The sequence below is a fragment of the Physcomitrium patens genome, chromosome 17, assembly GCF_059467195.1.
Source record: "Physcomitrium patens ecotype Gransden chromosome 17, ASM5946719v1, whole genome shotgun sequence".
Classification (NCBI taxonomy): domain Eukaryota; kingdom Viridiplantae; phylum Streptophyta; class Bryopsida; order Funariales; family Funariaceae; genus Physcomitrium; species Physcomitrium patens.
In genome coordinates, this window is record NC_143426.1 from 11823132 (window position 1) to 11892409 (window position 69278).

Genomic DNA, 69278 nt, shown 5'->3' on the forward strand with positions numbered 1-69278 from the left:
AATCGTGCATGCTCCGAGATTAACAGTCTCCACCGGAAACTGAGATCTCGGGATTAGAAAAGCAAAATGATACGATTCAGAAGCGGCGAGTGAGGACCAATCAGAAAAGTTACAAGTTTGCTTCATGTGAGCAAGTCATTTTTTAGATAGTAACAATTTGTATATTGTTCTCACAACTTTACCAAGTTCGATATTTGCATCTACTAAAGCATGAAAGTGATGGACAGTGTGCTCTGCACACAACTAGTTTGAAGATTCTGATACCGATTTTTCAATCACAGATCTGTGAGGTTTACTACGAGTTTTGAAGTTTCGAATTTTTTTGTGAGTAGTCAGCACGGATAGGGTATCGAACGTTAAGCTGCATTCGTTAGACCGGGGAACCTCCCTTGCCTACATGAAATATTAAGGTGTAGCCCGTGTGCATAGATGAGGTAGTAAAACGCTTTTCTCATAAAAAAATACATGATTCTTAATGTGAAAAATCTATGAATCGCTCTCTTTGAATTCATTTCATTAGACTCCTGAATGAGTTACATGCATTGGAAATTGAAGTAACCAGTTTGGTGAAGTTGTCTTCCCTCTACTTTTCAGCAAATTCTGAGTTAACGATTAAACTCTTCTTAGAGATTCAGGTTCTTTGTAATGAATTTCATTCCGGCGTATGTGAATCAAGAAAAAGAAGAAGAAAAACGTTACTGAGACAGACTTTTTTTGAAATTTTCATACATGTCACAAAAATTTTGGGAGTCACATAGTTATACCATCAGATACATTCGTTTGAGCTAGTGAGCTCCTGACGTGCATCAGTCTAACACAACTAGCAAGGTTGATCTGATTAGGTGTTTTAGTTGCTTGACAAGAAACAAGTAGTAGAATGTGCTGCACTTTGACATTTTCCATTCAGAGATCGGTGATCCAAATTCTACCGACCCCAACCCTGATATGAGTTGGTCTATGACAACTTTACATGAAACTGCAGAAATTGCTGCAACATCATGTGATTATGTTTGTTACCGACTTGCTAGAAGTGAACGGATGCTCACGGCACACAACGAAAGCTGACGAAGTAAATTATTGCACGAACAGGTATGATCCACACCTTCGCTTGCGGTTTGCCAACAATCCAGGTTGGGACTAGAATTATTTGGTAGTCGAACCCCAGAGGCTTGACATGTACTAACTTTCAAGATTTTCTCAGTAGTAAAACGTTTCTGAAAAAAATAATTCAACACACCTATCTTCAACATGTAAATGGTATTCGCTGTATCAGTTTCTAACTTTTGCCATCCAAAAAAAATCCTAACCAAACATTGCTAAGATGTGTGAGTTTCACATAAAGGTAAGTAACAAAAATTAACCTAATAAAAATTTTGAAAAAGAAAAAAAAGAAAAAGAGACGAATGAGAATGTAAAAAGGAGAAAGAAAGAAAAAGAGCTCTGATTGTGTTGAGCTGAAGAGTGCTTCTACTTAGCTTGAATGACTTTACGAACTTCAAAATTTGTATTCACCTAGGACCAAAGCTTCACTTGGGTTGATTGAGTGAAATTATCAAAGACTCTGACGAGACTTCAGAGGACCATCCACTATGATTGGATACAATGGGTCCACTTCAATAAAGCAGGAGGTCATAAAGCTTCCCAGTCTCTACTTTAGGATACAACGACTATGCCTAAACAAATGCAGTACGTGCACTACAGAGTCGACACATGTCAATGCACCCGAGCGTCCCTTGCCTGCACATCCCAACTTAAGTACTTAGACGGAAAGTAGGCTTTAGAATTGGATTACTCGCACATATCCCAGCAGTAGCAGGGCACGTATGTCATACGTACGATGGACAACTTTTGGGGTACAAACCCATAGGACTGCATCACAGACTTGAATAAGAGTTTGCTAGTAAGGTTTCTAAGAAAAGAGAGCAGACAAGTTTGCAACATTTCCGAAAACAATATATAAGACATGGACCATCACTTCAAACAAAACCAAGAAATGTGTTTCCACATGGTGCTCTGATTTTTGAAGGCACTAACATGAAACTCACTAAATGCCACAATTGTAACCTTGAATGGTACTTGGGGATTAGGTCTACTTGCCTGTCACTACAAGCTCCATTGCTGAGGGAGGCGAGCAAGAAGCGAACCTCCACATAGAGTAACTGCTTCATGCCAGGTGCTACAACCGGGACATCTCCAACCTCAGTAGCTTCAGGTCGCTTAAAAACAACACTAATCAAGTCGGAAACTACTGAATCCTGCACAGATGATACATAGCAATAGTTATATCCTGTCACACCAGCTGCAGATCCTGGCATGAGCTCCTAGGTGTCTTGAGTGGTAGATTCAGTCACTCTCCCAGCCTCTGAACCGTCCTCTTTGGAACCTCCAGCTAAGCTGGAACCAGCTGTGGACTTGCCAATGTTTGATGCTGCTGCTGATCCCTGTCGGTCCCCTGTATTAGCATTGGCTTGTGCCGGGCCCTTGTTTGTTGTTGATATAGCAGTTGCAAGGGAGATGGGCATAAGACACAGTCCCTTGCTTTGCAGGTACTGCATTGCAGCACCCATATCATCCTCCATCATGCGTGTCACTTGTCTTTCTGTCAAAGCAGATGCTAACCCATCTTGAGCAGGGTTAGAAACCCCCGAAGACCCAGCTGACGCGGCGAAATTGTTTCCACCCTGCAATTCCAGCCAAGGCATGAGTTACATCCTCCACGATCAGGGACAACGCAAAGAGACCTGAACTAAAACTAATGAAGGATTGGCTAGACAGAAAATTATACTAGGAGCACTTAAATGGGACAGAAAACCACAAAAGCAAACCGCGTACCTCAGCGGGCGGATCACTGTTAACAAGTGCACCAGCACCTCCTAGTCGACTCATACTTAGAACCTGCCAAGCCCACCATCCAACAAAATTGAATTCCAGTTTTAGACAAACAGATAAGAAATTTAACACTTAAGCATGGTGTGATTGTGAGAAACTTATCGTGTGAAGCAGCAACATGTCAAACCGGCAAACCACGGAAGTCTTGACCGGATATGTTTGTAACTCTCACCTTTACTTGGAGTTGCAGGAACTTGACGTAATCGATGATTTCATCCAGCATCGACGCCTTATCCGTCTGTATCCACAGACAGCAGTAAGAGGATTGGATCATTTCTTCTAATTAGATTTTAAAATAAGCCCAAGTGAAAGTAGATGAAAAAAATACACGAAGTTTCAGTCACACATAACAAGTGCACCTATCTGCATCACCCGCAATGTAAAACTCTCATCGAGAACACAAATTCAACTCACATGAAACACTAAAAATAAAAGACAAGGTTCAAACGATACCGAACCTTATTCGAGTTGGGAACGAGTTCTTGCAAGGCTTTCATGCGCTCAGCGATTCGCTCTCTGCGAAGCTACAATGAACACCGAAGAAGAGCAAAATCAAAACACGGCAATGCCCGCCAAATTACCACAACATGAATCATGAAGAATGGATCACATGAGGTAAGAACACGATAGCTTTTGAAGAGTTCTGTTCTGATTAAAGGTAGTCACGCTGCCCCTCATAATCGTCATATAAATTCTATCCTCCAACGAAGCTTCTCCAAGACATCAAAATGTAGAATTACCATGAGAGGCCTCCCGCTAATGAAACTACACAGTTGCCACAGCCCAAACAAATCAGAGAGGACCAACAACCAAGGACTATTCATACCCGTTCAGCAATGCTGTGAGGATCAGTAGCTTGACCACGACGTGCTCGCACTCGTGGTCTAGCCCCCATACCAGGGAGCGACTGTCCTGCCGGAACTCCTGGGTTGGCATACCCAGACCCTTGACAACCTCCAGGTGGCATGGCTCCCTGCAAAGCGAGAAACTTCCATCAATACAGCAAAATAATCAGAATGAATAACAACAGACCAATCTAGGGTGTTTAGAAAATGCGCACCCACATCCGCCAATGTACGAAACAGGTTCCTAGAACAAAATAATGTGCAGAGGGCCCGCAATACACACAAGGCGAACCACCAGAACTTCAGAAAGAATGTGCCAGCAAGGGGCTCTGCTTCACGATATGTTTAATAGATTCGAGAGTACAGGTACCAATATGAAGCCTGACAAAGGGTCGAGAACATCTGGAACTGCATACACAAAAGCGCCACTTGCAACTCTACAGGCTTCCAGCTGGGTTTTTCTTCTATGTACTGCAACAATCAACTTGGCTAAAGGCTGCACGTACTGTGCCACGTTGTGACATTAACAGGACAGTTAATGTCGCGCTACAGCTTCAGATGATGTGGAAAACTAACTCAACGTCACCAAATAGTTTCCTGATACAAAAATAGTAACTGTATACAGTAGGTGACAAAACCATGACAGGTAACAAAGACTTTAACATGGAAAGAAAAAAACAGTAGATCTCAAATAGCGAATAGTGACCTCTGCAAGATACTGTAGCGATCGCATACAAATTTCTATTTGTTTAAGTGAACCATGTTCTACAATACTGAGCTACTCTAGGAATAATGATGAAGGAATCGCCATACGTGGAGGTGTATTCAGACAGAGTGATCAGGAAAGACTCGCGCACAGTATAGACTCACCGTTCAAAGCTACTACAAAAAGAGCTTTGATAGACTGAACGATCAGCAGCACAGTTTCCAAAGTCTCGGATTCTGTAACTACATGATCCTCTCAAAGCTGCAGAGCTAATTCAAAGCTAAAACTCAACTTCTCTATTGTGTGACACACACCCCAACCGTAGACAAAAACGATAAGATGGGTTGTCACAAAATTCAGTTCAAACACCTGAAGTTCAACAAATACGCTCTTATCACAATTTCTACCGAAACAAAATTATCACCACCATACCGACATGTTAAACCTTCACACAAGTCTGACGGTCAGAAATCATGGCGCCAAGCCTAGGACAAGCAACTCCACGCCAAGACCTGTTTCGCGACGTTAGCAATATTGATTAAGAAGCTGTTTGAAAGCGTACAGTGGGCCTGGGCCGACCATCTTCATCTTCTCGAAAACGTTTTCCATGTGCGTTGTGTGAGTCCATCTCGCCCACCAGCATCACATTCTCTGCCTTAGCTGGAGCAAAGTTCATTGGAAGTGTTGGCACACCGCTGCCTGCACCACCATACGGCTGCTGAAGATGCTTGGACGGAGCGACCATGGAACCCATCAACTGGTCCCCCTTGCCCTGCTGTGGGCCAGATTCTTCGCTAGCGCTACTCCCGAGAGACACTGATCGCGTCAGTGTATCCGGGGCTCCATTGCGAGCCTCTCTCACCACTGGCATGCCACCCGAGCCACTCTCCCCTCTAGCTCCCGCACTCTGTTGCTGATGATGGCGGATCTGCACTTCTGACAAGCCATAATCAACCTCCTCATTCCCCTTTTTGCTCAACCCCACTGCAGATGGCATCCCTCCCACTCCAAACCCCTTCCCCGCCCCGGAACCCACATTGTAATCCCACGGACCAACTCTCCCGCCGGCCATATCGAACATACCTCCACCTGGCATCCCAAACATATGCTCCATCAACTCATCCATGACAGGACCTCCGCCACTTCCCCCTCCTCCACCCCCCTGCTGCCCACCCATTCCAGGGTGGTGAAACCCCATCCCCCCATGATGGTTCCCCCCTCCATGCACCTGCTGTTGCTGCATCGCCATCATCATCGTGGTACTCGGCTGCTGCGCCATCGCTTCCACTAGACAACCTCGAAATCCTTCCAACTACAACCCCCGCTTCTCCTCGTCCTCACTTTCACACGCTACAACCTCCACAAACTAACAACCAAACATCAACTCCTCTCCGCCAACCAAACCCCTAATCACGCACCGCACAAATGGACTCCCAATAGTGACACCTTACAGCTCAAAGAACCATTCTCTTGAACAGTGAAATAGACTCTACACTACCCACAGCAAACAAACTAAACAGAAGATAGTAGTTCTCCGTTCAAGGAGAGGTGGCGATGAGAGGAGGTAATGACTCTGGTATCCCCTTCGAGATGCCGATTCTTGGCAGAGAAAAAGGCGTGGATTGCGGGTATTTAACCTCGCAGCGACCGGTGAGCGTCGGAAGCAGTCTGGCAGCAAACCCAACAAGAGAAAAGCAATTTATCTGCAGCAGTAATAATACAGGAAAACTTGAATCCAAGACACTTCCCCTTTCATTTCCATTGTTGTCTCTGACACCCAATGCTTCCCCCCACTCCCTCCTCTCCCTCGCGCGTCCCCCCTCCCATCTAGGTCGGTACAGTATGCCACTGTTGCTTCCATCGTTCACCTCCACGCATCCGTCGCCAACCCACGTCACACCGAAACCCGAATATCTTCTAGACGAATGATAACCCCCAACTGAGATCAAGTATCGTCGCGACCATGTCCAAATCCGGATGTACATCGTCGGGTAGCAAATTACGTAAATTAGCGCACAGGGAGACATTGGCCGATAGTCGTGGACGAAGAAACAGAGTGCAGGCGTGCGAGTATTCGAGCGCCGACTTGCTGGTCGGTGTCTCTTGTGACCCGAAAAGGGCACTTGCCACCCAAACCGATCAGAACCTTCCTCTCCCCGTGGCGGCTCAAACCCTACCTGAGTCAAACCCCTCACTCTCATTTCATCGCCCAGATCTGGATTCCAGGATTCCGCATGTAAAACCACCACCAACTTGGTGTGCTAGCCATGAGCTCCTGCCGCCGGGCAAATGGTAGGGTCTACCATTTGAAAGGATTGTGGGGGCTGCCCCTACGATGGGCCCGCCGTTGGGCCGCACCTTTGCCTTCCCTATGGACCCATTTCCTCCGTCACTCTCTAGCATCGCATATTCCAAATTTTGCCTGTCGCCTTCTTTTGTGTGGACCGTAAACCCTCGAAAATAGTAACACTCCTTAAGGAACAGTGTTTTTTCCTCCGCTTCATGTGCAACTGCCTCGTCAGCATCACAGTGTCGATAGCGTGTGGCAACTGCATCCCAGCCCTCTGGGGCCTACCACTCAGCCCACCCCCCTTACAAACGCCACCGGATGCCTCTCCCCCTCGAACCAACCAACTAGGTCATCACGACATCCAAATATGCTTCGTTAATTGAATCATTGTGGAAAGTAACCCGGTTTATTACAGCGTAATGGAACTTTTAAGAGCATTTCCATCTCCAAAATGGTGTCGGAGCGCGCTGACCCAGACTGTGATTTACAACACAGAGAAGCTTGCCTTCGAAATACTGACACCGAGGTTCCACTGTGACCGGCGATTAAATTTCCGAACCTTCCGTTCAGTTTTTTTTATAATTGTTTATACAGGTTTCTGCGATGAATCTGGCAGCACTACCCTCTGCCCAATTATTCACATGATTGTCGTATGTTATTTTCTCACTATGCTAATCACCAGCGCTGCCACACCACGATATCAGCGTACTCGTACTGGTTGTAAACCCCCCTCCCCCCAAATCATCTAATCAACCATTCTCAGTGATAAGCACCCTTACAACAAACACACTCCGAATAGCATCCCCCGTCCCATTCCGTCTCAGTGTGCAGACAGATAGTGGGGCAGATCTTGCGCTATTTTGAGCAGCCCTTCCTTCCCGCCCTCCTCCTCCCCCGATGTCAGAGTGTGTCCATCGTCGTCGTCGTCTTCTCCTTCTTCTTCTTCTTCTTCGTCTGGCTTTACAAAGATAGGGACTCCCTCCCTTGTCCCACCCACTTCTCTCGCTCATGTCCCCTTCCCCACCAACGACAAATCAAATCCTCGTCTTCGTCGTGCGGGTGACGATGGCGGATATGTTGCGGGGTGGGGGGGCTGGCTGGATCTTGTGCAATTTGGGATCTCACACCACTGATTTTACTATCACATGTATATTTCTTTACTTATTTATTTATTTATTTGTATGTGGTTTGTATTTGTGGTACCCTTCTGTAATGTGATGTGTGACATTCATTCTTGAAAAAAAAAACAAAAAAAAACCACAAACATAAAACATAACATAACATAACATAAAATAATAATAAAAGGTAGGTAAGTAAGTAAGTAAGTAAGTAAGTAAGTGCATGTGCATGTACATGTGTGTAAATCCACATTTGGGTTAATGATATGGTGGGTGTGTTTATTTGTTAATTGGAGGTGTTTCCATGCAGTCAGTCACCAGGGTTGATGAGTTTTGTAAAGAGAGCATGCAATCTATGAAATGGGTAGTTACAAATTCTCAATTATCTAACACTGTTGATTGATCAGTGAACAGGAAGGAAAATAATAAAAGTAACAAAAAAATCAAAATAAAAGCAGTGATATGGGATAGAAGTTCAAATGATGTGAAATGTGTGGGAACTTGACACCTTTCAGCGAATTTCACTTGATTAAATATTACACTGATTCTGTTTGATTGACTTTGTTCAAAATATTACAATTTGTAGTAATAGTGATCAATAGTTGATGTTTGATAGAATTTCTGCATCTGCTCTTGAGTCATATTTTAGGTAACACATGTGTCTTTCAATCAAGAAATGTCACAATTGTTTAATTCTTTTAGTGTCTGCATAAAATATATGTAAGATGTCTATTGACATGAGCCTTATTCTATTAAATATTAATTTCAAAAAATGTGTTTATGTGCAAAGCATTAACATCTCAGTGTGCAAGTAAATAATTTCGTGTAAAAGTAAAAACATTAAAAAAATGCAATTAAATGAGTATCCTATATACTATTCTGATGATTGTGTATAGGGACAAAACGAAAAATAGAGAGTTACTAGTAATAAATTGGATAATGTTTCAAAAAATAAGTCAAAAAAATTATTAGATACATTTGTTTGAGTTTTTATTAAAATTTGTTTGGAAAGTTATAATCTTTTGTTATTCTACTATCAAGAAATTTTGTTTTAATACTTTGATTGATTTTTAACTCTTTTCAATGTCCAACCTTCTAAAACATCCATTCAAATGTGTGTAAACATTGTAATCAGCTTTCTCACAAAACCATCTCATTTTTTAGAATAATATTTATGTTAAGTCTTAAAAGAACAAGAAGGTTTTTTAAGTAAATCATTCATTTTGTGGAGTTAGCTCCTTGTCCGGCAACAAGCTCCTGAGGCTGTGATGATATTAAAGTCTCGTGTCTTATAATTACAAAACCTTGCCTGCATGTATGTGTATAATTACACTCTAAATTTTGTGGACTTTTAAGACAATTTTAATTATCCACTACTGTGATTTAAAGACCATACTAACCTTTGTACAACTGTATAAACTTTGCCAAAAGGTGAGCATCTAATCAAAGGCCTCTATGCTAAATACGCAACAGATATGATAATCACGTGGTTTTCTACAGGTTTGGGATACCTTGAAAGTTAACTAAAGTAAGTAAATAAATAAGAACATTAATATTATTGTTTTTACGAGGTGATATACAGAAACCAAACAATGTAGAGAATTTGATGGCCGTTTTTATCTTATTTGAATAATACATTCTTTGCAAGGTAGATTTCCACTTGTTCTACATTGCCTATTTTCTGTAAGTATCATTGTCGAAGGAATTTCCTCACTGTAGGATGTAATTTTAAATATTACTTGAAAATTGAAAGAAACAGTTCGATACGAATAACATTAATAATCGGTGATCTCAAACTGGTGATCTCAAACTGGTGATCTCAATACGAATAACTTTAATAATATCAGTAGGTATTTTAAATATGAAAAATTATGTTTAAAAGAAAACCTCCAATTTTCTGGCACGATCGTTTTAAAAATGTAATAATGTGTCTGATATTTATCAAGTAGAATATAAAATATGAGTTATTTTGAACAATGAAGAATGACAGAAAAAATAAGATATTTATTTATTTATTTATTTATTTTGTAACATAATGGTGATTCATGCCATTAAGAAATGATGTGTTTTCACTTTGACTTGTTTATAGCTAAGATGTTGCAAACGTAAACTTTTAACAGCTAATAAGATTGGATCACCAGCCATTACAAATAATAAGAAGTGTGATGTTTGCAGAAGACTGTAATCAACATCTTTTTTTATTTGTTGATTATATTTTTATGCAAGAACAATGGTTATTAATTAAACAAACATATGCAATTATTTTAGCCAACAATAATGAGTTTTATCCTTGATTCTTTGAATGTAGTCCCAAACAAGTACAATGATCAATCTATCTACCTATTTATTTATTCAGTTTACTTAAAATTTTTTAGTAAGAAAAATAAATTTCAATTCTGAAGAATTAGTGGATGTTGTGTCTTTTGTTTATTTGTTTTTGTTTTTGTTTTTGGGTGCAATGACACCAATTTTGATTTTTGAATATAAAAATAAATGAACACAAAATAAATAAATAAAAATTTCAGAGAACATCAATGACTAGCACTCCAAATTACAGAGAGCACACACTAAAAAAAATAATGTTGGAAACAATGCATACAAAGGAAAACACAAAGTAAGTGACTATTCATCAGTTGGGCAAACATCGTGTTACTCCACAGCAACAAACAACCTTTTCTGCTAAAACAGGCACTTTATCAAGATAAATCTCCTTTAAAGCAAACAACATTACTTTACACAAAAGCACCATGGGAAGAAAAAGTTTCCCAGAGTAGGAACTCTTGCGGGGCTCTGAAATGTCTGACTTTAAGATTCTTCGAAACTCGTAGAATTCCAGGTGGTGAGTACATGACAAGTAGACTCCGTACGAAAGGACGTTGTATCGCTGGCACTCCATCAAGCAAGAGCAATCCAGCCTGATCTAGGGGCACGGCATTAGGTGCATCAGCAGTAACAGGCGCCCGAGTCCGAGTAAAAAATAGCGGCGGAATGAACGTCGTTCACGTAATCATTCGTTTGAAGATAGATCATCCATTCATCATCGCCCTTATATTGATCAGGCGCCATGCCAGCGCTCCTCGGATGCTCCCCCCCACGCCTCCCACGTTCAGCCCGCCAAAATTTCATTAAAGCCTCCAAGTCACGTGTCGAGTATCGCACTGTGGCGCGACACGTGGCTATGGGGGGGATAGGGGGGGGGAGCGGGGTTCGGACGTTATAAGGGCATCGATGTCCGTATGGCACGATCCAACGGATACGGGGGTTGCATTCATGAGACAAGAAACGTCTATCTCCGCATCATGATCCCGATCGCGGCGATAGAGGAACGACGACGACTCTCCCTCAGCACCACCGGAGAATGATGAATGGATGAATAGATGAATCCTGGATAAATAGATGAAAATATGGATGAATCGATTGCCCGCGGTGGGTTCCAATTTGGAGTGAGTGTTCATGGTGATTGATGATGATAGCACCGTGGATTTAAAATATTTTTCCCATGAACCTACAGCATCATGATCAGTATGGATGGGCGCGATCCTGCGCAATCCTGGCGGAATCCCAATCGACGGAAGTGTTGCTTCTTCTTCGCATACATTTGTGTGAAAGGAGAAGCTAGCTTTCAGTCACAGTCGCAGCTTTTTCTTGTTTTCCATAGATCGAGTGCACAATTTGTGAATTGGTCTCTGAATGTGAAGTGTAGCAGGCGAGCATGGGTGAGGGGATACGAAACGGAATGGATCGGTGGCGGTGTAGGCACAAGTTTGACGTGACGATAATGTTGCCGGGGGAGCTTAAGTTGTGTAATCCGGAGGATGTGAAGCGTCCGCTGGTCATGGAGTCATGCGCCATGGACACTCTTCACCGATGTCGGAGGGTGAGACTTAGCATGGACAGGAGATGTCTATTTCACGCTGGTCGGAGTTGGTCTCGGTCAGTAACATACTCTGTGCTGCCGGGAGACGTCTGCGGATGCTCCACTATGGTGAGGCACGGCATTTCAGTGAAGTCGCTACTCGAGCGTCGTGGTCACCAATTCGTCGAGCGTCATCATGCAGTGATGATCGTCTTCAGAAGTGACGTCAACTTGATGACAAATTCAGGTCAGGGTTTTTGAGATGCTTGGTGCAGCTTGACAACGTATATCCAGTGAGACCACAATCCTTCAATTCAGAAGCTCTCCCGAAGTTCCGTGGGAGCTGACTTGGTTTCAAACTTTTGATGGAAATGGAGCTGCTCCCCATGGGCAAGCGTTTCGCATGCATTCGTTTATCCAAATGACTACACAAGTCGTTTGTAGTTACTCAATTGTCTTACAGCACTGAAGATGTCGATTGCTTGACATGTTCCCAATTATTTATAACAACTTTCACTTCAAACCATAGAGTGGTATTTCGTATTTTGCTCTCTCTGGCCCTCTATATTTTCTTCAATAAGTTTATGTACGTGGATCGAACTGTGAAGCTTTTTAACCCGGAAAGACAAGATTTACCCGCATTCCAAAGTTTGGTTCCTTCAACTTATATTAGATTATAATGTAAATTTCTTTCCTTTCTATTTATATTTTTTGTTGTGTTTTTTTTTGGTTTGATTTGGTTTGTTGGAGATCCTGACCTTAAGTACGCAAAATGCTAAAAACTCCTACCAAGCATAATGCACTTCACGACAGCTCATAGGAAAGGACATCGCTTGGGATAGAGTTCTAAACCTCGTTGGAAAGCACACGAGTAGTGTTGCCCTATTCGTGTCTGTAGAAATGAGGCATGAGGACTTGGACCTGTTTAAAGGTTTTCGAAGAATTGTTGGACCTTGGGTAAACTGCTCATGAGGCGCATGACCAACTTCTCCCACATGTTAAGATACAGTTGCTTATCTTTTTGAGCAATGTTAAATATGTGGCCACGGAAAATCACCAAGCAATTTCGGAATCACCTTTAGTGAGGTCGATGGCTACGTCCCGGTCGATCTCGAATCTCAGTTACTGTTAGTCCACAGATTTGTGATGTTTGTCCAGAGCTATAACAATCTGACTACGCGGTCAACGCCTCTGTCCGCGACATAGAATACGTAGAGGTTCTCCTCCAACTTTTTTACAACTTGGTGAGTTGTTTTATATTTTGATTCCTGCGAACATGCCATGTCTGGCATGCATTTATTACCATGTATTAAATATTGCAAGTGCGGATTGCTCATTACGCTCACTTTCTGCCACACGATGACTGTCAGTTATGGATCTCTGAATCTATGAATGCTGATCACCATCCCTCAAGCTTTTTGACGCGTATAGTCGACCCTCATTATATTTATTCCATTCTTAAGTGTCAGAGTTTTCCATCCCCAAATTAGACTTGATCTCAATAAGTGGTATTAATTGTGTGTTACAATATTCAACTTTGTATTACTCACTAAGTTGCCCTTCTTATTTTTTTAATTGCAATCTGCAACACAATCTATTTTATAAGTCGCGTGACTTCTGACACAGCTCAGTGTTGGGTATTTGTTATCGTGTCCTCTTTGCTGATAATGAACTGAAACTCTGCAATTTCACTATTGGTGCCTCTAAATATAGCTTGCAACCAGTGGACGCGTTAACGGTGTGACTCCTGGAAAGTCTTCGGTAACTCCCTGATGTCAAAATTATCCTTCCTCGCTTTTCTTTTTGGATTCTGTAGCAGGGTGCACATATTTGGGCAGATTGCTCTTGAGGCCATTCACAAGAAGCTTGCCGTTAATTAATGTTTTGCAGGGCGCTAGCGAATTGGCCGACAGCTAGACGTGAAACATCATTTCTCTGAGCCTCACTTGCGAAGAACGTAGATCTGTTACTAGTTTTCGATTCCGCACACTAAATACTGTTAGCTGGAAGAAAAACGCAGTCGATGTTAAGCTGGATAATTATTTTTCTTTCATTCAACAACTTGGTTGAGGTCACGATGCCACTCGCCACTTCTGTCTTCAGACATCTGAAAAGTGTATGCTGCAAAAGTCAAGCCTAATGCTTGGCCTTCCAACTCACGGCGCAAGAGGTTTCTGAGATTCATTTCACTCCTAAAGTAAAAAATTATATGTCCAGATGTTCTGGAATACCAGAGTTAAACCAGCATCAATCAAAGATAAACTTGAAAGTTTGCAACATAGAAACGCAAACTCAGTAGAAATTGAACGAAGATCTGCCGTAATGGTAGGAATCCAATTGAAGGAGTTGGGCAAGCAAGACCACCAAACATCCGGCCACGTGTTATATGAAACCGAATTTCGACGAACTGGAACAGATTGTTGGATATGGGTTATCGTGAAATTCTGCATTGTTTTCCGTTATGATAATTTCCATACCTTAAATTTATTCTTGTTAGAAACGACGTTTCGCAGTTGTTAGTATGATTTTGTGGGTCTTTTCGTTGTCGAGCATTTGCACGTTCAATAATTTAACAGTCGGTCAATCTTTAGGCATCACACAACCGAGTTCATTTGATTGCCTGCACTAATTTCCTGGTCTCACGTCTTCATTTTCCTGTTCCTCCATTATATTTCTACCTGTTTGCTGATACAAGTTGACATAACGAAAAACTGGTTTTTATCATGTAATGAGTTGTTAAAAAGAATGCGGTTTATAAACATATTGTACGAGTTTTTCCATTCACTCATTAAGAAAGATCTGGGTGTTGGTGTGGCTCACTTTCTAGGGTCAGCATGTGAAAGAGCCCTTTTGTAAGGGTGGCCCTAACTTTTGATTTCTTTCGATACTTATCAGTTTGTCATCAGGTGATGTGCTCGAATAAGCTCCATTCAGATTCAAACGATTGTCAGCAGGCAACGGTAGAAGAGGACTGAGGAATATTGTCAACTTATATGCCATACTCAAGATTTGGAAATGCAACGAAGTGCCTCGCCAAAACGCATTAACAAAAGTCACAGACAACGAGAACAATTTCCAAAGAGGATTGGATTTCGCGAATTTCTTACACAACTTCTCAATGTATACACATGAACTACACGAAGAGTATTAAAGAACTCCCTCTACGCACAGGTAGACTTGTACAAAGAAGCTAACCACGAATATCCTCGCAGGTCACTTTAAGCTTATCTGCTTTGGCCGCACATCCAATGCTGTTCTGGACCTCCTCCAGAGTCTTCTCGGCCTTGCTCTTCAATTCGTCAGTTACTTTCTTCCACTATCTACGCGCACTCCGGTTGCTAGTGCGGGTATAACCAGACTCGACAACCAGCAAGAGCACTTGTTCAGGGAATCCTGCACCACCAACTATGGTCAATGCCTCACGCCTCGAGCAATGCTCCTCCGATGATGCTGATCGGACCTCCAAAATTCCTGTTCATTACAGGCACAGAAACGCACTGGTTCCAGATTCGCAAGGTAACCACGCCCGTGTTTCAAAATCTTATCGCCGAGTTCTGTCTTTTACCAAATCTTTCAGGCGTAGGAGCACACAGTCATAATTAGATCTCCAGACCATCGGTGGCAGAAACACACATGACGTCGGAATTACGGTCATTGAAATTGGAACCCCTTATATTGGTGTTCTCATTATTAGAAGCCACCGTTACTCCAACACAGCAACTACAAACACGTTTCCAATTCTCTTACACTCCAAGGCATCGAATCTCTCCCATGGTCAGTGTCTGCTGCGGTGTTGACAACAACCATCGGAGATCGCCCGTTCTTATTTATATTCAACCAGCAGCATAATCCCCTATCTCAGCAGAGCTCTGAATTCTGATCTATTTTTTTTCCTGAACATTGCAAATGAAGCAGTGCTGCGTCCCATGCAGCGCTTCGAAGAAGCAGCGCGCGTTACTTCAAACCTTGTGTTCGGAATTCCACGTGATCGGACACTGTTTGCCAGCGCTGCGTAAGCGATTCTGCAAAGACAGTGCGGCATATACATCAAACAAAAATGTAGCAAACACAATATTACCGACACTCGCTTCCAATCTGAGGTATCGTTCTACACACGCACTGTTCTGTAATCCTAAAACTGGCGTTCCTGCGAAGACACAACCTGCAAAACAAACAACCAAAACGCTTCAGTCACTCACTCACTCAATACATCCTTTTGGTGCTTTTTTGAGTTCCAATTCGTTCACTTCCACAACTGTGCCCACGTTACACTGTGTTGAGATTAGCACAGTGTTCCATGTTATATATATATATATATATATTTATATAGAGGTATAGGGGTATAGCATTTACTAAATAAATTCACCATAGTGAATTTTTTCATGATGGATGGGTTGATTTACTAAAAACTTGGGTCTATTTAACATTCTCATATATATATATATATATATATATAGATATATATATATATATATATATATATATAAATAAATAAATGTAACTTAGTTAATATTATTTTTTAGTGTTTATAAGTTGTAATGGTGATGGTTGTTTTTGAAAACCATAGCTGAGATTGAATCCAACTCTTTAAATTGCACATCTATACACATATGTGCTTATATGTTTGAGTAAATAACTAAACAAAAGAATGCCTAAAACAACAAAAATTTAAGTCTTTCAATACTTTGATTGGACTTATTTTTGAAACTAGTGAATATTATTCAAATATTTTTATTTTTTATTTTTTGAATGTGCAAATTTGATTAGGAATCAGTAACAATGTAGTTGTGATAATATGAAAGAATGAAAAGTTCTTAAGAATATTAGAAATAAATCAAATAATTGATTTAAGCTCATGAATATTCTATAATAAAATACATGGCATATTGATTATTTTCAAAATCTTCAAAATAATGACATATTTTTGATAATATAAAAAATGATTTATGTATTTAATTTATAGTTATATAATATTAAAATTTAATTAGTTGTTAAATATATATATATATATATATTACTTTTACTTGTTGTCTTGATATGTAAACATTCATTAAATAAAATATATAATAATTTTTTGTATATGATAATATTATTAAATAATAATATAATATATGAGCTTAAATGATTGTGAGATTTTTATATTTGACACTCCTTGTTGAAAGACTTTTTGATATTTATCTATTAATACCATCACAACATATATATATATATATATATATATATATTAAATCAACCTATTGTGTTATAGGGAATAAGGGGGATTGGAATGAGAGCTGAGGAGAACAAGGAAGAGGGGGAGAAGATTGAGATGTAGAAGGCTAGGAATGGAGGGAGCATGGACTAGAAATGGAGGAGCTTGGAATTAGGGCCATGATTATAACAATGGTTTCTGGTGATGATCCATTTTTCTAATGATTGTTACAATAGGGTAGGTTGATTTAATACATGAGTGGCTTATTTTTAAAATTATATATATATATATATATATATATATACACACACACATTAACTTAGTGAAGTATAATTTTTAAATTTAATCTTAAGATTTATTTTTGTCAAAAAATAATCAATAATGTCTTAAATTTTTAAAATATAGATTAATAAGATTAAAATAAAAAATAAAATATTAGTATATAATTACTTTTAGTCCCCATAATTATTTTCTAAAGATATTTAAAATAGATAAATTTATATTATTTAATAATAAGTTACAAAGTATTATATTAAACCAAGAGAAAATATTATATCTATATATATATATATATATATATATATATATTAAAACCAATATTATACCAATTGTAACCACGTCAAAATTATTATTTTAAAAAAATTAAAACTTAAGAAATGAAGTTTAGTAAATTGATTAATGCAACTAATTGTATATGTAGTGGTACCTTGCATAATTCATATCTTTTAATTAATATTCTTTATTTAATTGATGATATTTGCTAGAATAGATGTTTTCCTTAAATTATTAACTAATAATCTTGTTTTTCTGCATAATTAATTTTAAAAAAAGAAATTTTATAAATTAAATGAGGAATAAAATTTTAATTTTGCAATTCAAGACAATAAGCTTACATCAGTCTATAGAATGGCTTTCTATTTCACCATTGCCAATTTTGCCATGGATTTATTTTGCAAAATAAATTAACAATCTATGGCATTGTTTACTATCTAAATGTAATGTTTTTCTTACATAATATGTCACAGAAAAACAAGATTTGAAACTTGAACCACAATTGAAGAAGCACAAAATAGAGGTTACTAATTTTTACAATGGTTGTTGCATATATACGTACAATTTGTTATTCTCAATAAATACAAATATCCTTAAGAACTATAGCATAAAACTTGTTAATTGGCTCAATATTTGTGCTCACTATCAGAATTGTGAATTTTGTATTACTTTTAATACAACTATAAATAATTTTTTGTAAGGATTGGTATAGCACTAATGTCTACATGTTGGAGGTGATTTTCTATGAGAAAATCAAGACTTACACATGTATGACAGCAAATCTTAAGGAGATAAACATGTTCTTCATTTTCTTCTTCTTTAGTTAAAACACATTGTCTTACTTCTATACAAATGGCAGGAGACGTTTGCAACAAGATGAAGAACTTATGGCAAGATTAGATGAAAATGCTAAAGAATAGTAGAGGTAACATGGAGGCAACAATCATTTTTTTATGTCCAAGCAGACAACTTGGGAATTTGCAGATCATTGATTGCAGTGACTTAGTAGATCATTTTCTTATTCAATAATCTAGAGATGGAAAATACTATAGCTATGCTGCTAGAGGTAAGGTTGTGGAAGAGTAATGAAGTGGCCATTCTATATCTTGTAGGATATTTCATAGGCAATTTGGCAAGAAGAAGATGACAATAAATTCCAAAATTGCATGACTCCACAAAAATAATAAAACCTTGTATGATTTTCAAAATTTCTATCCATTAATATTATTAATTATGCAAGACAATATTTTATATATTTTTAATGGTATTGTAAAATAATTTACTTATTTATAATTGACATTCAATATCTTTAATATTATATCCATAAAAAATTTAATAGATAACTTTAATAAATATTAATAATATCATTTTAATATTTAAAAGATTTAAAAATATATTAATTTAAAATAAAAAATTTATTAGGTCTTACTTAATAAATTAAATATAATAAATATATAATAAATATTTTATAATAAATATATAAATAAGATAAATATACACTAAGTAATTTGATTTATTTATAAATATTTTTATAATAAATAATAAATAATAAATTATAATATTTATTATATTAAAAATTACAGATTAAAAAATAGATATTACATATTTAATTTGAAGTTGATTGCTCCAATAAGTATCATAATTTTTATTGAATCTACTAAATACCACAAATGTCCATATTGCTTAAGTAAATAGACGCAACTAAAATTGAGTAGGAATAAGTAAAAATATATTTGGAAGATAATATCTTTCTTGAGAATCATTGAAGAAGAGCTTTAGATGGATATTAAATATTTAGACTTTTATAGAGATACTACATGGCTATCAAAACTTATCTTTTAAATCTTTTTAATTTCAAAAAGTCATGTTGGAAACAACCTATAACTTAATGCTTGGACTAAATGCAATGTAATTCTTAAGAAGCTTTTACTATACCTTCTTTGTAGATAGTATTTATGGATATAAGCCTAAGAACATTCTTAGTCTTATTAACACCTCTTTTATGTTCTAATCTTGATTCAAGTTTCTCTAGTCTCTTTGTATTTGGCATAAATCATATATATCTATATATGTTTTTTTCTACTTGATAATTATCTTTATATATATATATATATATATATATATATATATATTTCTTCTTCAATGATGCATAAGTATATAATCTTTTGAATTTTTTTAAAATTCAATTTCTTTATAATTTGAAAAAACTACCAACTACAATTATTTTATTTAAGAAGTAAGTGGTTTACATCAATTTATAAAGAATATTATTCTATTTATAAAGATTGTAGATTATACACCTTTAAATTAATAATAATTTTTTAAAAATTGGTTTAAAAAAGAAAATAAACAACCTCTTTTTATAGAATTTTTTATTTGATATTAAAGATTATATATTATATTCTTTTAATTTGACTTGTATGTTTGTTAGTATTTCCTCTTACTTAGATAGAAAATAAAATAGACTATAATTTTTAAGTTCAATAGAAGTGAGAATAAATTTGTAACTATTATGGATCATCACAAGTTTTTTTTTAATATTCTTTAAGTGAAAATTTTATATATTTGCAATTTCAACAATAGAGGTACTATTGCTAGGCTTATTGACGAAATTAATCATAAAGTCTAATATTTATGCAAAGAAGTTATGTAATTAAAAGAAGTAAGTACAAGTAGATCTATTTTAAAATTAAAATTCAAAAGCCTTATGATTATAAGTATGAAGGAACCAAAGATTTATATTCCAAAATCAATTTGTAAAAAAATTAAAATATTCAAGATTTTTGTAAGTTAAGTTCTTTTTGAAGCTAAATTCTTCTCAAGTAAATTCTACTAAAGTATGATTTGTAGGCACATTTTTATTTATTTATTTATTTATTTTTACATCTTTTAAAAAAAATAAAACTTTAATATGGTCTAAATTCATTTAGAAAAAAATATTAAAAAAATGATTACAAAAACAAAACTCTAGTCTTTTTGAAATATACTAAAAACAAAGGTTTGATTAAAAAAGAAAAAAAATCAAGTAATAACAATAATTTCATAGACTTAAAATTTTATTTATAAAGGCTAGGGTCTTTGCAAATTAATGCAACTAAATTCAAGCACTTAATATGAAAGAAAAATACAAATACCATTCTAAAAACTTATATTAGTATTATGAAAAAATGTCATAATGTAGAAGACTATTATATCTATTTAATTGGATTTAAAGCAAAGAAAAAAAATTCAAAATTGAAATCTTTAGTTACATGATTCTAATATTTAATAAAAATTTAAAAAATAAATTTAAGATATAGTCCAAATGCCATCAAACTATCTCGACCTAAATATTTTAGAGCTAAGTTATTTATAAAAATTACAATTTTATTTATTTATTTATTTATATAATATTAAGTTTTTATTCAAATGAATATTAAGATAGAATCTCAAAGAACTGGTAATAATACTATTTTTTTAAAGTTTTAATCTATTATTAAAGACTTTTTCTTAAGATTATACAATCAATATTCAAGAAGGAGCTTTATCATTCTTTGGACCAATTCACAACTTATTGCAAAATTTTTAAAAAAAATTGCTTTAAAGAAATATGCTGATAAAAATATTGCAAAAAAACTTTATTTGATATTTAAAATCTTCTACAAGTACACCAAATATCTTTATGAAGAAAAAATATAGATCCTCACAAATGTATATAGATTATAATAGATTCAAAAATTAATTATTAAAAATTTATATTCTTTATTTTTGATATTGAAGCTCTTTAATCAAATAAATGAAGATAAGATCTACACCAAAATAGGCCTATAAAGAGTTTATAATTTGGTATTTATTAAAAAAAGAGATGAATAAAAGTTTATATTCAAAATTATGCATGATCATTTTAGATGTAATTTTATAAATTTGGATTTATAAATATTCCAACTATTTTTTGGCATTAAATGAATAATATATTTTATAAGTTTTTGGATAAATTTTTTGCTTTTTATTTAAAAATATTATTAATAATTTATTTTCCTTATACTATAAAAATTTAGAAATGCAAATTTTATATTTGAAGATAGAAAAATGTATATTTTATATAATTAAAGTAGAAGTTTTGGAATGTATTATTTCAATTGAAAACTATAAAATATATACTAAAAATTTATATATTATTAAATATTAGAAAATTACAAAAATTATAAATAATTTTGAATGATTTTAGAATTTATAAAATATCATTAAATATACATGAAGAACTTCTCTTAAATTATAATTTTACTTAACAATTAACTTCCAAAGACATATTAGAATGGGATAAAGATGAAATTTATTTATTTATTTATTTTTAAAATAGCTTTATTTTATCTCCTTTTTTATGATGTCTAAAAATTTTGAAGCCATTTTAATAAAAATAAATAAATCATATTTTATAAGCATGCGATTTTATCACAAATGTATCATGTTTTAATATTAAAGGCATTTTTTTATTATAAGATATATTTATATATTTTAAAAGATCAAATACAATTATGTGCACATCAAATACTATATGATTTTTTAATAACACGAAACTTTAGATATAACAAAACTTTGGAATTTATTTTAAGAAATTTTTGGTGGCTTCAAGTATAAACAAAGATTAAAGTATTTATCCAATATTTTAATATTTATTATTAAGTAAAGACTTCTTATCATTAATACTATAGATTCCTTCAATCTCTATCTATACTTAAAAATATACATTCTAAGTAGTCCAAGTGATATTTTCATTGTTATTAAATCTCTATTTTTATATATAAGTTGACATTGATCATATCCCAAATATAAATCATCCATTGAATAATCTTTTTTCTACAAAATGTTTAGCAAACTTATCTATCAAAGATTCTATACATGCATTTCTAATAGTTACAACATTCATTAGCTACCTATCTTGAATAAAATATAATAATCTATTTTTCTTAGGTAATTTAAACTAATGACCAAAATATGAAGCAAAAGAATGTTATATTTGTCTTTTTTTTTTCAAACCAATGGACAAATCAAACATGAGAATAAAATTTTGGAGGAGTATTTGAGATATACCATCAATTACTATCAAGATGATTAGACAATTTTTTTGCCATTAACATAGTTTGTATATAATAATATGGTATATTCTTTTGTTCAACAAGTATCTTTTTATGTTCATTATAATTATTATCCACAACTTGATACTTTTAACTTCTCAAAAGTTGATAATCTTAAGACATAAGATTTGACAAATTATTTATAAAAACTGCATGTAATAATAAAGACACAATTAAAAGAAGCTCAAGAAAAACAAAATATCAATATAAATATTTATTTCAAGGAAAAAAATTCAATTCTACATTAGTGAAAAGGTATGATTACTTTATGGTAGTATCAAGACTAGCCGCTCTTATGATAATTTGGATTATTATTAATTTGAATTATTTTTTATTTGTAAAAAATTCAATTTAATTGCTTATTGATTATATCTATCAAAGATCTATCTTGTATTCTATGTGACTAGTTTAAGCCATAGAAAAAAGTGAATATTTTGAAAAGAAAAGAAATATTACATCTTCCTATGTAAGTAGATAATAATTAAGAGTTTAAGTTCAAAGAAGTTTTAGACTTGTTGCAATGTTAAGTTGTAACATAACTAATAGATAAAAGAAAAAAGAAAAAGTTACATTAATAAAGATCATGTTTCAAAATATAGTTTCGAATTTCCTTAGAAATATAGATAATAATCTAGGAGGTAGCAAAATTAACATGTGCTAATGTTGTCTTTTTATAAAACAGGCTTATACTTATTTTGTAGAGCCATAAACAAGACAAAATAAGATAGATTAGAAAAATTAGTATCATAGGCATCTTAAGGTAGAAGTAAATAGTAGCTTTTAGAAAAATTTATTGAAAAAAAACTAGATGTTAACACCCAAAGAGGATTGATTATGACCTTGGGTCGAAATCAAATTCTAAGGCACAAAATTAGTATCAAATTCTAAGGCACAAATAGAATTTTTATATATAAATGCTTTTAAATATGTATTTTAAGTACAAGCTTAATCAAATATTTAAATTAAAGATTATTAAAATTTAAGTGAGTTAAAATCTTGAAAACTGGATTTGAAAGGGCTAATGGTTTTTTCTAAAATTTCCAACAATTTGTTGTATGGATTGAAGTAAAAAATTTCATATTAGTATAAAACTTGGTTTTCAATAAGTGTACAATATTTGAAAGAAATTAATTGGTAAAAATAAGAGATATTATTTTGAGGAGATTAACATTAAAGTTGAAGAAGAATGATGTTTGACACTTAAGTAATTAAGGAGTTTTTTTTTTTTTTTTTTTTTTTTTTTCAATCAATAAGTTGGTTTCTCCTTTAAATTGTTGTGCTTATTGTTAACTATTAGATTACAATATGTAAAAACTTTCAAACACGATCAAAAATCAATAGTTATTAAGGTTTTAAGAGTTTCTTAAAATTAATTAGGATTGGTTGAATTTTGGTTAGGATTTCATTGAAATTTGATTAGGATTTTATTAAGATTTGAATATAATTCTATTGAGATTTGGTTACGGTTTACTTAGGATTTTTTAGAATTTATTTAGAATTTATTTAAAGAACTGTTTAGAAAATTTTAAAGATTTTATTATAAAATTTTATTTTATTATAATTATTATGATTTAATTAAAATTTATTTAAAGTTTTATTATATTTTTTAATTTTTTAATTTTTTAATTTTTTTGCAAATATAATTTACCTTTCATAACCATGTATTCAATTCATTTCTAGATTAGTTTTTACATAATACAATAACCACACCAAAGTAAGTTAGAATATCTTATGTATTGGTGCAAATATGATAATAGTGAATGCTCATAATAATTAGATAAAAATCTTGCAAATGCAACAAAGAATGTTGATTTTTTCCATTAAAGATATCTATCAAAACCAAGATGAAGAGTCAAGAAATTCATTGCTATAAAAGAAATTGTGTTTAGTGAAGATTGTATTCTATCTTCTATTCTTATTTGTGATTTTTGGATATTTGTGGCACTAAATATATGGAGAATTTACAATCAAGAAATTTTATCAAGACTTATTGTTTGCTAAATTACTACACAAAGCATTGAAATTGTCATAACATTCAAGACAATGTAATAGAGATAAAGACCTTGAAGAACAATATGTTCTTTTATGAATAAATGGTAAGATATAATATTTAATAACACACCTTTGAAAGAGAGTTCCAATATTTGGTAATATTATTGGAGATAAGAACCACCTTTGATGGTGTTTCAAATGTTTTATTTGAAAGAAGTTACAAAAGCCCTAAAAATGGTCAAATAACAAGGTGGTCTTTCTACCTTAATACATGACACTATTGATAGTTGAAAGGACCTACTTACTACCTTTGAAAAACATTATTGTATGTATTCAAAATTCCTATTTATAATTATTTATAATTTATACATATAGATATGTATTCAATATATTTTGTATCTATGACTTGTTCATGAATTTTTTGTTTTTAAATTAAATGAAAAAAAAATGATTATATTATAAATATTTTAAATTTGAGTTCAAATTTAAAAAAGTAAAAAAAACTCTTATATATGTATGTTTCTATACAAATGTGGTTGAGGCTCTTTGAGAATCTCAAATAAAAAAAATAAAATGTATGTATTTTTTATTTGAATATAATTATGATATTCAAATGTATATTTAAATGTAAAAATTGAAGATAAATATTTTTAATTTTTTAAAAATTATTGTGCTATTTGGATCACTTCTAATAATTAAATTTAAAATTATAGACAAAAAAGTAAAAAGTTTGAAATGCATATAAGTCAGAAATAAAACATATTTCCAATATTATTAAGATTAGTTTGAAAAAAAAAATAGAATCACATATAAATGTAAATATAAATATTTATATAAAATACAAATTCATAAGACATATGTTTAAATACATATGAATATATATATATATATATATATAATCCACCAAAACCTTGAAGCATGTAAATGAATTTCTACCCACATAAATTCAAAGCAAAACATCCCAACATCTCAACAAAACGTAGTCTCGCTCTCTTGTTCTAAATGTGCACACAAACTCACATAAAATTAGAATACACAATGTTCAAGATGTGGGGCAGTAGTGATAAGAATCACGAAAGGAACGTCGAGCACGCATCTGGAGACGGAAATAGGCAACGAGCTGGAGATAGGGTGCGTGAACATAGCTGGAGGCGTCGCCCCGTTTGAAGGGCGAGGAGCAAGGCTGATGCCAAGTCCCGGAGGAGGAGGAAGGAGTGCTTTATGCCCCCCCCTTGCACCTGCTGTTGCTGCTGCTAGGGCATGGTATTTTATTTTTCCCCCACTCCTCCTCTACAGGTCCTCCTGCTCTGTCCCCACCCTGCCATGTCCCTGAGCTTCACGATCTCCCATTTCTCTTTCCAAACAGGACCCCATTCTTCACTACAGTTTCCATCTCGCAGCGCGCGGGGGTTGGTTGGTTGGTTGGGTGAGGGAGCTCGTGACAGTCGGGATCGGTCCAGGTAAGTTGAGCATTGGGTGGGTTTTGTTGTTGTTGGATGTGTATGTGCGTGCGCGTGCGCGCGTGTGTGTGTGTTGTTAGTGGCTTGTGGAGTGGAAGTGGTTAGATATGTGGGAATGGTTTGAGTGGGTTAGTGTTTGAGTGTGCAATGTTGGGGACTGTGTTGTGGGATGAGATTTGTTGGTGTAGATCTTGATGGTAACGAGGTGGTAGGTTTAGGATGGCATAGTACTGGAGCACGGAGTTTTGATTGAAATGGTTAGTGTGGTCGGTTGCTCTGCTTCGGTTTGGCTAAAGTTGCGGGTGGTGTGTCAATGTAGATCTTGTTGTCGCTAGTGCTCGAGTTTGGGTGCTTAGGTCGTGAGAGTGGAACTTTTGTCGAAGGATGATTGGTGTTTGAATAATCTAACAAAATGAATTTAGGGACCGAGCGCGCGTTTACATTTGCTGTAGTTTTTGTCATAGTGTGACCGAGCTGCGCTAGTTAATTGTGTTCTTCTAGGAACCGCCTGGATGATGGTTAGACTGTTGGAAACCTTGGTTGTAAGCATGACAAACACTGTAGAAATTTTTCCCGAGAGGCATTAGAGCTACTACGTCGCAAATTACATCCTGGTTACAGAATTGACTTGAGTCGTACAATGGCCTCTAAATTGATGGTTTTGTGGGTTTTAGGTGGGATCTTTGAGGAGGAGAAGGTAGCATCTGTTAGTGTTAGGGGAAATGGTCCATCGGTTTTCAAACAAATAGAAATAATCAAGGCGAGGCTCAACACGTCGTATTGCAGTAAATTCCACATGTGGAGACAATTTTGACCAGGAGTAGTTATGCAGTGTCTGCCTCTCAGAAGAATTTTTCCGAGTGGCTGGGAACCTTATCGTTTATGTTATTTGAACTACTCATGAAATGCTGAGGTCTTCCTGATCATGATTGATGCAGGGGAGGCGAGAGAGGAGGAATCCTTCGCAGTGGTCTGAGAGAAACTTCTCATGGCGGTGATTTTCGCAAACCTTCATGTGGACGTCGTAATTTTTTCGTATTTGAACGTCGAAAGGGACGCGGCTTAATGTAGTGAGGATGTTGCAGTTTCGTCCTCGTGTCTCTGCTCTCACGCATATAATCCTATATTGGTGCAGCGACCCCATGTTCCAAAATTTGGAGCCTGGGATGCGGGTGCGGGAAATGGCTCAGCTTACACTGCAGTATTTGATCAGGCACGAACGGGCAAGAATGGAAAACCTATCAACCCCAATGATCCTGCCGAGAACGAAGCTTTAGCCGCTCAAACATATGGTGGTGTTCCTGCTCATCGAAATAATGAGCGCCGTGCACATGGTATTGTTTGTATCACCTCTTTGATACTATAAAATGCTGATATCATTCGATTTCGTTCGTTTGCGATTTCATCTCTCTAACCTCAGTCTTTGAACTAACAGATGAAAATCGTCCGCGACATGAAAGGCGCTCCAGTCGTGAGGATTTGGATGTTCGCAGATCAAACGATCCTCCCAGTCGTCAGCCCCCACATCTTGATCAACCACCTGCTCGTAGACCTCCTGGTGGAGTTGGAGGTGAGAATTTTACATTTTATTTATTTATTTATTTTCTCTCAACATAATTTGGCTGCAAATGGAGAAAGAACAACACAATTTTAGTCTATCTTGTGTGTCTGTAATACCCATCACCGGAGTAGTTACTGAGATTAATAACTCGTTTTAGTGTGGCTCTAGAGAAAATGCCTTGAGATGGTTTGAATCCGTACCCAGAAGTTGATAAAGATGATGAGTGACAACGCAGCTCTTGCAATTCGAACATTATCTAGATCATGGTCATCTAGAATCAGATGTTTTCGGGTACAAGTGCATCTCAAAAGTGCAAGAGTGCTGGCTGTAAGACTTATGTGATCATCTGTCTTGAGGGAGTTGATTATTATGTACGTGCACAGCTTAAAGGATTTTAAAATATTCTTGCATGTCTAATTGCTTACTGATTTCTCTTTTATAATACAATTGCAGGTCGCGGAGGGGCTGAAGCTCCCCCAAGACGTCCTGATAGAGATGTCTCAAACCATAGTGATCGAGATGGCTCAAACCACAATGCCGACCGCTCACCTGCACATGTTCACGGAAACAGGTTGGGCGCACGTGACGCTGGACGAGGAGCTGCCTCACCTGCTTGGGAGCGAAGAGGTCGGCATCCTTCTGGAGGAGATGAAGGGTCTGTAACGGGCTCAGGTGCTCCCAAGACTCGCCTACGGCCAGCCGGACCACGTGAGGAGCCGGTAAGAGCAACACCCTCGTGGTGTGATGAATTTCTAGCAGTAGTAATACTGCATCAACTTCATGTGAAAGAAGTGACTTATCTCTATATTCTGGTTAATGAGTCATACCTTCCAACCATAGCGCTATTATATCACTGACACAATGGGCTTTGAGGACGTGGACAGCCAGCTAAAGGAGGTGCTTTGCCCAAATTTGGAGCTTGGGATGTCAAAGACCCAAATGCTGGAGATGGCTTCACCATGATTTTTCAAAAGCTCTCAAATGAGAAGAAAGAAGGTGGTCCAGTGCACATTCCAAGGTTGAATCCCGAGCAGCAGCCCTCTCACGAAGATAGCTATGTCAAGCACAATCAGCCTGGTGGACCAAAAGGAAAAAAGCAGAGCAGTCGGCCGGTAAGTATGGGTACCTGTTTTCAGTGGTCGTCGTCTAGTACTCAACGAAATTGTCTCTCTTTGTCTTTCTCAATTTTGATGGTTTATCTTGCATTTATATGTGAAGTATTGAGTGTACGTTTCGGTAGATTTCCTGTAAGGTCGTTAGGGAATTCTAGAGTGGCACGATAGCAGAGTAATCTGCCACCCCCTAATTTAGTAGTTAGGGTCTATATTAGAATGAACTCAAATGTATATCTTACTTATTATCTTTTGGACTTATGAAATACAGGATTGTGGCTGCACCATTTTGTGAACGCATAGCAGCGACCTATTTGTAAATGTGAGCTTGGTATTATCTTCATTGAATAACGGAAAGCAATGCTGTCCTTTTGTAGTAACTGCAGATTCTTGTACTGCATGTGACTTCTTTTGGTCTGGGAACGATTGTTAATCGATTCTTTTATATAATTCGGTGTTGTAGCGTACACTAGTTGTGTGTTCACAACTATTGATGTACCTAGTTAAGTTGTGGATGCACCAAAAGTTGGGTGAGTACAGTTTCGTGGGTTATTTGTCTTCTGTGCACTCGTTCATTTCAAAGAGAACATTAATTCTTATTTTCCGACAACGATGATTCCTTTGCAGAGGTTTGTGCTGCTATGGTGGCTTCGAAGATGAGCATGGCTGATTACTCATGATTGGAGCTGTTAGCACATCCAGTGTGGTGGCGGGAAGATTACACCTCATTTCGTTTGGGTGTCTTGTTGTCACTTGTACGGACTTTCTTCTGTTCTGATGCATAGTTATTTCTGTATTAAGCCGGGATGGTTTCTTTACGTGCTATTCACGCAGTTCTCCAGCACCTTCAAAACGCAGGCAGTCACAAATTCAGCCAGTGATTAATTTTCACGATGTTCCTTTGATCCTTTTGTATGGATCTTTGAGAGTTCCAAACTTGGCTCTCGAGATAAAACTCGTGAGGCACGGTCTATTGATCTGTGAATATTTCTGCAGGGGCTGATGGGCTTTGCACCGCTACTTATAACAGCTAGGCTTGTGTCATCTCCGTCCGCAGTTTGCTTTACACTGTTTATTCAACTGTTCTGGTGAAGAGGGCTGCCTCTGTAACCAAATCTACTTCGAAGATAGTTTTTATTTAGTGGAGGTTACTTTCGTTAGGGAGATTTAGGCTTGGGGATGTGCAATGTTTGTGACTTTAGTTTGTGCCATTTCCCTTAGGCGCGAGGCAGAATGTTGAAACTCAAATCCAACGGAGAAACCCTGTCTCATTTATCCTCCTGTGGGATTCTTTTGTAGCATGAGCAAATGATTAGTGGAGCTATATGATTTACATTCCAGCTTAACACCATCAAAAACCTTGAAATGTAATTTTACAGACACTTCTGGCAGTAGTTGGTCACAGTGGAGCTGTGATTTTTTTTGTTTACCTGGTGACTGCAACTTTGTGGTTTCCTTGTTCGTACATGTTATTATGAAGGATTGCTGGCTCGTTGTTCAGAGCATGACTGAGGTTTCGTAGCAAAGCTGAAATGTGGCGGAGTTTTGAAGGGAGGAATGGTGGTAAATCTGTGAAGTCCTCAGGGTTTTGAGTATTCGCCTTCACCTTGTCCTTCTCGATGTCCTTACGCCTCTCCCTCGTGTCGAATTTTGCGTTCCAACTTCCCTTCGCTCTAATTCGTTTAGCATTCAATCCTTCCGTGGTATCTCTAAGATAAGCTTTCAGGTATTGTCTACCACGAATACTACAACATGAAATTTGTAGATGTCATTTTTCCAGGCGGGTGATTCTGGGACTTTCAGACATCAATGCAAACTGTGGTCACACGATTCAAATCACCACAACCAGGTTCGTAAACATAATCTCTGTAGCTTTCTTGAAGGAAGTGGCTTTGGATTGGCATGAACAAGAGAGGCTCAGGTACCCGCAAGAGAAAGAGAAGAGATCGACAAGGAAAGAAATTGCAGAAGAACTATTGAAAGATGGGTGCCTACATGTATCAAAGATGCATCAAACTTGTGGAATAAGGTTCAGAGAGGCATGACTGGAGCAAACTCATAAATAGTTTGTGCAAAGGAATCTCAATTGTTTTACTAGAGCTTGAAAGAATCTAGTACTTGAATTGGAGCACTTCTTCCAAGATCAATGGGAGACTCTAGTATTTTTGAAAAACATTGATGAGGTGTCGGCTCTACTTTACTAATTTGATATGAAGGTTGTAGGTGATTAGTTTGCAGGGGTTGAACAAGAGATTAGGCCAAGTCAAAAAGAAGCAAGACAAAATTTGAGTGGATTTTATTTTCATTTTTTATATAGTGGTAAATAGGAAACAATAAGATTATTATTATGATTATTATTGCTGTATTTTTTTTTTTAGTGATATACAAGTTTTCTTTTATAATTTAAGGGAGTTATAAAAAACATAAAAAATAGGTTTTTATTTATAACTAATATTTGATTTGAACTAATTACCTTCAAGTCTCATTTCTGTGATGTATGATTGGGTTGTTGTAAAAGCTCTCTTTAATTTTTTAATGGTTTAAAATTTAGGATTTGTATTATAAATTTTCTTTTATTTTTGCAACTTTTTACCCTATTGCCTTTGTCTTGTTGTGTGTTGCAAATATGCTTTGTAAATATAGTAGAACTAACAGTCTTATAAAGCATTTTTCTAGCCTACTATTGTGTAGTATTTAAATAATAACCATAAATATAAGTAGTAACAATGAAATTATTTGATAAATCTAAAACTTTGCTACTCAACAATTTGGTTTGCAATTTAGTAATTTTGGAGTACCGTTTGTTAGATAAAGCGATTAGAAGATTGACAATATTTCATTATAATTTGTGATGTTAATTTTAATTTTTTGTTAATATGCATTTTTAAAAATACACATTTTTATTAAAATTTGGAGATATTTGACCAATAAATTTTCTATTAATTTATTATAAAAACATAAGAGTAATTATATGATCAATATTGTATCAAAAACAAAAAGTCAAAGTAAATCCTTTAATCAACTTAATTAATAGGAGGTAGGTAAATTAAAATAGGATACTTAGGCAAAGGCTATATCTCAATCTACAATATATTATCTAGTTAGCACAATATTCAAACCAACAATACATTTTTTTTCTTTTTTACCACATTTGAACCCACTACCCATAAATTCATCACTATTCACTAGGTATTTTCCCAACTCCTTGAATTTTGTAAAAATAAAATTTAAAAAGAATATCTAAAGTAATAAAATACATATTAAATTGATTCGTTTTTTTTTTTTTGTGTGAATAAAATGGGTATGTCCAAGATTGATAACTTACAAAAGACCTTGCCCTTCTAAATCAAAAGAATGGTCACATGCACCAAAAAAGGCTACAAACCAAGTTACCTAGAATGCTCTAAACTAAACTAATAGGATCCGGCTCTATTGCGAGCCAGCCCAACATGAGAGGATGAATAAGTGAACTACATCCATCTACAATCCATCCATCCATCCACATCCAGAAATGGATGGCGAGAACAGGCGCTGCCGCGACGTGACGCTACGGCGCGGCAGAGGAGACCGCGGGGGAAGGCGCGGCACCAGGAGGAGAGAGCGTGGGGGGAGGCGCGGCGCACCAGGCGTTGTAGTCGTCGATGATGCCTTGCAAGAGAGCGCCCTCCATGGCGCCGAGGATGCGGTCCACCACTTGATCCCCCACTGCCGTCAGTAATCCTGTCGGGATCAGCGACAGCGGCACCGGGAGATTCACACCCACGCTGATGTCCACCCACCCTCCAAAGTCCCACTGATCGGACCCTGTTGTGCTGCGGGGTATCACTCGCAGCTCCCCGTGCAGGGCAAGCTGGAGGTCTAAGTTGAGGAACTGGCGTGGAAGGCCCGTTACGTCTAGGACCAGCTTGTTGGAGTCGATGATGAGGACGCCGTTGTCGTGCACTACTCTGCGAGATGTGAAGAAGTGGGGTTAATGGTGCTGGATTGATGATGGGATGCTGAAGGGTGGGAGAATACTGGTGGTGGGAGACGGAGCAGGAGCAGGAGGAGGAGGAGAAGAGAGGTCAGACCTGACATCGGTGTATGGTGTTGCGGAGAAGTCGAAGAATGTGATAGTGAGAAGGCGAGCTTGCCATACTTCATCACCCAGGTACTTGATCCGGGCCGAGTCTGGGAACGTCACGTTGACGATGCGCTCCGTTTCCTTAAGATAGTCCTCCGGTGGTATGGATCTCTCTTTGAAGGGTATGGACACCTCTTTCCTTCCCGTGAAAGTGACAAGCTTTGCAGATGCGGTTTCGGGCGTGGCTAGGCGTCGGGAAGAATCCGCAGCCCGGTGGCCTGTTGTCGAGGATGTTTTGGAGGAAATGCTTATCCCATGTAGTGAAGAGTTGTGGGATGCCAGTTTTCGTGGGGATTTCGCTGCTGGTGCTAAATGGTGGAACATCTGCCTCCGCATTGACGTTGAGGAAGCTGCACAAGTTGTCTTGATGCACAAAGAGTTTGCCATGTTGGGTTCAGCGTTTGTGTTGACCACGAACACCGGAGGAAAACCTGAATCACGAGTAATGCGAACTATGCATTAATTACACTACTTTGAACGATGCCAAATTAATGTGAGACCAAAACCATCACACAGCCGAAATGCGACAAGCTCCGTCTGCTTACTCAAATTTACAGTACAAAATATAGCTTAAGGAGCCCGCCGCCAGACGAAAATCAAGCAATTCGTAACAAGTTGCGGCATAACCACTCAAAACTAATAGCAAGCTTGCCGCTCACTGTCGATTGCGGCAAGAAGTGCACGCAGACAAGAATTCGAACCAAGTATCAAGATGAAAGAAGTCGATGAAGGCTGAGATACTCGAATTCTGAACCCTAGTGCAGAGACCCACGGAACTTGATGCCACTATCTGTGGAATTACATGTCGAGGTATCCAAAATTGGACAGAATCAGAAGCATGACGTTGCAAGCAAGCTTACCACCTCTGCGGTCTTTGTGGTCGTGCTTGAGTGCGCTTTACCTTCTGCGGAGGAAGCAAGCTGGCCCTTCCCAACGTGCTCAGTGCCTTACAACGCGAGGGCAATTAGAGCGTGCCCACAATCGTAAAAGCTCTACACGACTAAGACTGAGATCAGTGACTTGGAAGCGGAAGTGTTGATCCTTCCTGCAAAATGCAGTTTGGAGCTAAAGTAACAAGAGTACTCTGGAGGGGTGATACCCAGGAAAGAAAACACAAGCTCCTCTCATCGAACTGGAGTGTTCCTGCGAGGAGTACCAGCTCGGCACGTCTGAACTGCTAATATGCGATGGACTTGGGCAACGATGCAATGTCCGTCGAAGAGGACACTTGAAAAGTGCAAAGGACACGTAGTCGTCTCCCAAGCATATCCCATCTCACACGTGTGCTCGCAACACACTGCTCATATGTTTAGATTCGCAACAGGAATTGTTTGCAAAACTAATGTGTTTTTGCTTCAGAATCCCATCACGGCGAGGAAAATGCTTCATAGTCCTCAAAGTCAGACCATTGTCAAACACAGAATCTGATCTGATCAGTTCGGCACCTGTCGTGGTAACAGCAGAATCAACTTTAACGTGACATCAGTTTTAAGATTTACTGGAGTGAGTTGGGCAAAATCCATGCTTCGAGCACAAGAATGTGAATCCACCATGCGTCCAACATTTCCTACATGATCGCTGTTGTTGATGGTGCATGTGCAGAGAGCTAACAAATGGCGTGAACCAAGACAGACCAGGTTAGCTAGGGCATTCACTGAAAGACGAACAGTGAAAACGAATAAAGAAAAGGTTTTAATGGGTAAATATGTGCCATCTATTTTCAAAACGATAACTCGTCATGTCCAGTCCATAGAGACAGTGTTTTCATTCGAAGGCTTCAGAGCGAATATTTATGTCTGTAGGGATACCTTCATTGTAATTGCTTAGAAACCTTTCAGTGGAGTGTTCATGAGGCGATATTTCATTCGCGAAAGTCAATAGTTGGGTCGCCGAGTAATGCAATGAAATAAACTATCATAATTGTGAAGTATCTACAAGTCTAAGGCCTCCAGTGAGGAATCAAGACAGATTACAATATATCCACGAGAAAGCACACAACAAAGGGAATTCCCACTATTGCATAAAGCAACCCTAACGATTACTCTTATTCCGCTTGTGCTTTTCACCTCTTCCACCTCCACGTCCAGGAAGCCGTATTACTTGAATTGGGCGGACCTGGGCATGCGCTACGCTAGCAGAGGTACCGGACGTGGACTGAGTAGGCGTGCCTTCGCTTCCGGACCCAGACTGCCCGCTCCCCTGCACCAGGTACCCAGTTGATTCACATCAGTGCAACCTCTTTCACCTCTAGCAATTGACACTAATATTTTATTTCACGAAAATTTACTGACATGGAAGTCATGCAAGTCTAGACTCAAATTTTACTCGTATGTTACTCTGCTGCAATTGTGAACCAGGCAAATCCACTGTGCGTTTTGGAATAACAAATTACAGAATGTGAACATGAATCTGATTACATGATCACCAGTAAGTGTGGCTAAATTAGAGCGATGCCCCAAGGCCTGAAAATCGCCAACCTCTGAAGCTCCTCGACCTTCACAACGTCAACATTATTAACATACCCTTTAGCGTTGGTTCATCTCGATCTCTGCACTTGTAGGATCTGTGTTCTTCGTTTTTTCCATAAAGCAGAAACCATCATCCACACACCTCTTGTCAAGCCTACTGAAACTCATGACGTGTGGCAGATAGCGACGACCAAAACATGTGCTGCGACGTTCAAGAGGGCATTCATGCCCTGGCGGGATAATCGCTCTCTCCTCAGAACAGAAGCCAAGTCTACCGTATCTTTTTCATGAATCTAACTTTACAAGAAAACCAATGACCTATCTTCTAACCTCTGCAGAACATTACTTCTACAGTAATTCCACGATTTGTCTGGCACTAGCAAGGGTACTGGAAGAAAAGTGAGGGAACATAAAAGTGAATTAACGCGAATGAGCCAATTGCATAAAACCCATCCCACGTTAACATATCACAGTGAAAACATCAAAAAAGAAATTTAAAGTCAACGAAGATGAGAGTCTGAACGAAGAGTCTTACGAGGTTTTTTAACAGGAGCAGATGTTTCTTTATCTACTTCGCGTTTAGACTTCTTCACAAGCTCCAAAAGCTCTTGATCACTCTCTGGAGTGTTGCTGTTTAAAAGCTCGAGAGCACGGTTGAACACACGCATAAGATCCTGCGTGCCGGCGTACCGTGCCCCCATCTCCTTCCCCTTAGCCACAGCGTCCCTCATCGTGTCTCAATACTTTTGTACTCAAGATCCCAGGATTTCGCCGGATGGTTGAGTGTGCTCTTCAGATGATCTTCCTGGATATTCCAGAAACAAATATTCGGTCCTTGTGAAAATGCACCTTAAGCCAGACGATTCCTTTGGATGCATATACATGATGATAGTAACAAGGATGCTGCAGTATAATTATTTGACGACTTACTCATTTATGTAGCAGCCTACCCACTTCTGACAAGCTGTAGCTAAAATTATTACTCATGTACCAATGATGCACGTGTAAAAGCGACAGATCCATTTAGTGATCGTCCAACTAAAATCAGGAGTGTGTAGAGTAAGCAAAGTCATCGTAGAATTTTATTTAAGGTGCTAATCAATCAACAAACGAAAATACTAAAATGAAGGAAATATTCACCAGCTTCGGCCCGGGATCGAGCTACACTGTCCAGCCTGGACTCTAATAGAGTGGTGGTGGCTTCCAGTCGTAATATCCTCCTGTAACCATAGGAAAACTCAGCTTTCCGATATTTGTAGACTGGTGCCTATCTAATATCAAACCCAAGTTCTTTAAAGCACATCACATCAACATCCATAGCTGCTAAACCTCAAAAAAAATTCTGAATTTGCCAACCAGCTACAGCAAAAGTGATGATTTCACACATTAACATCCTGTACGGGATGGACGAACAAATCACCAAGTAAAAGGGTTGCTATCTGAAGAAACAAAAAAAATTTATAGACCAAAACAATCAAAGTGTGTTCCACGACGTCAAGTACCAACGTGAAGTAACCTAACTCAACAAACAAATCAATGAACACACATAAAAAACAAAGTCATTCGAGCTAATTGTGGCAAGATTATGCACAGCGAATGAAAGACATGAAAAAAAGAACCCACAAGTGCACGTCAGCAAGTTTGTCTTCGCAGACCGCAGAGAAATTGTTCAGTAGTAGGACCGTATGCGTAATGAAAGTATTGACCTATTCCAAACAAAACGAAGTGAGGATCAGTAATAGGCAAGAGCTCTTAGGGTTTCGAAATCTTAGAAGGATTGTTGCAACTCTCATAACTTGTTCAAGGAAACTGAATCTGCAACGCAGAAATTCTGCAGTAAATGTCGTCTTCCCAGCTTATAGAAGCATGCTCTCATCGCTTACCATGTGGCCACTATCTAACTACATGTACTGCTACCAAAGCCGAGATCATATATAAAAAAACATTACACATCCGATATTAGAACGAAAACTGAAGGGAAATTGGAAAGTAGAAAGAGTAAATACCAAAAACACAGTCCTACTATCAGCCATACTACTTCTGTTCAGTCGACGACTCGCAAGCGCACGAGGGCAAAAACTTCAGCTGGTGTGATTGCGCATCGGGAGGGTTAAAGCTCTGGCAACAAGTGAAAGATTCAGATGAAAAAAATAAAATTAAAAAAAAACGAAGAGAAAAAAACTGAAACAATCAATAAATTCTCCGGCCGTGGCCAGAGACCCTGGGAATCGTAAGCCTATGCCTGGTGCGGAGACTCCTTGCTTAGTTCACACCTCTCCTGATGCCCCGCAACGTCACGAGAAAGATTGAAACAGAAACACTGTTTGGGCGTGCGGAAAAACTCAAGCTTGGCAGATTGATATAACCCAATATTGCAATATGTAGACACTTCGAGACTCACAGTCTATCGAGATCACGGGAGTGTGAGGTTCTTGCGAGAGGATCACATTCTCAAGTCAAAGCGCAATTGTGGGCTTGTTTAATGCATAGTACCTGAGGTTGACGAATACGTATAATATAGAGTATCGCCCAAATATATATCGTATATACTCACCAGAAATCATACTTCTACGGAATTCTGAGTTGGGCACCGAGTGATGGCACTTCTAGGTTTTTTTTGGTTCTCAAATTTCAATTACTTGATCTACTCTCCGACCTCTTTGATTCTAGCTTAGAAAATTTGAAACATTGCATTATTATTGAAATAAGGATTAACTTCAATTAGCATTAGATGGACTAAAATTTGGATCTTTGTATTCTCTATATACCCAACAATTTATCAAATGGTATGGAGATTGTATGTGGACCTAGTAAAAAATAAGGGCAACTTTCCTAATCTATTTTTGAACAATGGTTTTCTTTAATTCTAGAAGAAAATAGAACATGCTCTCAATATAAGATAATCATGAATTGCAAGTATTCTCTCATAAAAAATAACAATTTAAAGATTACAAAAAATCCATGATTTTTTCTTACTTTTAGAAATATTTTTATATATTTAAAAATAGAATATGAATTTTAATATATTTGTTTCAATAAAGACATCACAATATATTTATATATATATATATATATATATATATATATGCATAATATTACAAAAAATAACCTAAGAATTTCATATAATAAGTACACAATTAGCTAATAGTCTAGAGACTATTTTAAGAGATAGTAATAATAACTTAGATAACACTCATTTCTACTTTTGTATTACCATTAATTTAAAAGGTATTTAGAAATCATCAATTCGAATTATAAATTTTATTATTAAAAAAATAAATTGGCAACATGTCACATATGTTGGAAACTTGTCTTGCAAGTTAGACATATGTCTCATAAGTTGGACATGTCTCAAATGATATGTAGAATGTTGCTATATAACTCCTTAATTAGATAGTACAAATAAAGGGAAGAATAAGGCCTTTTGTATTCTTATCAATGTCTATTTTTTATAATTCTTGTCTTAGTTAAAGAATCTCTAGTCCTCTTGTGTATGGTAATTGCCATTTTAGTTTCTATCTTATAACTATCTTTGATTTGTTTATTTATTTATTTTGAATGTCACTAGAGTATATCGCTTCTTTAGAATTTTATTATGTTTCATGTCCTTGACATTAGCAACACTTTCTATTACAAGTTATGATGTCTATAAGCTATTACAAGATGGACCAACAATATGGCAAATGAACCTAATAACAATAAGTCAAAGTAAGAAGAATTGATAAATTTTATTTTATTTCTTTTATTTAATATTTATGACAAATATTATATAAATCTAATTAAAAAATAATTAGAAAAGAATCTTGGTATCAAAAAGAGTAGTTAAAGCACACATAAAGATGAATGAAAATACAAAATAGAAATCTCCATTTCTATTGTCCAAAGGACATGCCTAATAGAATTTAAGGAGATTTTGTAAGGCCTTATTAGGAATTAAGATTACTATTTTAGGGTCATTTGAATATTAGAAGTTAGGATAAAAATTTAGAAGTTTTGAATAAATTTTTAGTATTAAAATTGAGTGATTTAAAGTTTTTGTGAAAGAGATATATGTACTCAAAATTTAGATATTGATTTCAAATCTATAGTTATTCTTTGAGGTATACTTTATTTATATAGAAACCAATAAAAGAAAAATAACCAAAATTAAAGATAACACTTTTTTTACTATACTTTACATGTTTAATTTAATGAATTCTAAGTTAAAGTAAAGGAGATATAGAGAGTTGAAGTCAACAATTGCAATCAAAGAACATAAAATAATCTTAATAAGTTTTTGGTTCAAAATTTTTTAAAACTTATATGATAATATTAAAAAGCCACACACAATTTTTGTTAGATTTTAATTTTGGATTTTGAAATATGAAGAAAATTACACTTGGATGTGTGTAAATTAGGATTTAAAGCACCTACTAGAGATTTTGAGTTATTAAAAAATTGAAAATAAATCTATGGCTAATTTTTTTATAATAAAAATTAAAGAGATAAAATAAAATTTTAATAAATTAAAAAAAAATAGATCAAGAGATATTAGATCTTAAAGTTTAATAAGAAAGAATATTTTGAAAGTAAATAAGGTGTTGAAGGGAGTTTTTTACAGTTTGATTATTTTTTGCAACCTAAAGGATTCATAAAAGCCAAGATTTTATGAAGGTGTAAAAGATGAATATATAGAGATATAACAAAATTTAGAGATGAAGATGAGTCTTTAAAAGAACATATATATTTTAATTTATTAAAAATTATATATAAGTTTACTTAAATAAAAAATTTATTATTAGTATAATATATTTGAATATATTTTTATTTAGTTTTTTCTGTATTTATAATAAATCTATTGTTAGAACTTGGCCAATAACTTGAAGATAAACTCTTTATAGCTAAATATTTAATATATTCACAAATTAAAAACCATGCCATACACCAATGTGATTCTACTTTCATGATTCTTATAGAATTTCCATATGGATGTCACGGACACAAAATACAGACTTGAAATCTAACAAGAAGTTCAAGAAGAAGTGGCAGAACTAGATTAAACAGATGAGTACAAGAACAACACCAGAAAGGTGAGCTAGAACTCCAAGAGATGTGTTGTCGAGACTGAAGAACTCTTCAGCCTCGATCCCTATATATACTCCTACTTAGGAAGCTTCTCGAGCTACTTCTATTAACTAGGAAGCTTCTAGAAGGTTCTAGAGGCTTCCTTTCTAGAAGGTTCTAGAAACTTCTCGAGCTACTTCTATTAACTAGGAAGCTTCTAGAAAGTTCCAGGAGATTCCTTTCTACAAGCTTCTAGAAACTTCTCTTCTAGAAGGTTCCAGAGACTTCCTTTCTAGAAGCTTCTAGAAACTTCTCTCTAAAAGGTTCCAGAGGCTTCTCTTCTAGAAGGTTCCAGAGGCTTGTTTTCTAGAAGGTTCTAGAAACTTCTCTCTAGAAAGTTCTAAGGAATATGTCCCTAACATCACCCCCTCTTTTAGCTTCGAGGTCTTTGAGAAGCAATGTTGTTGATCAGTACCAATGCAAGAAAATGAAGATCTGTCGCATAACTTCTGCTATGAACTCCAACTGTTGTTCACGAGGCAAGTGGTTCATCGACCCTTGAAGCCAACGGTAGTGGCCCACGCCTTCGACTTCTGACCAAGCATGAACTTCCGTATCCTCATTGTGAAATTGTCCTGCAAACACGCCTTTTGGTTGACCATCGTAAGCAGGCTCGATCTCAAATACGATCACCAGTGATCGATTACTCGGTATCCTCCGTCGTCGTCGTGGTACATGTAGTTCTTCATCTCGGGGTCGCCTTCATAAGCTACTCGGTTGCGATACTCTGACTGGCATAGTATCTATCTCTTGGCTATCTATATCAAAAGACCAAACTACGATCTATCTTGGAGAAAATAACTACATCAACTATGAATTTTGCTGGTGCTCTCCCCTTTTCTTATATTATTGGGAGAACAAGCTTCAGAAAGAAGCTATCATCGAATTGATTTAGGTTTATCGGGATGTCGTTGATGAAACTCCTGTACCTTTTGTGGCACATTTGCAAGATTTTCAGCTGGCTCCCACGTTCGCTCATTAATGTCATAGCCGCACCAATGAACAAGATATTCTAACTTTCCCCACCTTTGCCGTGAATCCAATACCTTTTCAACCTCGTATTCTTCGTAGTTCTCGATTTCAATACTACGTGGCGGACATTGCACTCTTCCAGGAAAAGATGACTCTCGATAAGGTTCCAACAGAGAAACATGAAAGACTGGATATACCTTCATAGAAGCCGGTAACTCCAGCCGGTATGCCACTGGATTAATTTACTTCTGGATGATAAATGGTCCCAATCTTCGATAGTCCAACTTATCACATGGTCGCTTGGTCTTGATATTTCGTCGAAGAAGCCAGGCTTTGTCTCCAACTTTGAAAGTAGGTGCTGGATTCCGAAATCTATCTGCAGATGTCTTATAGGATTCTTGAGCGGATTGTAATTGAAGCTTCAACATAGTTTGAAGCTCTGATAGTTGCTTTGCAAATCCTTCAGCTGCTGGATTGTTATTTGTTGACGGACTCAATAAATCAAGCTTCGGATGATACCCATAGTTGGAAAAGAATGGTGTTTGTTGAGTCGACGCATGGAGGGTGTTGTTATATGCAAACTCGGCTAGCGGTAGATATGCAGTCCAATCGTCTTGCTGATAGTTGATGCTGCATTGTAAGTACTGCTCCAAGACTTGGTTCACCCGTTCCGTTTGGCCATCAGTTTGAGGATGAAAAGCTGAAGAAAGCTTGATATCCACCTTCAATATTCCAAAGAGAGATCTCCAAAACTTTGACACGAACTGGGTACCTTGATCTGATATGATATCATCTGGTAGTCCATGATATCGATACACATTATCGAGAAAGAGTCTTGCTGTGACTTCACTGGACGATGTCTTCTTACAAGGAATTAAGTGTGCCATCTTCGTAAGCCGATCTACCATAACAAAGATGCTGTCAAATGAGTTTGATGATGGCAAGTCCGTGATGAAGTCCATAGAAATTGAAGACCATGGTGAACGTGGAATTGGCAATGGCTGTAGAAGTCCATAAGGGCGATGCCGAGGATTCTTAGATCTTGAACAGATGTCACAAGAGAAGATAAAATCTTTCACATCCTTCCACATTTGGGGCCACCAAAAATCTCGAGAAATAAGCTCCAAGGTCTTGTTGAATCCAAAATGTCCCGCAGCTGGAAAATCATGGCGAGATTGAAGAACTCGGAGTCGTGCTAGTCCTTTTGGAATGTACAATCGCTCTTCAAAGTATAAAAGATCTCCCTCCACCTTGAACTTGTCGTCATTGGTACGTTGCTTGATATCAATGGCTATTGAATCTTTAATGGTCATAGCACGTACCTGGTTTAGGAAGTCAGCATCAAATGATACAATAGTAGCACAAAGTTGAAATCTCTCTGGCTTCAATAACGTTGTACATTGTTGATCAAACGCTGCTTCTCCAGCCTTTGGTGCAAGATACGATCTCCTTGATAAAGCATCAAATAGTCCTTGCTGTCTTCCAAGCCGATAAGTGATAACAAAATCGAATCTAGATAGCGACATATTCCACCGAGCTTGACGCCGATTTAAAACTCGAGCCGTCATGAAATACTCCAAATTCTTGTGATCCGTATATACGGTTACTGGATGTGCAGCTCTTTCAAGAAAGTGACGCCATTCTTCGAAAGAATCCACTATAGCAAGAAGTTCCTTATCGTGGATTTAATAATTGATTTCAGGAGCAGAGAACTTTCGAGAATAGAATGCAACTGGATGGAGCTTCTTATCTTCACTCATTTGTGAAAGCACAACTCCCAAAGCAAAATCTGAAGCATCAGTTTCTAAATAGAAGGCCTTTGTAAAGTCTGGATGTACCAAAATTGGAGTTGTAGTAAATGCTGTCTTCAAATCTTGAAACGCCTTCTCCGCCAAAGGTCCCCATTCCAACTTATCCTTGCATGTTAATCGAGTGAAAGGAGCAGCAACTTGAGAATAATTCTTGATGAAGATCCGATAGAAGTTAGCAAAATCAAGAAAGCATTGTACGTATCTAACCGTCTTCGGAACCTCCCAAGACATGATTGCTTCTACTTTCTTGGGGTCCATCTTCAAACCTTCTGTAGTCGCAATGAACCCCAAAAATTCCATCTCCGTCTGGTGAAATAAACACTTTTCTAATTTGGAATATAGTCCTCGCTTGCGTAGTTTCTCCAAGACCAAACGAACATGCTCCTCATGCTCTTCCTCGTTTTTAGAGAATATTAGAATATCGTCCAAGTAGATGACAACAAAATCGTCGAGGTGTTCTCGAAAGATGTCATTCATCATATGTTGGAAAATCGCTGGAGCATTGGTAAGACCAAAAGGCATGACATTATATTCGAAATGTCCATACCTTGTACGGAATGCTGTCTTCCACTCATCTCCTTCCTTGATTTGTACGAGATTATAAGCTCTCTTTAGATCAATTTTTGTAAAGATCTTTGCACGTCCAAGTTGTTCTAAGAGACTAGAAATCAAGGGTAATGGGTAATGATTTTTCTTTGTTACCTTGTTGAGGCCTCGATAGTCCACACACATCCGTAATGATCCATCTTTCTTCTTTACAAATAAGATGGGTGCTCCAGCTGATGATTTTGAATGACGAATGAAGTTCTTGGCTAGATTCTTATCGATGTACTTTCATAACTCTGCCAACCCGTTTGCGATAGATTGTAGATTGGGCCAAAAGGTGGTTGTGCTCCTTCTTGCAAGTCTGGCACAATCATATGGTCGGTGTTCCGGTAGTATGTCAGCATTCTTCTTTTGAAACATGTCTTCAAAATCTTTATATTGCTCCGGTATACTTGCTGTTGAGATCTTCTCCTCGATAGTTGGAGCCGCATAAATGACAAATGGAGTGCCTTCCTTAGATGATCTTATAAACGCTCTTGCTCCAATGAATAAAAATTTCTTTTTTCGAGGTTTTTTACTAGGTTTTTTCTTGGGTGGTTTTGTGGGAAAAGTCATCTTTCGCAACCTCCAATCTATCAATGGATTATGTTTTTCCAACCAAGAAAGACGAAGAATAATAGGATTTGATGGGGTTCTAATAATATTAAAAATAATATGACTACTATGGTCTTTAAACATTACTTCTATAGGTTTTGATTCATGGGTGATGCTACCAGACAATAAAGGTCGTCCATCTATGACCTCAACATGAACAGGTTTTGATTTTTGTACTAAAGGGATCTTATGACGCTTTGCAAATTCTTCGTCTAAAAAACAAGCAGATGCTCCTGAGTCTAGTAGTGCTAAGGTTCTCAGTTTTTGAGGGCCGATAAATAGAGGGATTGTAAAACAAAGTGCAGGTTGGGCAGAAAGAAAGGAACCTGATTGTTGTTGGGATATTTCATTGTCTAGTCGCACGGTTCCTACTGTGGCTGGGCATCCTCATTTTTCTGAACAAATACTCCCCTAGTCTTGACTATACCTCGATTTTGCTTTTTGGGACAGTTTCCGACTTTGTGGCCTTCTCCACCGCAATACAAGCATAAATTTTCCTCCATACGTCACTTTTTTTCTTCTATAGTAAGAGATTTCATACGTACCGCATCAATTTGCATGTCTTCCACCTCTGAATGCAAATTCACACTGCTTGCCGACATAGTTGGAGCATGGCGAATTGTATGTTGTCTTGAGCGTTGGTCTTGGCGACGTTGGAATAGGCGATTATCGCACTTCACAGCTTGGCTAATGGCTTCATTGAGCATTCGTGGATCAGGAAGAGTTAACAGCAAATCCTTCACATCATCTCTTAAACCCCAATAGAATTGACTCATCAACGCTTCTTTATCCCAATTGATGTCGCATACTAATTGCCTGAAATCCGAAGCATAGACTGATGTAGAACGCATCCCTTGTCGTAGCGATCGGATCTTTGTTGTAGCCCATCGAACCTTATCGTGTTCACCAAATGCTTTCGCAAATGCTTCCAAAAAGGTTTCGAAGTTGTTTAATATGGATGATCATTTCTCAAACAAAGGAGCAAACCATGATAGAGCTTGTCATGTAAATAAGGTTCCAACAAGCCCAACACGTGACTCCTCCATTGGATATCGTTCGGACTGTAAAACTGTTATCAACCTGATTTGATTGACGAATCTTCGAAACTTGGAACGTGTTCCATCAAACTTATCTGGAAGGCTAACTCGAGGCTCCTTATGTTGTAGAACTAGTGGTTCTTGTCGAACCTAAGGTAAAGTTGTTTCTCCAAGTGCCGAAATTTGAGGTTGGTGTAGTTTAGATTGTGCTATCCCAGATACTCCATCATTATGAAGCCTTGCCACCACTCTTTCAATCTCTGCAGTTCTCTGTGATAACGTAGCGAGGGCATTCATAATAGCATCTAACTTAGACTCCGAACTTTCTGTCATACTAATGTCTTGACCTCCGGCCATTCTAAAAGAAGGACAAAAATGACCCTATAAGAGGCAATATTGGTTTATAGGAAGGTAATCTACAACCTATAAAACGCCTTAAGAATTTCAAGAAGAGGGGTAATCCACTCTCTCCAAGAAGAATAAGACTCCAATATTGTAACAGAAGAAGTATCAGTTTAGAGGAGGGTAATCCGCAACCTCTAAAAAATGCTAGTATACCTTCAAGTAGAGGGGTAATCCACACTCTACTAAGAAAGAACTAGCTCTGATATCTCAAGTTAGTGTAGTCTCGACAAACTGTCACGGACACAAAATATAGACTTGAAATCTAACAAGAAGTTCAAGAAGAAGTGGAAGAACTAGATTAAACAAATGAGTACAAGAACAACACCAGAAAGGTGAGCTAGAACTTTAAGAGATGTGTTGTCGAGACTGAAGAACTCTTCAGCCTCGATCCCTATATATACTCCTACTTAGGAAGCTTCTCGAGCTACTTCTATTAACTAGGAAGCTTCTAGAAGGTTCTAGAGGCTTCCTTTCTAGAAGGTTCTAGAAACTTCTCGAGCTACTTCTATTAACTAGGAAGCTTCTAGAAAGTTCCAGGAGATTCCTTTCTACAAGCTTCTAGAAACTTCTCTTCTAGAAGGTTCCAGAGACTTCCTTTCTAGAAGCTTCTAGAAACTTCTCTCTAAAAGGTTCCAGAGGCTTCTCTTCTAGAAGGTTCCAGAGGCTTGTTTTCTAGAAGGTTCTAGAAACTTCTCTCTAGAAAGTTCTAAGGAATATGTGCCTAACAATGGACTATTGAATTGAATCTAGGATTTATCTAGTATCAATTGTTGTATTTTTATTTAAATATTTTGACACTTGTGTTTAGTTTTTTACAAGCTTATTATTAGTTGGGATGCAATTAACTCTTTAAATATCATGTCCAAGTAGCCTTCTTATAAAAAAGCATTGGTAGAAAAGATTAAAAAGTTCAAATCTAATAAAAAAATCTTCTATCAAAGAACCACTCAAATTGTGCCTAAAAAAGCCATTTGATGGAAATGCTTTACTGCTTTGGTATTGTAGCAAAAGCACATAAATTTCAATGCATGATAAATTAATTAATATTATATTTGAGTACATTAATTTGAATGGTCTTCAATTGCTTCATCAACAACAAAGTAGTACAATGATGACAAAAACCTTGTCATTAATGGCAAAGTGGTTCCATAAAGATAAGAATAGTAAAGAAGTCTAAAGATTTGAATATGTTGATATGCCTCTAATTTTTTATGAATTAACTTTGTTAACATTTTTCATTACTATTGTCAAACTAGCTTCATTTTATATAATACATGTATTTGAAGCATGCAAGGAATAGTATTGTATTATAACACAAACATTGTTTAAAAGACAAAAATATCCAGTACATTATAGAAGAACTTAATTATATAATATAGTAAAAAAATATGGATAAAAGATAGGGAGGTAGTAAAAACATTCAATGCTAATATTGTTATTTTATAAAAAGTGACTTATACTTTCTTTGTAGGACCATAAACAAGAGAAAATAAGATAGATTAGAAAAATTAGTATAATGGGCATCTTTAGATACAATAAATAGTAGCTTCTAGCAAAAATTATCAAAAAAAAATTAGATATTAATACTTGATTGTGAACTTAGATTGAAATCACACCTTAAAATAGAACATTGTACACCTACGACAATTTTAAAGTTCTTTTGATGATTAAAAAAGTAAGATTAGAGAGAAAAAATTAAGAAATTTATTTCAGTGATTTTATGAGATTTAGATGGATATTGACTTTGTAAGAGCTTTGCTAAGTCAAAGATGTTTTAGGTGATTTGGGATTTTGAGAAATAAAAAAGAATTTATAATTTTAAAAATTTTGTGAGAATAATAGAAGATTGAAAACTAAAAATTTAGCAAATTAAAAATATACTTGTTGTAAATGTGTTTTGTGAATTTGAGTTTAATCAAACGATTAGATCAAAAGCTATTAAAATTCGATTGGATTACATCTTAGAATTTGGATTTCAAGGACTAATGAGAGTTTCTTTGATCTTGAGCAATTTGCCAATTGGATTGATTTTTTTTTTATTATTATTTTTTTTTATGAGAAGATAGTTAACTTAGTTTGCTACATCTTTGCCAATTTTGAGAAAAAATAAATAGTGTAATAAAGTATTATTGTTGCTAATAGATTGACATTAAGATAGAAAAAAGAAGACAACCAACATCAAAACAAATTAGAAGCTTTTCATCTAAGTCACCAAGTAACTAGTCCATTTTTAAAGGAAACATCATGTACTACAACAATAGCTATGAAAACTCCAATAAAGTAGTTGATGTCATTACAAAGTACCAAAATATCCAAAAAGAGATATTAAAATATTTATATCCTATATAACTTATATATAAAGGTTTTTTTAATATAAAACAGAAAATCCCCCTATTTTTATGTGGTGATTTGCTATTGAACCATTAGTCTACTTGACTTTTCTTAAAATACATTTTTTAATTTATTTTCTTCCTTTACTATCCACTACTTCAAAATTTGAATTTTTCTTCTATATTTTTTCCATCTAATACATCCCATTATTATTACTCTTTATTACAATCCACAAAAAAAGTATGGATTGCAACACAAATATTTTTTTAAAATAAACTTTACAAAAAAATTTGAGTAGTAACCAACAATAAGTACCTATAAACCACTTGTGTATACATTGTCATATAATATGAATTTTTGCTTGAGAATGCATTGGACACCTAGCTGTGGAAGGTAAATAGAAAATGCAACAATAAAATCTTATTAAGCCTAATAGAATCCTAAATAAACTCTAAATAATTTTTAACAACTTTTATCAAATTTTAACTAATCCAAAAGATATTTAAAAGAAATTACAAAAGAAACATAAAGAAGCCATGAATTAATCTTAAAGAAAAATAATAAAAAAATCCTAAAAAATATAAAAATAAAATCTTTAAAGAAACAGTAAAGAATATTTTAAAAATATTTAAAATAGAAATTCTAAATAAATCTTAAGTAAATCCTAGATAAATCCTAATCAAATCTTGATGTAGCCTTAATCAAACCCTAATAAAACTTTAACAATAATAAACAAATTTTAACAAAATTTTAATCAAATCTTAAGTAAATTCTAATAAAATATTAAACAAACCTTAAACAAATCTTAATCAAATTCTAAACAACTCTAAGAAAATCCTAAATAAATATCAACTAATTACTATAGTTATTTTAAAACTTCAATAAATATTAATTGAATCATTGATCTTAATTGAAACTTTACTTAGATTTCAACCTACATGTAATTATCAAGCACACAAAATTTGAGAAGAATCAAATTCATTGATTAAAAGCAAAGCTTCCAAAACCTCTCAAATATTGGTTGCCATCCTTTTTAAACTTGAACGTTGATTTTCTAACAACAATTTTCCATTTTTGAACCATTCAATTACTTCAAAATTTGATTGGTGTTTAGATTTCTAAGTCTAAATGGCTCTCACTAATTTTTGCTTCAATTGAACAAGCAAATGTTGCAAGATCATAAAAACTCTTATTGATCCTAAATTTCAACTATCCGAGACCATAATCCACAAAAATTCTCATGACCTTCAATTGTATTGCTTAATTGACATCAAATTCCTCATATACATTTAAAACAAGCTCAATGACAACTTGACAAATTTTCACTTGTAAATATGCTTTAATACTCACAAATTCATCAAATTTGTAAACTTATTTTTATTTCTCAAAATCTAAATCCATTGAGTACATCCCTCACTTTGAAAAGTCCTCAAAACCTCAATATGCCTTTAAATCACATGAAATCAAACCTCAAAAACCCTTTCACAAATTTGCTCTCAAATTCTACTCTCTAATCAACCAAAAAACCCTAGAGTCATTGTAGGTGTGCGGTTTTGTACATTGGAGGTTTAATTTTGACCTTGCTTTACAACCAATTCTCTCCAGATATCAATTCTTCATATTTTGAGGTAATTTTTGCTAAAACCTATTGTTAATTGTCTTCTAAAAATGCTTATATCAATAATTTATTTTATTTACTTTTATTTGGTTCACTCATGCCCCTATAAAGTAAGTAGAAGTCTCTTCTTCAAGAAGGCAACATTAGCATTTATTAATTTTTATTATCTCCTTATCTATTATTTATATTTCTAAGACAATTTCCTAAAATATTTTCATTTAAGCTTGTCAAAAATTTACCTAAAGTATTTTCATTTGAGATATAATATAATCTTTATTTTCTTCCTTCACCATATAGTCATATTACCACAAGACAACATAAATCTAGCTAGAAGTAAAATCTCAAATTTCAAATGATTACACAAAAAACAACAAAACTCTTATTTATGACGTTAGAATACTTTAAACTGTGTCAGGTCCTTGAACCAACTCATAGACTTTGTTAAAAACCATGCTTGTATAAACCTAAAATTGCTTTGAAGAATCTAAAAAGATTCCAAATGGATTCAAAGTCCACCAATGATCGGCAAATTTTACAACAATGAAGGCGGTGGTTTAACCTTTTTATGGACGGTTTTGCTCAAGTCTACGACTCAATTCAGGGATAAAATGCAAAAAGTGCTTTCATCATTTTTATCAATTCAACCACTGCAACAATTCAATTTTTTTGTTTATCAGAACCTTATTTCTCCACAGAACCTTATTTCTCCGTATTTCTCCACAGAACCTTATTTCTCCATATTTTTCCACAGAGAAAAAATAAAAAATTTCCAAAAAAAAACCCCCCGAGATAGCTGAAAAACCTTAAGTTGACGGTTTAAGATATTCCTACGTTACAGCCTCTCTATGTCCGAATCCCCCCTTCCCAATGTCAACGAGACTGTACTGCAAAAAGCGAGAATTCGAATCTTATCACGATTGGTGCCTTGGAGGTTGCGTGTGTCTGAATCGTGAAATGTGGCCCGCAGTGCAATGGATTCAAACACACGCACAGCCTCGCTCCAGAATAGACAGACGTGGGGCCGATTTCTACAAAAGACAGCACCCGGCAACCATCAGCCCTCCTCCGAGTTCGCTGCAGTTGTGTGTGCACGATTGTAGCTCAAGGCGACGAGGGGTTTGCCATTTTTGTGCTAGAAAACACACACACCTCCTGTCGCACCCGACCTCATTGTGAAGCTCACTCGCTGCTTCACATGTCGAACTTGCATGGGTCTGTAGCCTGTCCAAATTTGTAGGCACCAGAGGGATTGCTGAAGAAATGGTAGTTCCCCTCACTCTTTGTCGTATTTCACCTGCTCGCAGTGGGTCGGACTTTCTGTACCCTGAAGGGTCTGATCTGTTTGGATGGTATTGAGGGATAGAAGTTGAGATTTTACTCTATGTGTGGCCTGTTCGTTTTCCGTTGCTTTCTTGCGCTCGCGCAGCCGAAAATGCGGGGTTAAGCCAGCATCGACTTCGAATGGCTTTCTTTTGCTCTTCTTGCGACCGGTTTGATGAAGTTTGTGTGTCTTGGTTTTTGGTGTGAATCGCAGTTTCCAAATAGAATGGGCTGTCGATTTCAACCTAGAATTGGGTAGGAATCGTTCTGCATTTTGTTAGACGCTTCGTGTTGAAGAAACAGGAAGCTACGGATAAGAGGTGGCTATATTGTTCCTGAGAAGAGTTTTCACACGATTGAATTGCGAAGAATCCTCTGGAAATTCGTCAGTTCTTTTTGTCACTCCTGTGCATTCATAATTTTTCCATGTGAAAATAAATTTCAAGACACTGTTGTGTAATTGATTCGGTAATTGTGTAGAAAATGTTTTGGTCGATGTAGAAATTAAATTACTGTTGAGGATTTGCAGCTTTTTTCAATTGTTTCAAAGCTTAAGAGCGAAAGAAAGAATCACATGTTGCACAGAGCGCAGCATCGGAAGGACAAAAATTTAGAAGCAACTTTTACAGCTATGCATGAGCTCTGTGCAGGTTAATCAAATTAGTATAGGAGTTTGCAACTTGACTTGGTAATTGGTAATTCTTTGCAGTTATAATGTGGATAGTTCTTCTCTATCCAACTTGTTTCCAGTTAAGTTCTTAAATGAACCAAACCTTCTACCAATAAATCCAAGTCTCTTCTCAAACACTCAGGTTTTCAATTCAGAGAGAATCAGCTTCTGATGGGTTTAAGAGTACTTTTTTTAACCTGGGTAATATCGAAAACGTATATTAGTTGATTTAAGGCCGGGATATCCATGCTGTTGAAAAACTTTGTTTAGTGTTAAATTATTAATGATAGGCATCTTCTGGTTTTGAAACCTTATTGATTTCATTTTCCGGGGTTTCTTTTGAGTCGTTCACCGGCAATCGTCACTGCCGTTACTTCTATGGATAATACGCAGAGCTCAATATTCAATATTTTGTTTTTAATTTTAATAACACCTGTTTAAGGAAATAATAGAGCTTATGGTAGCTTGCTTTCCTCCGAAACTGAGACCTGAGAGCAGTGCTTTGCTGTTGGGTGTTCTCTGAGGTCTCTGGTGAATGTTCATTCAATTTCGCGGCACTGAAAATAAAATTCCTCCGGATATTCATAATAATGTTGTCTTAGACGACTTGGGTATCTAAATGTTTCGATTATGGTTGGTTTGTATTATTACCCCAAGTATTATTACAGAGATCAGCTTGACTGTCTAGTTTTACTATTTTACTTTGCACAGGCGGATGAGGAGGGGAGAGATGGAACTGATGTAACATCTTCAAGCTGGCGTAAAGATGAAGAGTATACCAAAGATGGAACTGTGGATTTCCGAGGACGACAAGCCGTCAAGGCGAGGACTGGAGGGTGGAGGACATCATGGTTCATATACTGTAAGTTTGGAGAAAATGGAGATTTAGGATTGGTTGTTAGGGCCAGTGTTATAAATATTCTCTTCCTAAAAATAGATAAATATAAAAAATGTGAAACGAATCCCTGAATGATTGTGTGGTAAATCAAGCAGCGAATCAGGTGTTCGTAAATCTTGCCTGGTATGGGTGCTCCACCAACCTGGTCACGTACCTCACGTCTGTGATGCACCAGAGCAACTCTGCAGCAGCAACAAATGTGAGCAACTGGAATGGAGCTGGCTACGTTACTCCCCTTATTGGAGCATTTCTGGCGGACGGCTACTGGGGCCGATACTGGGCTGCCGTTGTCTGCTGCCTTATTTATATCATTGTATGTTAAAATTACCCACCCTTGCTACAGATTTAACAGATAGGGACTGTTCAGAAGAGATTATCCACGAAGCAGAAATCCTGTGCAGAATGTGGGGTTGATTGATGCATCATTTCTTAATTTATGCGAACGACTGCAACAAAAATCAGTTTGTAGAGATTATTTTAAACAAATCCTAATGTATCGATTTTCTTTTCTTACAGGGCATGATCTTCCTTACATTTTCGGCTTCTTTAAGATCGTTAAGACCCCAGCAATGCTCCACTGAAGATGTGTTGTGCACCCACTCATCTCTTGGGCAGGCAGCCTTCTTGTTCTTCGCATTGTATGTGATTGATGTTGGAGCAGGGGGTGTCCAAGCTACGGTGACATCCTTTGGAGCTGATCAATTCGACGAAGAAGATTCCAAGGAAAAAACACAGAAAACCTCCTTTTTCAATTGGTTCTATCAGTCTACCATCTTAGGAGGGCTTTTAGCAGCGACCTTTTTTGTGTACATCCAAGACAATGTTAGCTGGGGTTTGGGGTTCGGAGCTTCACTAATCGCTGTTATCATTGGTACCATCTCCTTTATAGCGGGAACTCCATTCTACCGACACCATCCACCAGGTGGTAACCCGCTTACTAGAATCGGACAAGTGATTGTTGCGTCAGCTAGAAAATGGCACCACAAAATTCCGGTTGGCAGCGAACTCTACGAGGTTAGAGAAGTAACGAACTCTGTCATTCAAGGAGGCCGTAAAATACGACACACAAAAGAGTTCAGGTACGGATGGCAATCCATTCGTGTCCTTGATTCTTTATTGCCGAAGAGCTCTTCAATTTTGATTTTCTTTTCCCAGCAAGGACCTCAATGGTTAGAGTTCATGATGGCTTTATTTTTTGATGTTTGTGACACATTCTTCAGTTTCTCAGTTCTCATCACATGTGCCAGGTTTCTTGACAAAGCAGCCGTGGAGATGCAGGGGGACAGGATCAATGAGAGCCATGTGGACCCCTGGAGGCTTTGCACCATTACCCAAGTTGAGGAGGTAATTTAACTTTAAGAAGATCTTGCACGAATGCCTCGATGTTCTCCAAGTTTCTGGATTGTTATGCCCTTCACCCCTCACGTTAGTAATCATGCATTCATCTGTTCTGCTGCAGGTTAAAGTTGTCTTGCGGATGATTCCCATTATGATCACTAGCGCTATGTTCTCCACCGTGTACAATCAGTTGTACACACTCTTCATCATCCAAGGATCATCTATGGATCTGCGAATGGGCAACTTCAAGATTCCTCCTGCATCTCTTTCTGTATTTGAGCTCTTAAGCGTTACTGTTTGGGTACAAGTTTATGACTTTGTTTTGATACGATTTGTCTCTAAATTCACTAAAAATCCTCGGGGCTTCACAGAGCTTCAACGCATAGGAATTGGGCTCTTCATCTCAATCTTCGGCATGATAGCAGCCGCTCTACTTGAAATTGAACGTTTGAAGGTGGCGCGTCATCACGGGCTCTTGGACAACCCTGAAGTTCCGGTACCGCTCAGTGTCTTCTGGCAGGTCCCCCAGTTTTCCTTGGTGGGAGCTTCTGAAGTGTTTGGCTATATAGGCATATTCGAGTTCTTCTACGGCGAATCTCCAGATGCCATGCGAGGACTGGGCAGTGCTTTTGCTTTGCTGACAATTGCTTTAGGGAGCTTCCTGAGCAGTGTGCTGCTAACCATTGTCACTCGCATCACGACGAGGAATGGTGCTCCGGGATGGGTTGCAGATAACATCAACAGGGGCCACATCGATTATTTTTTCTGGCTGCTGGCGGGGATGAGCGCTATGAATCTTGTGCTCTTTGTGCTGTGCTCCAGATGGTACAAAACAATCCGGACATGGCGTCCAACGGTCCAAGGCAACTAAATTGCCTTTTTTCATTTTATTTTTGACTGCTGAGAATCTCATTGTGTTTCTACTTCATAGCTGCATCGGTCATTGGTGGCTTTACAATACTGCTATAAATCCAAGACTTTCTCTCTTCGCTGTTTTAGCAGTTCGAAGTAAAGGAGCTTTGAGGAAGGTGAAGCAGCCTAGTTTTCCAGGAAGGTGAAGATTATTTCTGCAAAAGATACTGATTTCAGCCACCTGCAGAACATTTGACTCATGCTTGAATGCCCAACTTGTTTTTGTTATGACCCTTCGCCTTCTTAGCATTTGGAACTATTCTTTTTATTCTTGTCCCTTTTCTAGTGAGTGTCTGTTGTATGTGCAGCATTATGGGCAACTGCATTTCTGAAGTTGATTCTGTAGTCATGGTTTCTTAATTCAGTCTTTCAACTCAAAAATATCCAAAATTATGGTAAGATAAGAAATTCAAGTAATGCCAATGTTTCTGAATCACAATAACAATACTGATCAATACCAAGTTCTTATTAAATGAATATAATTTTTCAAAATAAAATACACATTATATAATATACTATAACAATATGTTTAATTACTAAAATATTGACATTATTTTATGTAACTTTTTCCTGATTTAATTGAATTTACGGTGTCACGAGTAAATTTCTATATATCCTAGTTGAAATGCATACAACAATAACTTGAGTCTTATAAAATCAAAACTTGATGAGTACAGATTACACATACGAATTTCCCTTCTTTAAAAATCATACATTTAAATATTTAAAGCATACTGCGCAGTGCATATCCTAAACTGTGATAGAACTGAGTGCGAATTTCAGGGTAATATATATAGGCTATTTATAGGTGACGAATCAAGGATGCTAGGTGAAATAAATACGTATATAACATTTATTGTGTCATTCAATTGGGTAAGTGTCTGCGCTGTTGTGAAGTGCCAGAATCCCAGTACGTAGCTCTCAGAACTTCTTCAACGGTTCTCTGTGATAGTATAGGTAACTGATAAGGAGCGTCTGGATCAGTGCTGATCTTCACGAAAGGCCATGCAAGAACCCGGGCAGCGTTGCTCTCATCAGGCCCATCGCCTTTGGCACAGAACTTGGGGAAATTGTCGCTGCTTTGGAAGCGATCACGGATCCATCGACAGCATTGGAGTTTTCCGACTGCTCTTGAGCTGAAAACTGCGTCACGCAGGTGTGTCAGATTATGGAAATCATATCTGGTGACAATGTCAAATGAATATTTTGTGCCATGAAATGCTTAAGTGTTGATTCCCTTTCTAGTAGAATAAACTTGGTTAGAAGCTCACTAAGGAGTAATGGTCTTTTTAAGTAGCACTTAAGTTTTAAAGACATCCATGAATTCCAGTCGATATCTTGCGGACTAAATACGAAATGTATAGAGTTCAAGCGTTGTGGGTATACTGTTTGAAGGGTTGAAGAACGGATTGAGCTTGTAGAGCAAACATTTCACAATACTTGGAATAAGAGTACCAGACGTAACAAGGAAATTGTATTGGTTGGCAGGCACTGTGTCATCACATCTGCCGCTTCCATCACCAGAGAGTGTTTCTTGAGGCTCGTCTTGCAACGCAAGCTGATTCATCCGCTGAAGTTCCTCGAGCTTGTGTCTTCCTGGTCTATCAATGCCAGACAAGTCTTTGCATGAGATAGACTGTTGATTGATAAATGATTTAGCACAATCTAAAAGGACTCTCGGTGTTGTAAGCACAAGACCATGGTTGGTTTGCCCAGATGCTGATGAAAGATGGCATGGTCTGTGAAGCAAGGATTACCTGCGGAAAGCCAGCCATCAGTAAACGCATCAGTGGCTTCATACAAATCACTCCATTCCTTCGCTTGTTCTGGACTTAAAAGGGATTCCAGGCCCTACAAAGAGTATTGTCAAAACTAGACAACTTCAATGCCCAGACAGTCGTCAAGACTCACTGCGCCTGAGGCAAAATTTCAGTTCGCTGATTACCTTACCATTCTAAGAACAGGTGTTATCAAAATGTGATGGAAAAGGAGGAAGATTTCCTGCAACATCATCTCATAGAATTTGCTAAGCGCAGCACAGAGCAATCGATGATCACGCATGCAACCCCACACTTGATCACACATCCTAGACCACTTAAATTCAACTACAATCTTATGATGAAGATATTACAAAGATTTGAGAAAAGCATTGACCTGATCGTATAGATGGCTGATATATCGATGTAAGTAACTTAATTTTCGCAGGTTGTCATCATCTAATGGTGCCTTGAAGCTGTTTCCCTTACACTCGTAGTCACTAAGCTCAGCCCCATCGTCGTATTTCTCCAACGAATTCACGTTTGAATGATTGTACTCTTCCACCTGAATCATCCTTATAGCATTGGATGACATACATTCTATTTTTGTGACAGGGAGCAGCTTTTGTCTCTGATACAAGCTGCGTTTTACTGGTGACGTCCAACTTCTCAATCCAAACTACTGCTTGAAAGCCAGAGATTCTGCATCGTGTGCAGAACTTACTATGTATGCAGCGCACTGCTTATTCGAAATAACCATTCAAAGATGTAATCTACTTCAAATGGTATGTTACTACTTTGGTTGATTATAGACAGTGCATGAAACCAACAGCTGTTTTAAGTAGAAGCGAGCACAGCTTACCTGCTTGAAGAAGAAATACTCGTCCCACACATCCAAGATAAGTTGTTCCCAGCGCCGACCGAGGAGTTTCGCCTAGTGGCGATCCTTAAAACCATCAAATATGTCCGCGTATTCCCGGTCTAAGAGAGTTTGAAAAATACTGAGAGTTTCATCCAAATCCCACACAAACACCGTTGGACTTTCAGCGGTTGTATTCATGTGATGACTCTGTTCAGGGATACCAATTTTAGGATGGATTCCTCCACATGGTCTGCGTCCATTTTCTGCAGATGCCTAACCTACTTTCTGTCAGGTATATGTATATCAATAACTGAAGTTCATGAAAATTAGAGTTGACATAATGTGTTCACTTCATCATGGATCTTTTCTAAGGATGTCACGGAGTTCATTTTTCAACGACGGTGGGATGGAGCCAACTTGCAATGATAAATACACTCGGCATCACTATTCTTCAGAGATCACTAAGGCCAGGAATAAACAAATGAATTAATAAAAAGTGTTCCTACAACATGTCATAGCAATTTCAAACCCGTGATTCAATCCTAATAAAAGTCTAGGAAGTGCTGTTTAAACCAGATCGTCAAGACTCAGATACACAGGATTTGAAGGAAGGTGATGTGGCGATAGAGGGGAACTCGGGGATTGCAAGTCAAAACATGCAGCGTTTTGATGATGATGAATACTTACCGCCATCACCACAAGACTCGGAGTCCTTCAAAGCGGAGTCCACTTCAAGGCTCCAAGAAGAGCTGCATATTCACTCCGAAGACGAGACAAGAGATCATTAAGGTTTATATTTCACAATTGTAAGCAGTGGTCACATAGAACTACCCTAGAATTCTTATTATGCTCTCTGACTAAAATAAATATAGAATCGTGTCCTAGGAGCAACCAGTTTATAATGTTGTAGTGAGGACGAGCATCAAGTTCATGTTTGCACTGATCTGTTCATCAGCGCATTGTAAAATGGAGAGATTCGCCCTCGAAGACTCCGGCGGTATGGGAATGAACAGAATTCAGAGGCCATCGGAGAATAGTCTAGTCTTTTAGCAGACGGCGTTGCCATGGTAATCGCTAATTCTTGTTTTTATACAGATAGCCTTCAAAACCTCATAACCTCCTCTCCTGCGAATCGAAGATTTCGACAACCAAGGGCTAATGTCACAAGATGTCACCAAAAATAGCCAACCAATCGATCAAAGACCCAGATGAGAGATTCGCCGTTGCATTTCGACATTCATCTGAGCTTCTTTAGAGGATGAAATTAAACTGAATGCTGCCGACACAAACTGAGTGCGGGAAAATGTAAACTGTCTGCAGAAGATAATCAAATCCCAATCGAAGTTCTGTTACCGCCATGGCTATACAAAGTGTTTCATTATTTTTTGTTCACAACGATTCAGTCGGGACTCGATTAGATCCTCTTCCAAGAACTTGTTCAACGATGTCCATGAAGTTGAATCAATATGAAGAGAGCTCAAAGCACTTCGAAGCCCAAATCTGTGCAGGTTCTTCAAGTGATATAAACGTATTAGACCATTGAAAATACCACTAATTATAAATAAAGAAGAACGAATTCTGCTTTGTGCCCACAAAGCCCAAAGAGCAATGTGTCCTTCATACAGTACAGTGGGGTACAGAAATAATTCGAATTTTTTTCTAGAGCACCACTTTTGCTGAAAAAATCTTGTTGTTCAATTGAATGCTATGATCATGTTGGAAGGAATCTTTCCCAGACACTTAGCCATCTATTTTTGGAGTGCAAGAGGTGTCTAATTACATGTAATTAGCCATGTGTCTTCAAAAGCAGATTGCAAATGTGATGATTAATGTGGAAGTGGTTAGGTGAGCTAAAAAATCACAGTTACAATTAGGCATGCATGCAGCCAGCAAAATGGAGTGATAGCATAGAATGCTTGGATGGGGTGACTTATATAATCCATCTGAAGATGTGAAGCACATTGCACTGCCACAGATTGAGATAGTGAAGCACATACAGATTTTAGAAGTGTTCTTTTTTGGTTTTGGACATCGTTAGCTTCAGTGACTCCTCTCTGTTAAACTAGAAGTTGGTTTGTGTTGTTTGAAGGCTTATAGCAAGCACCATGAAGTACAGAACATTGTCCCCTATGCAGAAGAATCAGATTGTGGAGATGAGGAAGGCTGGGATGAAGTGTAAGGACATTGCAGAAGTCTTCAGTGCTCCCTATTCCACCATTTCAACTATCTTGAGTCATTGGAAGGTCCATGGAAGTGTGGAGTCGTTGAAATCACAATGTGGCAGACCCAGGAAGTTGTCTGAGCGGGATTTTTGGGTGTTATGTCGTGCTGTCAGTTCAAATAGAAGGCATACTCTGGTAGAACTTGCAAACTTGGTGAGTGTTTCCCGAACTACTGTTCGACTCTACCTCCGTGAGCTTGGTTTTAGAAATTGTATAGCACCTAAAAAGCCCTATTTGAATGTCAAACATAAAGCAGATAGGCTTGCATTTGCACGTGCTTATGAGAGTTGGACGTTTGAAGATTGATGTAATATTATTTGGAGGGATGAATCGTCATTCGAAACTGGCAAAAATCCACAGCAAATTAGAGTGTGGCAGAAGGCGTACGAAAAATATAATTGGGATTGTATAGCACCAAGTTTTAAGTTTGGACGTAGTTCAATGATGGTTTGGGGTGCCTTTATTGGCTTTGATAAGTCTCCATTGGTCACCATTCCTTCAAATAAGAGATCATCAAGTGATTTTGTCACTATTGTTTATGAAGGAGTATTAATTGGCTTTTATTTCTTACATGATGACCCTGAGCAATTGATATTGATGGAGGATGGTGCTCCAGTCCACCGTAACTCATTGCCAGTGCAATGGAGACGTGCTCATGGTATAGAAAAGTTGTTTTGGCCTACCAATTCACCGGACTTGAATCCAATAGAGAACGTTTGGATGGTTGTAAAAGATTTGCTCAAACATCATAGTAGACCTAATAGTAAGCTAGAAATGATAGAAAAAATTCAATCCGTATGGGATACCATATCTATAGAGTGGCTTCGTACATTGATTTCCACTATGCCTTATAGGATGCAAGCGGTGATTGCAGCTGGGGGTGGTAGTACGAGATGGTAGATAGTATGTAACAAAAAGCTCTCTTGATGTATATTTTCACAATTTTATAATGAAAAATTGTTACACCATGAAACTAGATTCTACTATCTTCGCAATGCACTTTACGGCTCAAAAATGCGTTCATTTTTGAAACTGCTGGAGCTTTTTGAAGTTCAGTGATTTCTAACACTGATTCACTTTGGAAAAAAATTCGAATTATTTCTGTACCCCACTGTACATGATTACCTCCTCTCCGAAGGATCGACCAATTGGTCAAGTCGGCGTCAGCTTACAAATTTGCGGCGACTAGAACAATATCTCCAAGTAAAAGCGTTTAGGAACCTTATACAGACAAAATGGGTTATCATGCGTTTCAAGATCCACTCCTGCATGTATCGTAGAGATCACCTCTACTTGTGCAGATCCAAGCGCACAACTTAATCGGGCATAAATCCCCACATGCTGCGCAAGTCCAAATCCACCCAGAACGCACAAACAAGAGCATCAAGACGAACAGAGAATATATCCTATTTCCCCACAGCTACTAAATCATGGACAAGAGTGGACTCAAATCCTTTAATTTATCAATCCTATCAAGTTTAGCAGAAATTGTTTTCACTCACTAATTTCAGACACCACTGCTAGACGATAACTCTGCGCGCATATGCATCCATAAAATGTGAGTTCTAAAGCAGATAGTAAATATAATGAATCCATACTCATCAGTGTGTGAAATACAAATACAATGAATCCATACTCATCAGTGTGTGAAATGGTTTGAGCGAAGCTTGCTTTTACAGACTGGATGTAGCGGTGCTGCTTTCATCATTATTTGAAACGGTAGGGCCTGCACCCATCAATTACTAGATATCAGTAAGTGGAATATTCTGATTTACTGATACTGCGAAGAAGATGCGTGGAGAATAAACTTCGAATATGAAAGCGGAAACTCGAGGTTTGAAACTTCAATTAAAGCGTGCGAAAGCGTGCATTCGTGAGCAGCTGCGACATTTTGGTGTCGACTCAACGACGCACAGTGTAGAATTGAGCAGGTAAAGATTCTATGAGGATTTCCCTACTCATGCAGATAGTTCAAAAAGAAATACAATATCAAAAGAAAATGAGCATCTTTCAAGCATCGGAGTGAACACTAAATAAGATTCTGCATTGCCAATCACAGTCATCAATCCTCAACTACATTTGTGCTGTAGCTTTACCCTGTACATGCACAAATTTGGGTCTTGTAGAATACAGAAGTAGCGCGATATTTGCTAAAAGAAGGGGGAATGAGGCCATTACGATGGGTGTACTTTTCTTGGTTTTCATTTTTTTCGAAGTTGAATGCATGGCATTGAAAAGAATAAAGACTGCTGGGAACTCTTCAGCGGGTACCTCCAGTACTGCGCAGAGACCAACTATTATTCTATCCTCAGAAAGCTACATAACAATCAGCAATCTACACAATGAATCTTGAACTGTAGACAAATGCAGGGTAAAAAGCCAGAACAGGCAAGTAAATTGTGATGTGCTGCAGATCGTTTCAAAAGGCAAAGGAAAGCATATCAAAGCCAAAGTGGACAGAAAACTTCCAATGTCGGAGCAACCTGCTGTACTTGACTCGGAAGAAACAGATTCATATTCACAAGATTCTTCCTCGTACAAGTATATTCCGACTTCATCCCAATGCCAACTTCCGGAAAACGGTGGAGGTGATACTGCAGGCTCGTTGTCCCAGTATTTGAAGTCCTTGGTCACCACTTCCCTATTGAAGAGAAGCAAAAGCTCGGAGAATCGCCGTTACGCCCAATCTAGGTGCGGTCTACACAAACTGCTGTTCTGAATTTGTAAACCTGTGTGCGACCAATCCCTTACGCATTCAAGCGGGTTTGTTGCAACAAATTCCCAAGCTCAGATTCAGAAGCTTTATCTTTCTGTACAGAACCATCTACGGTTACACTAGTTTTAGTGTCTTCCCATTCACCATCCTCGTCATCTTCACACTCATCTTCGTCTTCAGCTTCGTCTTCGTCTCCATCATCATCCTCATCACAACGGTTATTGTTCCGTTCCAGAGGAGGCATATCATCATCGGACCCATCTTCATAATCCGAATTTCGACTACCTTCTGGGACATCCTTCCCAGCAGTGGCAAGGAAATCATTCTGCACTGCAATCACTTCAGCACCGTCTTTGCACGCTGCATAAGCGTCCAGCAGGTTCCTATTCAAAGATAGAAAAGAATGGCCCCACTTGAACGGACTCAGAACCTGGTCAGCCACTTCACTCTCCCCGCAGATGATAAGTGCGGCAGCCAAAGCCTCCACACAAGTGAGCTTGCACGGCTTACCATAATTCACCGGATTTGCTGCCACTAACCAGGGCAAGAGGCGAGCAGCGCCACACCGCAGCTGCGCAAAAGGGACCTCGTCCAATCCCTTCCAGGAGCAGTCCACTACACCCAGCCCTCGTTCTTTAATTAGCTGCTGATCTTCTCGAGACACGCACTTCTTACCCATGGGGCTCATCACTACTCCTCCAAATCGTTGTTGCACCCTCAACTCCCTCAAATAGCCAAGTCGAGAAAGCTTCCGCCCCGTACATCTCTTAGAGTCACATTGTCCAAAATCCCACATCGCCAAGTGAACTGCAAGATTCTTCCGCGCACCTCTCTCGCTAGATTCACTTGGAGGAGGTGTCGTCAGCGATGGCAAACTCTGCTGATCTTTCTCTTCAAATGGATTCGACCCACCCTTCTGGTTCGATCCACCCTTCTTCACATACCGATTACGCCCCATATCCAAAAACTCTTCACGCCTGAATCTATCCCTCAAATCTCACAGACCTTGCGACCCAATTCGCGATTTCAATAACTTCAATTCGCAATAACTTCCAACAAGTTAAGTCACGTTCAGAAAACACTATTTGCACTAAGACGCTTCGATTGCCTTCAGACGCATCAGCAAGAAGAACCCTCACCCCCAATACCCTAAACCTAGATTTGCATACCCAATATCAAAGCGCACTTGGCAAGTGGCATCACTCTTTCCATGCGACGCGCGTAAGCGGAAGCCATTACTGGACCTTGGAGCCTACGTGGAGTCTGCTTACGTGGCTGATAAGACAGGCTGTGGGCTCTCCACACCTCAGTGTAACCTCTTTATTACTCACTGATCACATATGGACCTTACCACGGTTGTAGGGCCCCCATCGATCAGGCATCCGGGAGATGAATATTTGAAACGGATTTTCATCCAAATAAGTAGTTTAGGTAGGTTTGAAAAAAAAATAGGTCGTATGTTTAAATTTCCAATTTAAGCGTATTCCAAGAAAAGTTTGCCTAAAGGTAAAAGTAGCTTATAGGTATTAGTTACATGATATAAACTAAAAATTTATAGTCTTAGATTTAAGAACATACAGAGAACAATACAGCATTACAAGTACACATTCTAACTTGCACACAAAAATCATCACCAAGTATCTATTAAAATAATTTATATTGCCCTTCAAATCACATCATATCTAACTAATTTAATCTAGCAAGTATTGGATTGAAATTTATTTAAAATTTGATCAAACAATGTAAACAACTATATAAATGATTATCTTTGTTAACCCTCTTTAATTATATTTTGAAATAAACATTAGATTTTGATAATAGATATAAACTATTAAAGGATTTTTTTTAGACCATAGACATAATATTAGAATTTGAAAAAACTAAAAAACTAAAGAATGAAGAAAAAGACAAGAGAAGAGAAGTAAGTTTTTAAGATTAAAATAAAAGAATTAGTAGAGATATCTTAGTTGAGTGTATTCTTATTAAAATTTATCTTAATAAGAATACACTCAACTAAGAAAATGAGAATATAAGTAAGTATTTTAAAAATTTATCTAAGAGAAAGATACTTGTCAAATTAGTTAGCAATACATTAACATTTTTGATTAAAAAACACAAGATATATTGAATAGAATAAATAAAGGCACTTTTAAAAAATATTAATTTTTTTGTTAAAAGAATAAGGTTTAGAATAGAGGGCTTTTGAAAGAAATAATTGACATGTTATATATAGTATGGATTCAAGTTGATATTGTTAAAAGCCCATGTTCCTTGACAATTCATATTATTTGTCATATAGCTATATATTTCTTATGCTTCAAAATCTTGCAATGTAAAAATTTTATGTATAGTTTTTAGAAATATTAAAGTTAGTAAGATTGATATGAAACTAGAACTAAAGAAGGTGATGTAGTGCAAATATTAACCAAGAAAAAAATTAAAGGATTAATTGGAACATAAAAAATTCCAAGTTTTTGAAATAAATTATTTAACTAATAAACTATTTTAAATTGTGTATAATGTACAAATAATTTAAATAGATTTAATACTATGTTAAGCTATGTTGTATAAGATAGAGATTTATACAGATTAAATTGTAGTATATATATGTATATAAATGTAATTAGATTTTACAGCATCTATGATCTTCATTTCATTTATTTATTTGCCCATAAGGAATTCTAAATTAAGATTTAGGTTTTTTTGTAATGCCTTTGCCCTGTCTTGCAAAAAATTTTAAACATACATATATAACAAATTGATCAAGATTTAGCTAAAAAAATCTAAATCAAATATAAAAAAAAATTAAACTTAAAAACACAATACTTTACTAATCATGTTTGCTAATCAATAATTTGTATGTTTAATATATTTTATAAACCATATTTTATTGATGTTAAGTTTTGATGATTAAAATCTGAAAGTGATAGAAATTATATTTTTACATATGTGTGTTTATGTATATACATATATAAATAAATTACATCAACTCATACAATACAATAAAGGAGACTCTATATGTAGTAACCCATTCTAAGGGTTAAAAGTCTTCCAAAGTTCTCTACTGAGTTAAAAAAGAACTCTTGTATAAATATACTATAAAATGGGAAAAAGTCATGAAATAAATCAAACCATTCTTTTATTAAAAGTCTAAATATACCAACTCAGACCTTGATTCAAATAATTATAGAAAACATATTAAAAATAAATAAACAAATCCATTGTCTAAGAGTAAAATGTAAAGTACTAATTACTAAGATATTTAAAATGGCACAATAATACGTCTTGCACGAACACCAATATAGGCCTCTTGACATTGTGACATTCAGCTCAAATGGTAATGGAATTTGCTAAAAAAAAGTGGTTCAGTGTCCCTGTGAATCAGAAAAGTTAACATGCTTGTATTGAGTGAAGCCACTCAATTACAAATGTTGTGCAATTTGAACCACTGCAACACCCGTACATAAAAAAATTACTGTGTGTGTGTGTATATATATATATATATATACACACATATTCATATTCATATTCATACAGTAACTTCATTCTGTGCAATTTTTAGAATCTTTGAAGTTGCGGTGTGCCTCAAGCCAGGATACATCAGGTACTGCCGTGGTGCACTCTCATACTGCTCCTTCTGCCTCTTCCAAGACACCCTCCAGGCTGTGCAATCACAGATCTACCTCACTATTGGCACTAGACTAATTGATTGCTTGTGTCAGGGACTGCTTCGCTCAGAGCATGACTTGCAAGGTTCTGCAGTATTGCTTGCATCTGTTCGCCTCCTCAGTTTTGAGATTTGCTGAACCAGATCCACCACCAGATCCACTATCAATTCCATTCCCGCTTGGCAAGGCCTTGAGTGCTCGGCTTGGAGTGTTCCTACGAAATTCGTCTCGCCTTGAGGGTTCTAAACCAACGCTATTAGACGAGCTTTGGAAGAACAAAATTCAGTTTATCTAGATGACATGAGGGAGGAAAGCTTGTTGGAGTGGCTGGATACAGTCGAGGGGTTCAGGGGGTGTAACGCTCATAATCTCACGGAAAGAGTCGGCACTGCGAAGAGTCATCGCTACTAAATTTGTGGTTCTAGACTTAAAAAGGACAGCTGGAAACTCTCTGGTGTGCATGCACTTAGCGCGGCTAACTGTCCTGAAGTGTAAGAAACAGTTGCAAACTTGTAGCAACACGATGAGAAAGTCTTCCTTTGCCCATAAAGGCAATTAAGAAAAAATGTGAGAAGCCAGTGAGAATTGAACTTACATACACTCAGATTCTCAGATACTCGATTAAAACGTAGAGCTGAAGCGGTTTCTTCGACAAAAGCTTAGTTGCCATGAACTTGACATTGTCGGAACCCAGGCGTATCAGCGCATACTGTACTTTGCTGGATTTCCCGGTTTGACTCATTCCATATCTTCCAATTACAAGAATATATGTTAGCAAATATAAAAAATGCCCTGTGTTTTCCTAAACTACACATAGCAAGTTTCTGTTGATCCTAGAGGACCGACAGATCGATGACCATATTCTAATTTAGAACTAGATGGAGTAGAAATTGGTGAAGCTACAAGGTGAAGTGCCTACAGAGAACGCTTACTAATTAAGGCTGCTAATTAAAAGATATAGTTGTATGACAATTCGGCAGATTTTATCAGTTTTTTCCACTTCGAAAGAAATGCCAATGTCACAGTATATAAGACAGTTACACAATCACATAGGGACTTCATCTAGTCCTTGCCAAGACTCTACACTAGCGTCCCTCTTTACAGTGTAAATTCGTCGCTTCCCCGACAAAATAAAAATAAATGACTGCAACGAATGATGTTATATACGGAGCTGAAAATTCAAAACTGAGAAAGAGACCTCTATTTGCAGTGATTACTCGCCAGCCAATACCGATTGTGGATTAGTTGCGCATACCTTCGACTTTTTCTTGAGCTTTGGTCGTATCTTAGGAGAGCTAAAGTGCAATGCCTGTAATGACACCATCTTGCGTAGCACGTTCATAAGTTTGTCTTCGAGGATGTGACCATCAGGTTCAAGGACTGCAAGAGCACGTGCCACTGCTTCCATTGTGCTTACACAACCACCGAATGGCTCCTTTCTTATTATCAGGTCAGACTCGCCCATGCCGTGCCCTTCTGAGCCAAGATCGAACGGCAGACACACTTGTGTAACAAAATTAGATAGAAAAGGTAAACTGGCCTTGAACATCTCCTGCGCATGCTCCCAAGTCCCATCAAGGACCACCAGCGTAATCCGATAGTCAGCGGTTTGCCACTCATTTAAACCAGTTCCTGCGAATTCGCCAATTACTGGACACTTGAGCTTGTTGTCTTCAACAAGATGCTCAACTGTACCAGAATACTGTACATTTTCGTCATTACCATTATGCTCTATATTTAATCCCTGTATGCAATGAATTCAAGATGACAATAAATGCCAAGGTGATGATAAACTTCAAATGGCTAAGACACAAACCTTTTAGTTATTTGAAATGATACCAGGCATCTGAAATCCCAAGTCAAGGTATTACTTCAGAACTTTCAAACTCATGTACTCTGCAATGTACCTTGCAAATTTGTGCAACCATAAATTTTTTACTTCAAATTTAAAATATTGGCTCGATAGGCTCAAATAGCACAAAACCCAGGGCATTCCATACTCAAGAAGCACGCACCTTAATAGAACGAGCTAATGCATCCTCGATGCAAACCGGCGCCGCACATTCAGCCCCCTCTTGATCGCCCACCGCCTCATACCACGATTGAAGGTCCACAGCATCAGGGGCAGGGAACAGAAGGAGAGTGTGGTGTGCACCAGCCTCTGCATCATCAGACAGTGAGAAGGGCCAATTGGCAGAATGCAGGCGGCGACCCACGATCACATGGCAGGGGTGAACGCAGCGAGACAGCACAGGAACGGTGGCAAGCTTGTGCTTTAGCTCGTGGGGGTGCTGCAGTATGAGCAGGCGAGTTCGGAGATGAGGAGGCGGCGAGGGCATGACATCGCACAAGCACACTGACAGCGGCCGAACGCAGCCTAAGCATATGGGTCTCATCACTACACGCACGCGAATTCACCAATTCCAAAGTGTGCAACATTCCATCAACCCCCGGATGGATACTGAGAACAGGATTGCGAAGAGATATACAACCTCTGCAACAAGACCCACATGCTCAATCCAAAATACTCGTCCAAAATCTCACGCCCTCTTCTCTACAACAAGCCCAGTCGTAAAGAGCACCCAGGCTTCGTTGCTTCGAAACCTAATTTGTCCCAAATTGTTGTCTGTTGCTGCTTCTTCGCGCAACTCTGGAATACGCAAGCATCACATTTTTCAAGATGATGGTTCGAACCATTTAAAGCTAGGATTCAGAATAAAAGCCTTCAAATCAACCCAAATTTCTCAACCAGTTAAAACAATACCAAATATATTCGCCACTTTTATTGGCCTTGAATTGATATTAGTATTTAATAAAACTTATGACCCAATTTTAGTACATGGAATAACCTTGAAAAAACATCACAACAACGATAATAAACAGATTGCGAACCACATTTTTTTTTATCCTGGATTTAATATTCGTGGAAGTCCTAAAAAGTTACTTACATCTATTCTTTTTAAAAAGAAATGAACCGGACATTTAATGAACAAGAGTTGAATATGGAAAAAGAGTACATCGTTTTAACCTTGTGACACACAATGAGCTCAGCGGCCAAATTCCCCGGGGACGATGAATTCAAATAACTTAATGGGAGAGAGAGCCGAACATGGGGAGTGAAACATACGAAAGCCTTCAATCCAATAAACTGCAACACGAAC

General features: G+C 37.2%; 9 protein-coding genes across 15 annotated transcripts; 3 read left to right on the plus strand and 6 right to left on the minus strand.

Annotated features, from left to right (window-relative positions):
* Nucleotides 1–1471: 1471 nt before the first annotated feature.
* LOC112294648 (uncharacterized) lies at nt 1472–5838 on the minus strand. Its single transcript, XM_024545340.3, has 7 exons — nt 5003–5838; nt 3716–3862; nt 3348–3413; nt 3062–3127; nt 2833–2895; nt 2098–2681; nt 1472–1737 (listed from the first exon to the last, which is right to left on the minus strand). Exons 1-6 carry the CDS (start codon nt 5717–5719, stop codon nt 2322–2324), a joined length of 1419 nt encoding a protein of 472 aa, XP_024401108.1. The 5' UTR covers nt 5720–5838; the 3' UTR covers nt 1472–1737; nt 2098–2321.
* Nucleotides 5839–25632: 19794 nt separating this feature from the next.
* Nucleotides 25633–30115, plus strand: LOC112294789 (RPM1-interacting protein 4). Of its 2 annotated transcripts, XR_002973461.3 has the most exons (9): nt 25762–26013; nt 26952–27007; nt 27149–27347; nt 27449–27583; nt 28028–28293; nt 28459–28686; nt 28958–29008; nt 29314–29441; nt 29683–30115. XR_002973461.3 is itself a non-coding variant. In XM_024545625.3 (8 exons), exons 2-7 carry the CDS (start codon nt 27002–27004, stop codon nt 28979–28981), a joined length of 858 nt encoding a protein of 285 aa, XP_024401393.1. In that variant the 5' UTR covers nt 25633–26013; nt 26952–27001; the 3' UTR covers nt 28982–29008; nt 29314–30115. The 2 variants fall into 2 exon arrangements, 1 of the variants encoding a protein (XP_024401393.1); XM_024545625.3 differs by having other exon boundaries at nt 25633–26013; nt 29314–30115.
* A 1812-nt stretch (nt 30116–31927) lies between these two features.
* Nucleotides 31928–34182, minus strand: LOC112294662 (uncharacterized). Of its 2 annotated transcripts, none has more exons than XM_024545370.3 (3): nt 33670–34182; nt 32757–33240; nt 31928–32633 (listed from the first exon to the last, which is right to left on the minus strand). In XM_024545370.3, exons 2-3 carry the CDS (start codon nt 33194–33196, stop codon nt 32234–32236), a joined length of 840 nt encoding a protein of 279 aa, XP_024401138.1. In that variant the 5' UTR covers nt 33197–33240; nt 33670–34182; the 3' UTR covers nt 31928–32233. The 2 variants fall into 2 exon arrangements, with proteins under 2 accessions (XP_024401138.1, XP_024401139.1); XM_024545371.3 differs by having other exon boundaries at nt 33711–34036.
* A 388-nt stretch (nt 34183–34570) lies between these two features.
* LOC112294663 (uncharacterized) lies at nt 34571–36497 on the minus strand. Of its 2 annotated transcripts, none has more exons than XM_024545373.3 (4): nt 36418–36497; nt 35813–36082; nt 35235–35303; nt 34571–35008 (listed from the first exon to the last, which is right to left on the minus strand). In XM_024545373.3, exons 2-4 carry the CDS (start codon nt 36006–36008, stop codon nt 34941–34943), a joined length of 333 nt encoding a protein of 110 aa, XP_024401141.1. In that variant the 5' UTR covers nt 36009–36082; nt 36418–36497; the 3' UTR covers nt 34571–34940. The 2 variants fall into 2 exon arrangements, with proteins under 2 accessions (XP_024401141.1, XP_024401140.1); XM_024545372.2 differs by having other exon boundaries at nt 35227–35303.
* A 14259-nt stretch (nt 36498–50756) lies between these two features.
* Nucleotides 50757–55120, plus strand: LOC112294849 (protein NRT1/ PTR FAMILY 8.1). Of its 2 annotated transcripts, none has more exons than XM_024545772.2 (6): nt 50757–51017; nt 52456–52606; nt 52738–52955; nt 53159–53721; nt 53890–53986; nt 54102–55120. In XM_024545772.2, the coding sequence occupies exons 1-6, from the start codon at nt 51015–51017 to the stop codon at nt 54849–54851; spliced, it is 1782 nt and encodes a 593-aa protein (XP_024401540.1). In that variant the 5' UTR covers nt 50757–51014; the 3' UTR covers nt 54852–55120. The 2 variants fall into 2 exon arrangements, with proteins under 2 accessions (XP_024401540.1, XP_024401541.1); XM_024545773.3 differs by having other exon boundaries at nt 50845–51017; nt 52818–52955.
* Nucleotides 55121–55757: 637 nt separating this feature from the next.
* On the minus strand, nt 55758–57223 carry LOC112294285 (protein phosphatase EYA). Its single transcript, XM_024544578.3, has 4 exons — nt 57047–57223; nt 56650–56743; nt 56348–56488; nt 55758–56035 (listed from the first exon to the last, which is right to left on the minus strand). Exons 1-4 carry the CDS (start codon nt 57221–57223, stop codon nt 55758–55760), a joined length of 690 nt encoding a protein of 229 aa, XP_024400346.3.
* A 2080-nt stretch (nt 57224–59303) lies between these two features.
* On the plus strand, nt 59304–60039 carry LOC141046410 (uncharacterized). Its single transcript, XM_073540169.1, has 2 exons — nt 59304–59356; nt 59601–60039. Exons 1-2 carry the CDS (start codon nt 59304–59306, stop codon nt 60037–60039), a joined length of 492 nt encoding a protein of 163 aa, XP_073396270.1.
* A 1873-nt stretch (nt 60040–61912) lies between these two features.
* LOC141044343 (uncharacterized) lies at nt 61913–63646 on the minus strand. Its single transcript, XM_073540489.2, has 2 exons — nt 62217–63646; nt 61913–62012 (listed from the first exon to the last, which is right to left on the minus strand). Exon 1 carries the CDS (start codon nt 63405–63407, stop codon nt 62481–62483), a length of 927 nt encoding a protein of 308 aa, XP_073396590.1. The 5' UTR covers nt 63408–63646; the 3' UTR covers nt 61913–62012; nt 62217–62480.
* Nucleotides 63647–65913: 2267 nt separating this feature from the next.
* LOC112294484 (tRNA-uridine aminocarboxypropyltransferase A) lies at nt 65914–68849 on the minus strand. 3 transcript variants are annotated; one of them, XR_016497967.1, is made up of 4 exons: nt 68133–68795; nt 67373–67861; nt 66713–66866; nt 65995–66251 (listed from the first exon to the last, which is right to left on the minus strand). XR_016497967.1 is itself a non-coding variant. In XM_073540263.2 (3 exons), the coding sequence occupies exons 1-3, from the start codon at nt 68511–68513 to the stop codon at nt 66777–66779; spliced, it is 960 nt and encodes a 319-aa protein (XP_073396364.1). In that variant the 5' UTR covers nt 68514–68849; the 3' UTR covers nt 65914–66776. The 3 variants fall into 3 exon arrangements, 2 of the variants coding, with proteins under 2 accessions (XP_073396364.1, XP_090099904.1); XM_073540263.2 differs by having other exon boundaries at nt 65914–66866; nt 68133–68849; XM_090243778.1 differs by having other exon boundaries at nt 65914–66866; nt 67373–67819; nt 68133–68751.
* Nucleotides 68850–69278: the final 429 nt, after the last annotated feature.

Coding starts and splice junctions, on each gene's coding strand:
- LOC112294662 (XM_024545370.3), bottom strand. CDS start 33,196: ATGGCAAACTCTTTGTGCATCAAGACAACTTGTGCAGCTTCCTCAACG. Junction 32,634..32,756: donor ACACCATACACCGATGTCAG/GTCTGACCTCTC, acceptor CACATCTCGCAG/AGTAGTGCACGACAACGGCG.
- LOC112294484 (XM_073540263.2), bottom strand. CDS start 68,513: ATGAGACCCATATGCTTAGGCTGCGTTCGGCCGCTGTCAGTGTGCTTG. Junction 67,862..68,132: donor CATTAGCTCGTTCTATTAAG/GTGCGTGCTTCT, acceptor CATTGCATACAG/GGATTAAATATAGAGCATAA. Junction 66,867..67,372: donor AGCTCAAGAAAAAGTCGAAG/GTATGCGCAACT, acceptor TGTAATTGGAAG/ATATGGAATGAGTCAAACCG.
- LOC141044343 (XM_073540489.2), bottom strand. CDS start 63,407: ATGGGGCGTAATCGGTATGTGAAGAAGGGTGGATCGAACCAGAAGGGT.
- LOC112294789 (XM_024545625.3), top strand. Junction 28,294..28,458: donor CCGGACCACGTGAGGAGCCG/GTAAGAGCAACA, acceptor GGACGTGGACAG/CCAGCTAAAGGAGGTGCTTT. Junction 28,687..28,957: donor AAAAGCAGAGCAGTCGGCCG/GTAAGTATGGGT, acceptor TATGAAATACAG/GATTGTGGCTGCACCATTTT.
- LOC112294849 (XM_024545772.2), top strand. Junction 52,956..53,158: donor GCTGCCTTATTTATATCATT/GTATGTTAAAAT, acceptor CTTTTCTTACAG/GGCATGATCTTCCTTACATT. Junction 53,722..53,889: donor CGACACACAAAAGAGTTCAG/GTACGGATGGCA, acceptor CACATGTGCCAG/GTTTCTTGACAAAGCAGCCG.
- LOC112294285 (XM_024544578.3), bottom strand. CDS start 57,223: ATGATTCAGGTGGAAGAGTACAATCATTCAAACGTGAATTCGTTGGAG. Junction 56,744..57,046: donor TCAGCCATCTATACGATCAG/GTCAATGCTTTT, acceptor TACTCTTTGTAG/GGCCTGGAATCCCTTTTAAG. Junction 56,036..56,347: donor CAATTTCCTTGTTACGTCTG/GTACTCTTATTC, acceptor TGCGTGACGCAG/TTTTCAGCTCAAGAGCAGTC.
- LOC112294663 (XM_024545372.2), bottom strand. CDS start 36,008: ATGAGGGACGCTGTGGCTAAGGGGAAGGAGATGGGGGCACGGTACGCC. Junction 35,304..35,812: donor TGCTCCTGTTAAAAAACCTC/GTAAGACTCTTC, acceptor GACGTTGTGAAG/GTCGAGGAGCTTCAGAGGTT. Junction 35,009..35,226: donor CCACACTTACTGGTGATCAT/GTAATCAGATTC, acceptor TACCTGGTGCAG/GGGAGCGGGCAGTCTGGGTC.
- LOC141046410 (XM_073540169.1), top strand. CDS start 59,304: ATGTGTCTTCAAAAGCAGATTGCAAATGTGATGATTAATGTGGAAGTG. Junction 59,357..59,600: donor ATTAATGTGGAAGTGGTTAG/GTGAGCTAAAAA, acceptor TGTTGTTTGAAG/GCTTATAGCAAGCACCATGA.
- LOC112294648 (XM_024545340.3), bottom strand. CDS start 5,719: ATGGCGCAGCAGCCGAGTACCACGATGATGATGGCGATGCAGCAACAG. Junction 3,414..3,715: donor CTCACAGCATTGCTGAACGG/GTATGAATAGTC, acceptor TGTTCATTGTAG/CTTCGCAGAGAGCGAATCGC. Junction 3,128..3,347: donor TCGTTCCCAACTCGAATAAG/GTTCGGTATCGT, acceptor CTGTGGATACAG/ACGGATAAGGCGTCGATGCT.